At 40.9% G+C, this 72,089-nt stretch overlaps 1 protein-coding gene across 1 annotated transcript; it reads left to right on the forward strand.

Annotated features, from left to right (window-relative positions):
- Positions 1–1,558: 1,558 nt before the first annotated feature.
- SLAIN1 (SLAIN motif family member 1) lies at positions 1,559–56,113 on the forward strand. Its single transcript, XM_082602084.1, has 7 exons — positions 1,559–2,391; positions 16,627–16,766; positions 40,798–40,947; positions 43,829–44,170; positions 48,576–48,731; positions 53,426–53,708; positions 55,025–56,113. The coding sequence occupies exons 1-7, from the start codon at positions 1,778–1,780 to the stop codon at positions 55,098–55,100; spliced, it is 1,761 nt and encodes a 586-aa protein (XP_082458210.1). The 5' UTR covers positions 1,559–1,777; the 3' UTR covers positions 55,101–56,113.
- The last annotated feature ends 15,976 nt before the right edge of the window (positions 56,114–72,089 follow it).

Genomic DNA, 72,089 nt, shown 5'->3' on the forward strand with positions numbered 1-72,089 from the left:
TTTCAGTAGTATTACTCCACTTCTCCAGGTTTTAGTAATAACCAGAATATCTAGAAGATAGACTGAAACTTGGAAAGGTGATGGGTGATACAGGTGGTTAAGTGGTGGTCTAGCAAGCTGGGACACCAGATAAGAAGGCTCAGGGTATTATCACACATATTTATCTGATTTACTGAAGATCTCACCAAGCAAGTTAAATGCAGATCACCCACCCTACACACAGAAGTTGGAGATATAGATTGACAACTGACAAGACACAAGTGTTTCTGAGCAGGAAGGCACAGAGCTGTATCTAAAAGCAACGGATACAATAACCAGTTCCAGAGGGATGTGGTACACTGACACAAAGATTGGTATGTAAAGTCCCAGAGCAGGGACCTTCACTAGATAGTATATCATCTGAGGATGAGAACCAGTTGTGTGGAAGTTTCTCATAATAAAATCTCAGACTTTTCTCTGTGTTAAACACCCCAAAATGCTACATCAATATCAATTGAATGAAAAGACTTAATTCTTCTGCTTAAGCCACCCCTCACCCCGCTTTTACAAGCAGATCTACCAATAATTTCCAGAAGGTGTAAGAAAAGGCAAGTTTGCAGGTGAGATTGGGGGTATTGGGGTCGAGCTCTGAGGTTTTCTCTTTTTCTTCCCCAACCTCACGCCAGCACATCTGACCTAATAGCTTGTAAATTATTTAACAGATGGAACACCATTCAACTTTACTCATGTTTCTCCCATAATGATTTTTGCCTGTTTTGTTCACTTGAATGCATGGCCAGCTCTTCGAATGGTATCTGGCACAGAGTTAGGTGCTCAAAGATCTTTTGTTTAATGAATGTATATAGTATAAAAATGCTTTTCTTTTATTGCGGCAAACATTGGTGGTAATATAAGAGTTCAAACCGGACAGTTTTAGAATAAACTGAACACTTGGCTCTTTAGTGGGGGGAGGCCACTCTCCCCCCTCTTAGTGAGAGGGAGATTTTCTTTCTCCTCGGCCTCTTCTCTCCCACCATTTTGTTTTTGTATTACCAATCAAGGGATTAATAGCATCACCTCAAAGCCTTTCCGTTCCACGTTTTTACTTTGGTTTGGTTCTTAAGATACCGTTTCCCGGCCTTTTGGTTTTCTATAGGTTTAACTAGCTAGTGGCTGGTAGACGATACGGTTAAGCCCAAGCGCTCTTGGAAGGTAGCAAACCGGCGGGCAAATGCTGCCCTCCTGCAGGGCAGGCACCTGCTGCGGCTGCTTTTTCTAGAACCCCGCCCCGGGCTCCGAAGTCAGCTCAGTTCGCTCCCTCCCCCGCGGCGGGAGGAAGTGCCGGTGGCGGGAAAGTTCAGGCCAGGTCCAATCAGGCACCTGGGATTGGGTAGCGCGGCCGGGGGCGGTGGCCCCAGGACCCCAGCCCGCGCTCTCGGCCCCGCCCCTCGGAAACGCCTCTCCCCCCGGCTGGTCCGATACCCCAGCCCCGCCCACCCGGCGCCCGCGCCCCGCCCCGCCCGGGGGCCGCGGCTAAAACCCGGAGCCGCCTCAGCGCCCAAGGGACTGGAGGGAGGCTCTGAGCATGTGCAGAGCAACGCGGCGGCGGCTGCCTCGGCGAGAGGCAGCGGCCCGGTGCTGATGCGAACAGCCGCCTCGGCCTCTGCCCCAGCGTAGTCGGCCCCCGGGCCGGGGCGGCAAGGAAGGAACCGTAGCCTCCCCGCGGCCCGAGGAGCCGGCGCGTCGGCGCGTGCCCCGCCCCCGCCCCCCGGCGGCCGCGGGGCCCTCGGGGACCACGATGATGGCGGAGCAGGTGAAATGCGCCTCGGCGGGGGGTGGCTCCGGAGCGGGCTCCGGGCCGGTGGTGAACGCGGAGCTGGAGGTGAAGAAGCTGCAGGAGCTGGTGCGCAAGCTGGAGAAGCAGAACGAGCAGCTGCGGAGCCGGGCGGCCAGCGCGGCCGCCGCACCGCACCTGCTGCTGCTGCCGCCGCCGCCCCCCGCCGCGCCGCCCCCCGCCGGGGCCTGCAGTCCGTTGGCTCCGCGGAGCCCCCCGGCCGCCGCTGCCGCCGCCTCGGGGGGACTGGGGCTGGGGCTGGCGTTGGGCGCTGGGGGCGGAGGCGGGGGCGGCAGCGGCGCTTCTGGCCCCGCGTTCCCGGGGACCTACTGCCTACCCGGCCCGGCGCCCTCCCTGCTCTGCAGCCTGGCGCAGCCCGCCGAGGCGCCCTTCGTCTACTTCAAGCCGGCGGCGGGCTTCTTCGGCGCGGGCGGCTGCGGCCCGGAGCCGGGGGGCGCGGGGACACCTCCCGGGGCCGCCGCCGCGCCGCCCTCGCCGCCCCCCACGCTGCTGGACGAGGTGGAGCCGCTGGACCTGGAGAGCGTGGCCGCCTGGCGGGACGAGGACGACTGCACCTGGTATTGCCGAGCTCCCCTCCCTCCCTCGGGGCCCTCGCCTGCGACGCCCGGGGAGGGCGAGGGCTGGAAGGAAGAGGGGGACCTCAGCCACTGCCCCCAGACGGGGTGACCTGGCAGGTGCCGAGCCGGGCGATGAGCGGAGGCTGTTCACCAGGGTGGAAACCTATTTTGTTACAGCTCAGGCCGACCTATCTGGGGATGAACTGGTCCTTTTCCTCTCCTTGTGTTGTCGTCTTTGCTGATGATTGGGTGCCAAGCTCCTCGTCAGCATTAACTGCAAAATCCATGCTATCTTGTCTTTTTGTCACTCAGTCGTGCTCTTTTTCGTCAGTCTTTTTTGGGAGTGACGGGGGATGGGTAGGGGTTGACCTCCATTTGCGACTGTTACTGTTTTGTCCTCCCAAACCAAGGCCGGACAGGGTACCTCCTCGGCACCCCAAGCCGCCTAGTGATGCATCTCTCCTTAAGAGATTCGTTCTTACTGTTTGAGTTGTGCAGTGGTTTGTCCTCATTCGCTGCATCTTCTTTGATAGCTTCTCACTTCAGAAACAGGCTCGCTTTTTCCAGTGTGCTGACCTCACTGGCTTTCCCATCAGTAACGGCGTAAAAAAAAAAATGAAGGCTTTTCGGGAAATGGAGTGAGCAGCTTGAAGGCACTCTGTTACCTAGGACCCAAGGAACTTGCTTTAATTTAAAAAATTAAACTGGTGATTGAAGAAAAGTGAGATTAGAGAAACATTTTTTTTTTATTTTTTAGAAACTTGAAGTTGGTTATCAGAAAACTTGAGGCTGGCAGCATTTATTCAGTTGAAATCTGGTTAGCTCTGTCTGCTTTCCATCAATGAGTACCTTGCGGGGGGGGAGGGGAGAGGGGTGTTCTGATTCCTTTATTTGTTTTTAATGGTGCTTGCTCCTGGGGTAGCAGTCACTTCATGACTTCTTTTGGTTGGCTCACATGTTTTCCTCAGTCGTTAGAGGTAGTGTGATGTGGTCAGATGAACAGAAGCTTCAGATCAGGTGAGACTTAGGTTCACGCAGGGAGAATGAACAGCATTCACCTCTACCTAGCATTAGCATGAAGAGTAATTGTAGTTCTTTTAATCTTAGGTCCTCTTCCTGTTTTCCAAGCTGGTTCTTCCTCACTTTTTTTGTGTTTATGTTGAGTGCTTGCTCAGGAGGGAACGGGAGATGGAGAACCTTGCTGGTTTCCCATTGGGAACTGTGGTGGTCCTTTTCTCTTGCACTTTTTTATGTTGAGAACTCTAACTGTAAAGTACACTTATTGGTTTGAGTCTGAGAATCAAAAGAAAGGGAGCTATAATAAGGCATAGTCATCCTTCTCCTTAGTACTTTTCGGCAACTGGGCAGGTAACTCAGCTTGTAAAAATCAAAACAACTCGCCACTTTCTGGAACTTTAAGCCATTCTTTAGAAGCTGCACCTTTATTTTTGTAAAGTCCAGGCTGTGTTGTAATCTCAGATTCAGCCTGAATATGGTACCAGAAAATGCTCTCATGATGGTGCTTAGGTTGTTACTAATAACTGTAAGCCCTTAGGCCACTTTCAAATTATTTTAGATTGATTTAGTCCCCACTTGGCCTTTTCTGGAGATACGTACTTAAATAATAGAAGGAAGCTTGTTGTATTTTGGCTGAGGATCAATCCTGTGCTTTAAAACTATTAGCACTTTAAAATTTATCATGATACACTTACTATTTTATAGGTGTATTAGTTTTGTGCTAGTGCATACACAGTGAATAGAATTGTAATATTTTCTTTTATTAAATGGACTTCTACCATATTTAGTTATCCCCCCAATATTGCTAGTATTTTGATATCTTAGGCTTTCCTTTTGTAGTTATTTTTTGTTAAAACACCATTAAAATAACTAAAAAAATCACCTACTTGGTGAGATTAGCCTAGTAGCACTTCAGATGGTTTGAAGCAAATCTAACCAGGTTTGATTTGCAGCAGGTTCTACTAATTTCACTCATCAAGTATATCTGTAAATGACTAAATCAGTGCCATGACACCTTACAGGTGTTTCTATAGACAAATGGCACACTGTTTATACAGTATCTTCCTGAAAACCAACCCAGGGTTAGAATCCCAGGTGGAAAAACAGGGAGGGATCATTAATCTTAGTGGGATGGACTTAAAATTTTTGTAAGGTCACCTGATTTATAGAAAATTTTCTATCAGAGCATTTTGGGATTTTTTTTTTTTGCGGTATGTGGGCCTCTCACTGTTGTGGTCTCTCCCGTTGCGGAGCACAGGCTCCAGACGCGCAGGCTCAGTGGCCATGGCTCACGGGCCCAGCCACTCCGCGGCATGTGGGATCTTCCCGGACCGGGGCACGAACCCGTGTCCCCTGCATCGGCAGGCGAACTCTCAAGCACTGCGCCACCAGGGAAGCCCTATCAGAGCATTTTTTTATATTGAAATATATTTGTATTGCAGTACTTGGCCTGTTTGTTCATCAGCAGTCAACAGGGTTTAATTTTCAAAGCTAAACCCACTTGTTGTTAATGCTTGCAGAGCCTTCTGATGTTCCTTCATCACTGCAAACCGCGTGTCCCTGCCTGATGCCGTCATCAATAGAGTGCTTTTCATTTGGCTTCCCTGATATGTTTGCAGGAAGGCTACTTATTTTTATCTTCCATGTTTATTAAGAAACAACTGAAGTGGATAATATGTACCTGATTATTTTAAATTATTTTAAAATATTTTACAATAAGTTACACATTTTCATTGTAAAAGACAAAACATAAGTGAATATAAAGTCAAGTCTTCCCTCTTGTCCTCAATTTACTACTATGACTCGGAGTGAACCCTGTTAACCTTCTGTAGATCCTTCAAGGTAAAAACATAGTTATACAAATCAATATGCAAATGTATCCACATCAGTTTTTTTTACACTTACCTTTCATTGGACACATCTTGGACATCTTTGTTTCCCTGTAACAGTTGCATCATCGTTAACAGTAACTTGGTCCTTAATATTGTTACTTTAACTGTATCACGTACAATTTTTCATACATTTTTATCATGATTTCATCCTAGTGGGTTAAACAAAATTAATAATTTATTTAGAATAGCACTTCCTGCTAAAATGTCAGATCCTTAGGAAAGGAAGTTTACAAATGTAGGTTAATATTGAATATTTTAGAAGTTCATTCATGTAAGTCTGTTTTTTCTAATACAATCTTAGAATGTACAGCCTGGACGGCACTTGGCTCAAGAGTTATGTGTGAAAGAAAAAAGTGAATAATAGAAGAGTATTTGCTTGATGATAGTTCATTAGTTAATGAATGATCAGTCAGGTCTCATAGGCCTTTTTTCCAAACAGTTATTTAACCTGTAAGTTTCTTCTGTTTATTGAAAAAAAACTTTGATGCAAGAAGAATGATGTATTCTTTTTGTTTTGATGAAAAGCTTTGAAACAAAACAATTGTCTTATTTCTTCAAATATTTATCTTAGTTGAATTTAAAGTATGTAATTTTGCCTTGACACAATCTGGTTATATTAGCACAGTGCTGCTAAAATTCAGTGTCTCAGAAAATTCAAGTTGACTGGTTTCAGAACCTTCATTCTTAAGTCCAATTATTATAATCCCATAGTAAACTTCACATCCTGCTGGATCAGTTCTTCCATTATCTTGCTACTAATTGGACAGCCTTAGCTCTCCAGGAGACCACAGGCCAGAAAGTACAGGGGAGAAACCGAGTACCAGGAGCAAATTTAAAAAGTTCAGAAGCGCTAAAGTCCTGATGCATACGTGGCACATGGTGTGACTGGATGATTTGCCAGTCTGTACAGAAGGATGTTTTAAAGGTCTCGGTCCCAGTGTTACCAGGCTGAGAAGCACTAGGCTAAGAAGAGCCAGGGTACAAGGAGAGGGAACCAGATTGGTATGACGTGGCAATGGGAGCAGTAAACCATTAACTGCATACTGGACCTTCCTGTGACCTACTTCAGCTCCCTAATTTCAGTGTAAAGCGCCAAGGAGAAATAACTTATGTAAACTTCTTCAGTTACTTACTGAAAGAATTGACTAAAATGTAGACTTATTTATATGGATTCAGAAGTGTTTGCACCATTGATGTTTTTTCCTCCAAGCATGGTTGTGACCCATTAATAGGTTATGAAGTCAATTTAGTGGACTGACTCAGTATTATTTTTTATGAAGTTCAGTGGAATATAAAATCAGGATCAGAGTACATTGTATCTTATAATACAAACGTGTCTTGATTAAACTTATTTCAGTTTTATGTGTATATGTCCTGGGTTGAAATAGTTAATGCATTTGTGCATTATGGCTAAAGTTAGAATAACTCCAATTTGTACTGTTCAAAGCAAAACGGACTTGGAGAAGACAGGTAGAAGAGCACGGCTCCCTGAAGATAGTGTAGGGCTGGGGTAAATCAGGACCTGCTCACCTCAACCAGAAGACGAGTCTGTATTCAGACAATGCCAAGATTAAAACATGCCAACTGGTATAAAATACAGCTATAAAAGGAGGCATTTATTTTTAAAAGAGATGTGGCAGGGACTTTAACTTGCCCAGCTGGAAAGGACAGGAGAGGAGTTCTTTTTATTTTTTTAAACATCTTTATTGGAGTATAATTGCTTTACAATGGTGTGTTAGTTTCTGCTCTATAACAAAGTGAATCAGCTAGATGTATACATATATCCCCATATTGCCTCCCTCCCACCCTCCCTATCCCACCCCTCTAGGTGGTCACAAAGCACCGAGCTGATCTCCCTGTGCTATGCAGCTGCTTCCCACTAGCTATCTATTTTCCATTTGGTAGTATATATTAGTCCATGCCACTCTAGGAGAAAAGTTCTTAACGATACAAGGGGAAAATGGTGATATCTACAAATTAAGGAAAATTTAATGAATGAAATATTCATCTTCCATGTGTAACACCAAGACCCTGGACAGCTGGCTAAAGTCATTGCCAATTTTTCATCAAAGCTGTTGAACACCTTGTACTATACATATGGCACAGCTAAATTAGACCACCTAAGCTGTTTTTTTGCATAATTGATTTTCAGTGGAAAGACCAGAGGGTGCTTCACTTTCTGACAATGCTGATCGAAAATGTGCAGTGTTTTCTAGGAGCAAGTGGAGTTGACTGAAGTCTGTGCTGATGTGTCTTTCAAATGAGTAAATCTGAAACACTGCAGTGGGACACTGAAATAGAGTTTAGATATAAATGTGGAGGGAGGGGGAAGAGTCTGCTATGGGACCTTCAGTAACTAAAATTTAGACTTAATGTATCCTTTTAAATAACTTGTTGGGGGTAAGTTTCTTTTGCAGTGGCTAACCAGCTTGACCCTAGCAGATGCTAGTGAATCTAAGCTGACTAAGATAGATTGATTGTGCTAATCAGTGCTGGTGTTTTACCTTCCCTTAAAATAAAACTTATGGTGATTTAAGACTCTTAAAATGGCTTGTTTGAAAATTGACACATATTACTTTTCAGTGACAGGTCTATGATACACATGTACAGTAAGTACCCTACAAACGAACCTTCGAGTTGTGAACTTTCAAAGATGCGAACGTGTGTTCGCATGTCCAGTCGCGTAAGTTAGTTCACGTGTCTGGTGTACATTGTCACGTGCGTGCATCCCCTACAAGTGGTTGTGCTTTTGTGTACTTTACAGTACTGTATAGAGTCCAGTAGTATAGCATCTTTATTTCAATCAATCCCAGGATGTCCAGAAGCAGGCGTAAAAGCAGCAGTGATGTAGCTGGTACTGTACGGTACTTTTCAAATGTTTTCTTTATTTTTTGTTTTTTATGTATTATTTGTGTGAAAAGTATTATAAAGCTAGTACAGTACTATATAGCCGATTGTGTTAGTTGGGAACCGAGGCTAACTTTGTTGGACTTAACGAACAAATTGGACCTATGAACGCGCTCTTGGAATGGAACTCGTTCGTATGTAGGGGACTTATTGTAATTATTTTTGTTGTACCATTTAGTTTTGTATTATCTGCAGAAGGATGACTTTAGAACCGAACATTGATCATAACCAAGATATTTTTCTAGACATTTTGTAATACTTCATTTGAAGCATTCAGGGTTATTATGATGGACTTTGTGTTATTTCCATCCTCCCAGTGTTAGTGCATGTATGCAGTCAGGGGGTCCAGAAAATGAAGTGTATGAAAAAGAAAAGATTCTGTGAGAAGGACGATAGTTTCTAGTCATGTGCTTTTGGAAGTTTTGAAGAGAAGTGAAGGAAAATTAGAGTGTGACATTTTAAATGATAGCTTTTCTACTATTTGAAGGATTCTCAAGGTTTAGACTAAGGCTTTTCAAATATTCTTGCCATATTCTAATATACTGTCAATGAAAGGTAGAAGTTGAGAGAGCAGTTAGTAGGAGGTACATGTATTAACAATGGCAAACTAGGATATTGTAAATGTTACTGGCATTGTAATGACAATGAAAGACGTGATTTTTATGACTTTTTAGAAGATAAGAGCCATTTAGGAGAAATACAGGTCTTACCTTGCTTATCTAATTTTAGAGACATGTTATACTCAGGGAGTTTGTAGCTACGTGATCTTCATAACTAACTGCCCTTTTTCTCTCTTTAAATCCAGTTCTAGGCCTAGCCAGAGGAACAGTAGGCTCAAAACTATCCTGGGAACATTGTTTGGAGACTGACTTTAAAAATGATCCCTTCTATCTTAATTCCACATATTTCCGTAGTACTTCTAACATTCTATCAAGGTAATACAATAAGTAGGATGTAAATGGTTCAGAAGCTCTTCTGTACCAAGGCTTACTACAGAAAGCAACAGTTCTCCCAACTCTTTGCTACCTCTGAGTCCTCCACATAGATATTACTTTATACTCCTTTGGCAGTTTCTTTTGTTCTTTATTTCTAAACAGTCTTTATACTACATGACCTTAAACAGATATAGACTTGTTTTGGAAAATGAGGACTAAGGCCTCTTCCCTTCATCCTCCAGCTATCATAGCTTCTTTCCCTGCTCATAATGGCTTTCATAACTTTTCTCTTAAATCATCGTAATGACCTGTGTTATGGTTATCACTGTTATTAGCTGAGTCCTGTTAATTGTATGTTACATTTGTTTAATCTCTTTGTTCCTCCCAGAGTTAATAATGGCCCCTCTCTCTTCCCCCTTCACTTTCTTTAATTCCTTATTACTAATTATCTCTGTAAATACTGGAGCTATAACATCTCTCAAGAAGGTCAAACGTATCTGATAATGTCTTAAATCTGTTTTTAAAAATTTGTTTTGTACTGCCATCCGTTCTAGAATGCTTAATCCCATTGCTCCAGTCTTCACTGTTGCTCCTTAGGCTGGATGCACAATGCTGTTACCATGGGAATTCCTTCGGGTTTCTTGCCAATATTGGATCTCCTATTTCATAAATCCTTTGTCTTGGAATTTCATTTATTCTTGTGGGTGGGATGCAGTCTCAGTAAGGTTTCTGAGAAAGGGGACGTGCGTGAGAAGTACACTTTGAAATCCTGTGTATTTGAAAATGTCCTTATTCTATCCTCATACAAGATTCATGGTTGGTCTGGGTATAAAAGTCTAAGTCAGTTATTTTTCCTCATGTTTGAGGGTGTTGTTCCATTTTTTTCCAGTTTTTATTGTTTTACACCTGTTGAAGTGCACTGTGATTTGGGTATTGAATCCTTTGTGACTTTTTCTTTAGGTTTCTTTCTTTATCCCTAGGGTTCTTAAATGTCACGTTGTACCTTGTATGGGCCTGTCTGTTCATTTGTTGCACTGAGCATTTGTGGGTGCCTCACTCTAGAACCTGGTGGCCTGCCTTCAACTTTGGAAAATTTTTTGCCTTTAAAACAAATAACTTTCTCTTCACTTTCACATGTGTTTTAGAACTTATAATAATGAGATGGAGGCCTGCCTGGTACAGTCATTTAATTTTCTTATCCCTCTCCTCTGGTTGTTAATCTTTATCTATGTTTTGCTCCTGGGAGACTTCTTCAGCTTGATCTTCCAAACTCACTTATTGAATTTTTTGTTTCTTCTATAACAGTTTAATTGTTTCATTTGCCAAGAAAGAAGAAGCTGTTCCATTTTAAATATCCTGTTTTTGTCTTGTGAATACAACATTTTCTCTCAGATGATATCAGTTATAATTGTCTTGGATTTTTCATCTGTTCCCTGCATTGTTTTTCCTCCTCAGTTCTTTTTTTCCCTTCTGTCAATACTTTTAGTCTCAGGGTTTTATTTAAAAGGAATATTCCAGATATCTGGTGTCGTGGGTTGTCTGTTCATACCCAAAGGCGATATTGAAGTTGACCTAAGGCTCTGCATGGCTGGAACTCTTTGGCTGGTAGACTCTACCAGAGATTGGGTGGGTGGCCAGCTCAGGTTTCAGTATCTTTAGGTCTTCTCTTGGGTTCATCTTTGTCTCCAGACATAAACCTTCTGGGAGATAGGAGTTAAGGCAGTCGATTCTAGGAATGTAAAGGGGAAAATGGGGCTAGGGTGCTAACCATTCAGCAAGTAGACTTTTCTGTCAGCCTCTCTGGTTCAGTGGGGGTACTTCATCTGTCTCTCAGCTGAGTTCTATGTGTCTGAAGTCAGAGCTTCTCTGGGTCAGCCTCATGCATGTGTCAATAGTAAGCCTCCGGTCTTAGATGGTGGTGGAGGAGGGGTGGTGAGATGGGCAGTGTGGAGTAGACGAGGGGATCTGGGGTCCCACCTATCCCTCACGCAGGCTTTCAGCCGAGTTCCGTGCTTTCAGTCGCATGATAACCCCCATATTCTGTGAACTGCAGGGTCGGGGGAGCCACAGTAGCAGATAGCATGGGTGGACAGCGGAGGAGAAAAGAGAGAAGTCCCTGTACGTGAATATGGCAGAGTGGGTCCCAGAGCCATTACATGTACCTCTGGGAAGTTGCTTTTGAATGTGCTGTGAGGCTGCGTGGTCAAACGAGAGAACCATATTACGTAGGCCCGAAGAGATTAAGGACATCTTCCTGAGGGGTTCCCTGCAAGCAGAAAGCAAAACACTCTACCAGAAAAAAACCCGAACTGGTGGGAGTGTGTGAAATCCCCAGGCAAGCTGCTTGCTGGAGATTCCTAGCGGCAGGAGAAAGCAGCGGTCGTCCCGTGGGATGCTGGAGGTGATGGGCAGAGCAGTGCTTCACGTGGGAGCTGAGAGAGGTTTGCAAACAAGCAGACGCTCAGAGAGTGCATGAACCTGTGTGTGTATTAAACAGTGAGGAAAATGTATTCATTTAAAAGAAGCTGAAAGATAAGGAGGTTGCACAGTTGCCTAGTGTTGTGGCTCCTTTCTGTCAGGGCTGTGGCACCTGCTTCTGTGATCCAGCTGCCTGGTGGATGGCAGCTCCTGGCTCACTGAAGGGCGGGAAGCAGTCAGTTGCTTACTGTCTTGTGACTTCTTCGTAAAGCTTCATTACGGTATAAGTGCGATATAAATTGCATATATTTAAAATGTACTGTTTGATAGATCTGGGCCCACGTATAACCCATAAAACCATCATCACAGTCAGGATAGTGGAGATGGCCCAATGCTTTAAGCTTCCCTGTGGCCCCTTGTATCTCCTCCTGTCCTGATCCTGCCTCCGTCCAACTCAGGCACCCACTGATCTGTTTTCTGTCAATCTAGATTAGTTTGTGTTTTCCATACTTTTGTATCAGTGAGATCATATGGTAGGTACTCTTTTTCATTTGTTTCGTTTGGTCTGGCTTCTTTCAATCAAGATAATTATTTTGAAATCCACCTCTGTTGTTACATGAATCAGTAGTTCATTTCTTTTTATCGTGAAGGTTTCAGATTGTAGGGACACAACGCTCGTTTGTTTTATCCATTCATCTTTTCATGAACATTTGGGTTGTTTTCAGTTTCGGGCTATTACAGATAAGTCTTTGCATAGACACATGGCATGTGTGTCTTTCAGGTAAATACTTCATGACTTTTGAGTGGCTGTAACAGAAAGTAGGTGTACATTAATTTTTAAAGAAGCTGCCAAAATCGTTTCCAAAGTGGTTGTGCATTTTACATTTCTGCTGGCAGTTTAGGAGTTTCAGTTCCATGATGTCGTCACGAAGGCTTGCTATGGCTAATCTTATCTTCAGGCATTCTAACAGCTGTGTGATAGTATCTCATTGGTGCATTTCCCTAATGACTAATGATTAGCCTCTTTTCATACACCTATTTACCATCCATAGCTCATCTTTGGTGAACTATCTGTTTAAATCTTTTACCAGTTTTTAAAAACTGGGTTGCTTATTAAGTTTGCAGAATTTCTTATATATTCCACTTATAAGTTTCTTTATCAGATAAATGATTTGCAAATATTTTCTCCCCATCCATGGTCTGTCATTTATTCTCTTAACAATCTCTTTCAAAGAGCAAGGTTTTTAGTTTCGATGAAGTCCAATTGATACATTTTTTTTCTTTTATGGATCATGCTTTCAGTCTAAAAATATATATCTAAGAAATACTGCCAACCCAAGGACACAAAGTTTTTCATCTGTAGTTTCTTCTAAAAGTTTTACAGTTTAGGTTTCATATTTTTGTGATCTGTTTTGAGTTAACTTTGGATAGTGTGTAAAGTATGGATCAAGGTTCACTTTTTGGATATGTGTATCCATTTGTTCCAGCACCATTTGTTCAAAAGACTATCTTTTCTTCATTGAATTGTCTCTGTACTTTGTCAAAAAAATCAGTATTCCACCTGTTAGTATTTCTGTATCTGGACCATCTATTTTTTTCATTGATCTATTTATTTTCATGCCATCCTAAATTGTCTATATTACTGTAGCTTTGGAATAAGTCTTAATCAGTTAGCAGTAGCTCTCCAACTTCATTGTTTTGGCTATTCTAGGATCTTTGCATTTCCATATGAATTTTAGCTTTTACATTCTACAAAAAGCATGCTGAGATTTTGGTTGGAATTTTGTTAAATAGATCAATTTAGGGATAATTGACATCTTAACAATATTTAGTTTTCTGACCCATGTACATGGTCCGTTTCTTTGTTTCTTTTTAAATTTCTCTCAGAATGTTTTGTAGTTTTCAGTGTACGGGTCTTTGACATCTTTTGTCAGATTTATCCTTAGGCTTCTTATGGTTTTTCTTATACTGTTGTAAATGGGAAGTGAAATTTCAAAAATACTGGTTGTTGCTAATATAGAAATACTCTTGTACTTTGATCTGGTATCCTACAGTCTTGCTGCTAAACTCATTCTAGTATCTTTTGTATATTCCTTTATACATAGACGATTTTTTTACATAGACGATCATGTCATCTGTGAATAAAGACAGATATACTTGTTTCTCTCCAATCCAAATGTTTTTATTGCCTGATTGTGCTAGCTAGAACCTGCAGGCCTTGTGTTGCTCTTGATAGCAGGGGAAAAGTGTTCAGTCTTTCACTGTTAAGGATCCTTTTTTGTAGATGCCTTTAATAAGATCGAGGATGTTTCCTCCCTTTTTTAATTTGCTGAGAGTTTGTATCAGGAATGGATGTCATATTTTTTTTTCTTTTTATATTGAGATTATCATATGGTGTTTCTATTTTAGTATATGTGATAAGTTACACTGGTATTTGAATGTTAAGGCAACCTTTCATTCCTGGGATAAACCTCACTTGGTAATGACGAAGTATCCCTTTTATATATGGTTGTACCAAAATTTGCTAAAACATTTAGACCTTTTGCTTCTGTGTTCATGAGAGGTGTTGGTTTTTAGTTTCTTACCTTGTAATGTCTATGTCTGGTTTGGGTATCAGGTTTCATAGCTATGTTGGTCTCATAGACCATGTTGGGATGTGCTCCCTCCTCTTCTATTTTTTTGGAAAAATTCATGAAGAATTGGTATTCTTCTTAAAATATCTGGTAGAATTTGGTCGTGAAACCTTCTAGGCCTGGGCTTTTCTTTGTGGGTAGGTTTTGTTCATTTGTCTTTGCAGTGGTCTGTGCTTTTACTTTTAACCTGTGTGTTTATATTTAAAGTACCCATGTTGTAGGCAACATATAACTGGGTCTTTCGTGACCCCTTTAAACATGAGGAGAAACTTGCTCACATGCCCATCAGAATATTTCCCCTCAGTTTTTATTGCCTGGGACTGTGTCCAAGGCTTGTGCCTAAACCAGTCATTGGGCAAATGGGATTAATGGAGCTGGCACGATTGGCTCAGCACAGTGCATCCCTCTCAAGGTGTGGCCTCCACACAGCAGTATCAGCATCAGCTGGGAACTTGTTAGACATTCACATTGTTTGGTCTCACCCCAAACCTACTGAATCAGGTAGGTTAGAGCTGCCTGCAATCAGGTGTTAGCAATCTGTGTTTTAACAAATCCTCTGAGAGTTTAATACGTCAAAGATTGAGAACAATCTTTGGCTTAGACTAACCTTTACTTGGGGGTCTAGAGTGAGCTACCCAGTCCTGGACAGGGGTCTAGAGAGAGCTACACAGTAACAGTGCAGAGGTCCGACAGCAAGGAAGGGCAAAAGGGAAGGATCTACATAGATTGGTGATAACCTTGACACAGTAGGCCAAGGTGGGACCTAGGAATAAGAATTTTTAACTAGCCAACATACTCTCTTAGAGTATGGTCCACACTGTAAGGGAAGAATGACATATTAGGATTACTGTCAAGTTGATTAAAAGAGAGATTTTAGAATCTTCATCTCCTGACAGGAGTCAGCAAACTGTGTCCTGTGGGCATACTGGGCCCACTGCCTGGTTTATGTAGCTGATCAGCTTAGATTTTTACATTTTTAAATGATTGAAAAAATCAAAAGAATACTCTTTGGCACGTGAAAATTATGGGAAATTCGACTTTCAGTATCTATAAATAAAGTTTATAGGAACACAGCCGTACTTATTATTATTTATCGTCGGTGATACTTTGGGGCTGCAGAGGCAGAGTTGAGTACTTATGACAGAGACTATGTGGCCACGAAGCCTATGTATTTACTAGCTGGCCCTCATAGAAAAAGCTTGCCAACCCCCAACTATAAGAATAATTTGTTAAATACTACATTCCCCAACCCTCTGGGATAGATTACTCGAATAGTTGGTGGACTGGACGATAACAGTAAAAGTGAATAATGAAGTATGTTAGTTCAAGAATACTTGCCCATTAGAATTACGGTAACTTTGCTTGAAGTAGTATTACTTTAATGAGATTTGTAATTAGAATAAAGCTTTATATAGCAAGGTCAGTTACTAGAGCCTGTGATTATAATTTTCTTTCTTTTTTCTGTCAACTGTCGGTTAATTCTCAAGGTAAACCTTTTTGTATAACCCTATCACTGAAAATATTCTAAAACCTACCTTAAAACAGTACATCAATGAGAGAAGACCTTTGTGATGACTTGTAGTGCCCCAGGGTGGTTATTTTGAATCCTGCCAACTATTGTGCAATGGTGTAGATGCTGAAAGTGAACTCTTCCTAAAACATATCTTTGAAAGCTGTTTGGCTTTAATGAGAAAGAAGCACATATCAAATTTAGTATCGATTTAAGACGGGGAAATATCTGATTATTTAAGGGTTGAGAGAATCAAACAGCTGACTTTTGTTTTTAGACTTACTTTTGTTAAATACAAATAAAACTTGCCTTGGGGCTTCCCTGGTGGCACAGTGGTTGAGAGTCCGCCTGCCGATGCAGGGGACGCAGGTTCGTGCCCCGGTCCGGGAAGATCCCACATGCCACGGAGCGGCTGGGCCCGTGAGCCATGGCCACTGAGCCTGCGCGTCCGGAGCCTGTGCTCCGCAACGGGAGAGGCCACAGCAGTGAGGGGCCCGTGTACCGCAAAAAAAAAAAAAAAAAGACTTGCCTTGTTTGCCACACCATGTTTATGTATATTAGCCCAAGTTCACATAAGATTCTGTTGTCAAAGAGAGATGAAAATGTTCACTTCTAGAAATATAAGTGAGCTGATCAGATCATCACGGCGCCCCAGGTCAGGTCAGTAGCAAAAGCCGCAGATCTCCGACTCCCTGAGACATTGTTCCATAGTTTTCTGAAGTCTTCCTTGCCACCAAGCTACAGAATGTGTCATATTCCAGCAGGGGATATTTATCTGTTAAAAATGATTTTGGTGTTTGAAGTAATCAAATGTGAGTTCTGTTTGGATAGAAACTGTTAAACACATGTTGTTTTCTCAAGTACAAGAGAGGTAATCTCTATGTAGCTATATAATCCCTATAATGTAGATTTCTTTTTTTAAGGTTATACGTTGGCTCTTCAAAGACATTCCCGTCATCAGAGAAATCCCTGAGCCCTTTGCAGTGGTGTAGACATGTCCTAGATAATCCGACTCCGGAGATGGAAGCAGCAAGGCGTTCCCTGTGCTTTAGACTGGAGCAAGGTAACCGCGAACCCGTACACCTGCATCCTCAAACTCCCGCCACTGTCCACTCTGTTTTGTTACTGGTTTTGGAATAGACACTTAATTGAAAAACCTTACCCTAAGGTGCAGCTGTTGCATGTGATTCACTTCATATGTTTACACATCAGGGTTTCTCGGTATAGAACATATTTAGTTTTGTGCTTGTTTTTACACAGATTTTCAGCTTCTTTTAGTGTTGTAGGAATACATATTATTTTTCTATTTTTTTTCTTTCTGTTTATGAATGTACCAGTACATAAAATGGGCCAGTCTTACATTCTCTGGGGATGGTTACAAGGTTGTGTCACTGCATTCCAAGATAGTAAACTGGGATTCCACTGGGACCTGGACACTGACCTTTTGAGTTCCCTAAATGTTTATTTGGATGTATAACTGGAAGTCCTAACCTTTACAAACTAGGAGATGATCTTCATATTGTATGTAACATTTAATTATGGAGCCCAACATAAGTTTAAGTAAAAATAATAATTAGGATAAGTTGTAGCAGGGGAAAAAAAAAGCAAAAGGAATGAGTATTACTCAGCTCCTTGCTATTTTGACAAAGTAGACTAGTACTTAAGGCTGTAATTATTTAGGCTTTTGCTTGTCTCTTAACCTCTCGGTATCTGTTTCATTATCTAGGTACACTTTATTCCATGGATCACTCACATCCAAATCACACTTGAGCTCGAAAATGGGGTTAAGGGTTAATCTTAACCCTCCAGATTAAAGAATCAGGGTAGCTGAGAGTAGGGCTGAGGGAATCTGCATTGGCAAGGTCACCAGTGTGATTCTTATGCACACTGAGGTTTGAGAACACTGCCTATGAAACCCTTCAAGGATAATGAATGCTTATCAAGTATTTGGACATGATAAGACAAAGTATAATCGGTACCATTTCTCGAGCTCTTAATTCTGACAGTCAGAACATTAAGTTCTTGACATTTTTCATTGTGTTCTAACTTCTCATCTGAGGTAGGTACTACACTCACTTTTAGAGGTGAGAAAAGTGAAGTTTAGAGAAGTTGAGAGGATTATGAGGGCAGAGTGGTCCTTGGAAGCAGAGCCAGGGCCTGGGTCTCCCTGACAGCAAAGACTGTCCTTAACCAGTATTCCATCCTGCTTTATTGGCACAGTCAACAGTAAATATGAACAGAAGTCTGTTTTAAATATGTGGGGAAGCCCAAACTAAAAATCAGCATGTTTTATTAGCATTTTAACTAAAATGAAATAAGTGATGTAGTAATAGAAAGTTGAAGAGTGGAGTAGGAACAGAGGCATGCTAGGATTAAAACTTTGGTGACAGATGCATATCTAAGAGGACAGCCATCTCAGGGCCAAGACTCTGGTCTTGATTCTGGTCCCATTTCCCTGAGTGGCCCTAAGCAGACCATTATTTTCTCTTTCAAAGGTTGTATAAGCTTCCTTATTCAAATGCCTCTGATTCAAGGACTTTTTATATGTATACTTTTATATATGAATTTTGCTCAATTTCATTTGAAATAAAATAAAAATAAAATTCAAATGAAATTAAGAATTAGAATCCTTTAGTTCAAGGGTCAACAATATGAAAGGGATCAGATAGTAAATATTTTAGGCTTTGTGGGCCATCCAATCTCTGCCATCACTAGAAAGCAGGCATAGATGTAATGAACAAGGCCGTGTTCCAGTAAATCTTTATCTGTGGACAGAGATTTGAATTTCATGTGACTTTTTTTCATGTGTCAAAAAATATATTCCGATTTTTAATTTTGGTTTTTACTTTTTTTTGAAAATGGTTAAAATATTCATAGTTGGTGGGTATTATAAAAACAGGGGCAGGTTGGATTTGGGCCACTCAGGTCGTAGGTTTGCTGACCCCTGCTTTATAGTTCATTTGCACACAAGGTAGATCTACATACAAGGTTGGTTTAAAAAATAGAGGAGAGGCTATGTTAATTTAACGCAATGTAACATAATGTAATTCAAAAATAATCATAGTTGGTGGCTACTTTTGAGATTTTACACTAAGTGCCTTATCTAATTTTCCTTTCATTGGCAAGGGGCTAAAGCAAAATTGTGAGGTCATGAGGACATGAATTGCAGTTTTATTCATAGTGTAATTTATTTAAATTTCATATAAAAGTTTGAGCAGAGAACTAGCTTTTCAAATTCAAAATTAGTCTTTTACTAAATTTGTATATAAATCTAAATCCTCTTTTGCTGTGAGACTAAATGCTTTTGTTCCAAAGATCCATAATCCATAATACCATTATGATATAAGAAATAATGAATTAGAATAGGTTGTTCAATGGATGAAAAAAATTTTTTGAAACTTAACATGTTTTATAAAGCAGTACCTCTATAGTTTAGCAAGCATTAGTCTTACAGACATTATAAGGAAAAGGGCAAATTCCTACCCCATTCTCCCATGCCCATTTTATTACCCAGATGCAGTTACTTAACAAAAACTATTTGTTCTGGTTTTGTTTGTCTACCCTCTCTTTTTAAATTCCAGGCTTGTATGGCTATTGCCTGAGTTGTCAATTTTAATCATTACCGGTTGGCTTTCTACTTTGGGTGGTGAAGGTTTCATTTTTAACTCCCTCCCCCCGCTATACTTTTTCTCCGCATATTCCGTCATGTAGCTTTTTACCAATTTTAGGATACATCAGTATGGATTATGATAGCAAGACTCACATCGAAGCCATGCAGTATTTTATCATTATGTTTCTTTATTCATTTAACTCTGCTTTTCCTTGAGTTAATTGTAAAAAGACACTTTTCTTGATCCTTGTCATTAATTTACCCTTAGACTCTCCAAATGAAACATCCTCAGTATGGTTAGACATAGACACCCACCAAGGGTTTTTATTTAGTTAGTTTAACCATTCCTCCTGGTGGTGCCTTCTGTTCTTACTGCAGTCTTACCTTGTTCTCTGTAGGCCTGTGCGCAGCTGTCATGGTGGGACTTCCTTTTGCTCTCATCCTGGGAATTCCGCATCCTGTCTTCTGCATTGTATCGCTTGTGTCCTAAATGCAGAGACTTCCTTTTCCTTATTCCTTAGTTTAGCAGAATACATTCTCCTGTTGCTTTTTGTGGGGAGTAGAAGTGGAAGGAGGATGTGTGGGAGGTCAGTGGTGAGAACGTCATATGTCTGAAAATGTCTTTATCGTACCTTTGCTCTTAACACTTGATTGTTCTTCGGGCTACATGTAGAATTCTAGTTTAGAAACCATTTCCAGCAGAGTTCAGAATGCAGTGTTGCATTATATTTTAGCTTGAGGATTGCTGTTGAAATCCTGTACCATTCTCATTTTTGATCTTTCTGCTTAAAATACACTGGATATTTTAGAATCTTTTCTTCCTGGTATTTTGAAATTGCATTGTGTGTGTGTGTGTGTGTGTGTGTGTGTGTGTGTGTTAGTGTGTGTTAGTGTGTGTTAGACAGTGGGCACTTCCAGCCTGGAAACTTTAGCTCTGCAAAGTTTCATGCATTATTTCTTTGTAATCACCCCTCCCCTCCAGCTTTCTCTATTCTTTCTTTCTAGGCTCTCCTTTTAGTCAGATGCTGAATTTCCTGGATTGATGTTCACATTTTATATTTTTCTCTTCTTTTGTTTATTCTTGATTTTTTTTGAACATTCTGCTTTCTTGGAGATTAAAAAACTCGTCTGCTAAACTCTTTTGCTGCATATTTATTAAGTACCTGCTATGTGTCAGGAACCATTGTAGGTAACGGGGATCCAGCAGTAACCAAAACAGATGTTAAGTCCCTGCCCTCATTGAGTTTACCATGTAGTTTGCAAACTTTCACTTAATCCTTCTGTTTTTTGTAAGCTACCCTTGTATGTGTGAGATATCTTAAATCTAGCAGCTTTCTGCTTCAGTTTAAGTGATGAAATCTGTCTTTGATAAAGCAGGAGAGGAGCAGCTGCTTGGGCTGGGGAGGGAGCCCAAGGGTTTTGGTACTCTTCCCATAGACTTTGCAGCAGTCCTCTTGTGTTTGTTTCACCATAGGACTCCCTACCCTCTGTGGTACCTGTACCGTCAGTTTCAGAGCTTTTCCAGGTCTTTGTTCACTTATCCCCACTGTGGACCCTCAGAGCAGAGAATATCAAAACCCAACTGGGTCCATCACCTAATGTTTATCTGTTTTTTCATTTCTAAATAAAATGACTCTTCTTAGTCTGATAGTATCTCTTCTCCTATTTGATATTCCATGTAGGTTTAGAAGATCTGAGTTAGCTGTCATTCTAGTGTGATTTTGTAGAAATGAGAGAAGAAATCATAGTTAGTCCTCCATATCAAAGAATTCTTACTGGATTCCAGTTAAGGGATTCTTTGTCAGTGACAGCTAATTAACTGGTATCAGTTAATTACAGTTTTAACTTAAACTTTACTCATTATATAGCATAAATGTTTAATTGGAATAATGTGTGTCACGTATTTTAGAAGTTTCAAGTAACTCCCTAATAAAGCATTTTCTTTTTGTTTAGACTTCATTTCTCTTCATCTTCAAGTAACAGACATCACTTAGCATTTTCTTTGAGACCAGGGTTGTATCTTTATTTGAATATAAATTGCCCAAGGACAGGGACTTTGTTGTGTTGATCACACCAGCTACAGAAGGGAACCTGACATGTATTAGACACTGTTGCTAAAATAAATGAGTTTTTGTTTAATTCTTTATGAACCCAATGTCACAATTACTACCGTTATAATTTCAGTTTTGCTTTTGAATATTTCAAGATGGGGTGAAGTCTTTGCACCACTTTCCTTACCAGCCATCTTTCTTTCAGAAGAAAGACTGGCGTCACTTGAAGTATCAACTTGCAGCATTGCTTTTCCATTCACAAGCATGTTTACTTTAAAATAATAGGTTTTTACTTACCTTACTGCATTTTGTTGCAAAATGATTAGTGGTTGTACATGCTTCTCCCAGCCATTCCCCTACCCCAGAACTGTTCGGTAAGACCATCCACTGCCATGAAAAGGAGCAGTTAGAGATGAGCTTTGAAGAAAGGTAAAGTTATCCTCTCTGTCTCTTTCTCTCTCTCTCACTCTTTTACCAAGGGATAGGTAAATGTTCTTTAACATTAGCCTGCAACTTCAGATAAGATGCTGCTTATTAGAGGACAAGTATTTTAGATATTTGGTTTTTATTTCCTGACCCTGATGTTTTTGGGAAGAAAATTACTCAACAATTAAAGATGAATTCCCTGGGAACACGTGAAGAGGGGCATAGTTATGAGGAGCCAGAGTCTATCTGGTGGGTGGACCTTATGTCCCCTTGGGTCCCTTGGTCTTACATCTCTTCTTTCTCATTCCCCCTTGTACCCTAGGAACTTAGCCTGTGCTATTTTCTCGGTTGCAAATTAGCTGTCTTCTCTGCTTAAGGCCCACACATCCCCGAGCACATCTGAGTAAGGGTCTGTCAACCTCTGTTTCTGCAGGTACAAGGGGTAGCCTTTCTCTTAGAATTGTCTCTCATTGTGTAGTTGCTAACGAGCTCGTTTGGATTATAACTTCTTGAAGGGCCTAACTCTCTTCTCGTCGCCTACCTTCTCGATTTGGGAGGGTCCTCCAATAACCTTCATTCATATCTGACAACTTTGTGACCCTGGTTCTAGATTCCAAAACTTGGTAAATTATGGGAGAATATATGGGAAGTGTTCAAGTGTTGCCTTGAGGTTGTGAGAACAGGCTTATTAAAATCCTGCCCTTTGAAGAAGGTTTGTTTTTCTGAAGAAAATGATGGAAAAGAAATGTTTTATATGATTTCATTTTATAGGGAGTGAGCACCCACATTATGACTGCTTGTAAGATATTGGTAAAAGAAAACCTTTGTTGTCGCAGCTATAATTTTGCTAATTGGTTAAGTGCACTCAAAATACAATAGGATAATTATTTTGGGTGTAGGGTATATATTTTTACAGATGATCAATATGTATCCAATACTCTTAAATTCTCATAGGGAATATAAATTGACTTTAATTAAAATATTAACTAATATTTTAACTGAATATTAATTAAATTAATTTCAACTTTATTGTGGCTCCTGAAACTTATTTTTCCCTTTTCCAAACTGGTCTTAATATTCAAATTGTATAATTTGTAAAGTCTTACATATCAAGCAGTCAGCACAGGCAAGTCACTTAAGCTTTCTAAGCCTCTTCTACATTTATGTTTATTTTATAGAGTTGCTATAAGTGGTTAAATAAAGATGTTTGTGAAGGAGACATAATAAAGGCTTAAATATTCAGTCTCTTTCCTAATATATTGGAATAACATAAATGGCTTTTTTGGATAATGTACAGAAAGTAATGTTAAAAGTAAAATAACTAATGGCTGAAAGTTAAATCTTTCAGTACTTCTAAATCTACAATCTATTGGTATAAAATGAAGAAAGCCTAAACTAATATTTCCTCTTTTTCTTGGTTGGTTTTTCCTAGTAATATTTGTTATGTTCCATTTGGAAGCACCCTGTTTTGTGAATGTCTTTTAATTGAATTTTTAACATGTGTATCCCTTTTTTTTCACGTAGATTAAGCATCTGAGGCTAGGGGGACCTGTACCTCAGTTTCCTTTTGAATTGCCAGTGCTTACTAAGTTTTCAAACATGTTTTAAGCTCTGAATGGTTGGTTTCTGTGATGTATTAATTTGAATACATTTAAATTCCTTAGAGCAAAGAATCTAATTGAACATTTGGTGTTGTAAATGGCATCCGGTTAGCCAAAGCCACACACACAAAAATTACGTAGTCGTGTTCATTACAGTGTTAGCTCTGAGGGTAGAGATCTGAGTCTGTTTCGTTCCCTGCTGTCACCCTCCCAGTGCCTGGAATGTCACCTGGTAGGCGTTAAATGCTGATAGTTGAATGAATGAATTTGGGGGGAAGGTTTTTTTTTTTTCCAGTTAATTAATTATTTTTTTTGGCTGTGTTGGGTCTTCGTTTCTGTGTGAGGGCTTTCTCTAGTTGGGGCGAGCAGGGGCCACTCTTCATCGCCGTGCGCGGGCCTCTCACTGTCGCGGCCTCTCTTGTTGCGGAGCACAGGCTCCGGACGCACAGGCTCAGTAGTTGTGGCTCACGGGCCCAGTTGCTCCGCGGCATGTGGGATCTTCCCAAACCAGGGCTCGAACCCATGTCCCCTGCATTGGCAGGCAGATTCTCAACCACTGCGCCACCAGGGAAGCCCCATGGGGGAAGGGTTTTTGATCTAGTAGTTAGATCTAGTGCCTCAGCCCAACTTGACTCTGGTTAAGAGCACGTCACTTGTTTCCAATGTCTTGCTTATAAGTGGGGACGTTTAACAGATTTCACAGGGCTGTTACAAAGATTTCAGGAAATGTTGAATGTGAAATTAGTTTGAAAAATGTGAAGTGCCATGTAAATATATGGACACATTCCTAATATGCAGTTCTTTATTCAGAGACTGAACCAAAAAAAAAAAAATACAGGGAATCCTCTTAGTTTGGCTATTTATAGAAAACGAAGAGTATTTTTTTCTTTGGGGGAGTGGGTCTGTTTTCTCTCCCTATAAATAAAGATACTTGGTAGAGTCAGGGATCTCAAATTGAAGTTTTATGACTGTAGTTTATTCAAGAATAGTAGAAAATTCAAGAGGACCTCTGTGGTCTATTCCTTTTCTCCTGCTTCTTCTCGGATCTATATGTATTAATATTTCACTTCTGACATGCTTTTCTTTCTCCTTCCCCACTTCCTCCACCCCTTTAGAATGTAAATAACAAATACCCATAGAACTTTCATGGGTAGCATTAACTCACATGATATTCTAAATTGGAATAAGGCTAATCTAGACTCTTTTGTTAAGTCCATGTCATGAGGCTGGGATGTTAGATAACCAAATAATGATCCAAAAGCTTATCTACGTAATTTGAAACACCCAATATGTGGCTCAGTTAATTTGGGGCCAGTTAATAAAAGCTTATCTTGCCTTAAGATTCTTGAATGTCCATAACTATTGAATCAGGACAGGTCACATTTGAGGAGTGTGGGTATAGTTTGCACCAATAGTGTAGCTCTGCACACTTAGCTGTCTTGGGTCATGTTTCCCTGGGACCATCTCTCATTTCCTCTGGGATTATATACTAAGCAAATGTGAATAGCTTTTACCTCTTAGCTGACTTTTTCTCTTATCTTCATATGACACCGGTTCCCATTCTTGTCTCAGTTGTTATGATGAAGTGTTTCTCTCTAAATTTAGCCAATGAAGAAGAGAGTTGTCGACTAACCCGGGGCTCTGAAGGTGGCCTTTTTCATTTGCAAAAGCCACACAGATTGAACTGAGACATTAAGAAGCTTATCGAGTGTCTTGTCTCCCGGAGCCTGCCCAGTCTCTCCTTGCGGGGCCCGAGATGCTATCTCCGCCAGCTCGTGTTTCCAGTCTTGAGGTGCTCTGGCACACTTGGAACACAAAATTAAAACTTAGTCTGTGCGGTTCAGTTTAGGTAAGCTCTGTAAAGGAGTCCCTTTCTCATTGGAAAAGTAATCTGGAATCACACGGAAATTTTTGCACAGAAACAGGGTTTCTTGACATTTGCTATTATCTCTGTGCGCTGGAAGTTGAAGATGCATCACATCTGTGTGCTTCCATCACATCCTTGCTTTGCTCTTAGGCTCCGAATAGCATCAGTGTATTTGCTTCATTATTAGGAACGATGTTGAGTACAGTAAAGTAACAAATAATTAGGGAGTGTGTTCCCATGAAATTCACAGTTTCTATACCATTATATCCAACAACATAGATATGTATTTGCCAGATAATCCTAGGCAATTGTCCTTTCCTTTCTTTTGCCAATTATGCATGTGTTTCTATTTGTTTTTCTGTTCTGCATTTCCACCATGATTAGAAAGGTGTTTATCAAAATAAGCAGTAACTTATGACAGTGCATAATGTTTGTTATAATGAACACATAATTGACATGCTATTTTGTTACCCACCCCAGTGAGAAGAAATGATGGAGATTCTCCCAAAGCAGTGGTTTCCTTCTTTCACACTACTCTGATGATTGATTACACTTGCCTTTATGGCAGTAAAATTTTATTTTGGTAGGTGCTCATACCTGTTTCTTGGGACCTCTACAAAACAGTCAATTTCTGCAAGAATTTGTAGACAACCTTTCCTGAGATACTGGGCCTTGACCAGAGAGATGATTCAGTTGCTAAACCATAAAGTAAATGTATTGAGCCCTTGCTAGGTGCAGGCACAGTGCTAAGGACTAAGGGTACAGTGGCAAGATGAACTCAGCATCTGGCCTTTGGAGCAAGCAGTCCAGTACAGGGAACAGATGACACAGATGGCAGCTCTTGTTCTTTTTTCTTCCTTTCCCTTAAAACAAGCATGATGATGTTCATGGACCCGAGTCTGAGGGGTATGGCCAGGAAATGCTTTCCTGAGGATGTGACATATTGAAGAGTCAGCAAAAGTTCAGCAGGTAACTCTGTAGCAGAGGAGGGCAGGGGAGCAGCTCAGACCAGAGGAGCAGCATGTGGAAAGGCCCTGAGATGGGATGAGACTCGTGCAGTGAGAGGAACTGGCAGACCACTGGCAGGGAGAAAACCTGAGCTGAGTGATTCTAAAGGAAACTAGAGTTAAGGACTCTGGACTTTCTATTAAGATGGTTGGGAAACCTTTGAATAGTTTTAAGCAAAGGAGTGACATGACTTTGGACAGGAAAGCTGCAGGGGATTATCTGGATTATCTTACAAGACTGACCCTTTTTTGAACTCTGGCAAAATTTGGAGAGTTGAAATAGTGATTTTAGAAATTCTTTGGGATGTTGCAGTTGGGCTTTAGCATTTTTTAGGATGATTCTTTAACTTAGTTAGACTTGGAAATGTTTTCTCCTGCTTCTCTCATTAATATCCTGAATTTCTTGTGTGACCTCCTATGAGAAGCAGTAGTTTAAAATGTGGCCAAACTTCATGGTGCTTAATTTACTTGGAAAATATAAGGCTTTGATAGTCTCATTTATTTATAATACATGGAGCTTTATACTTTTATATAATGACAAGTTTCATGTGTTTGAATTTTGGAGCTCTTGTCATTTTGTACTTGTGAGTTTAATATTTTTCCACTTGTAAGATTATATTTCAGTGAACGGGGTGTGTGTGTAAAAGTATCAATCTTTTGAAATTCAGGTTTTAGTCCTCTTGTGTGTGCCTGTGTATTCATATACATGCGTATATATGCACATGCAATGTAATCGTGTATGACTTTCCATTTTCATAGCATTTTTAGATAATGAAAGTGGGATCAGGAAAAGGATACTCTAGCTGTAGGAGTTGCTGGCATGTGCTAAAGATGATGACTGCAAGTGGTGGGGATGTCTAATCTTCAGGGTCAAACCAGATACCTATTTTTAAAGAAGGCAGAGAGATCTGATTGAGAAGCAGACCTCGAGGTGACTTCAGGTGTCCATATGAGACTGAGCAGAGGGTGGGAGGAGTATTAGCTGAACTTCGGAAGCCTTCTACCTTCCACCCCTAAGATAGAGACCTCCTTCCTTTGTGCTGATGGGATCTCAGCCACTCTACTGCTGCGTGTCCAGGCACCTATGGAGAACTTGGTTATGAAATAATCCACTTGTTTACGTACTGTCTGTTGTTAGTTTCCTTAGCGACCTGTTGGGGTAATACCTATACTGGTGCAAAAGAAACTCACGCCAGTTACCTGTATTCAGATGAACTTAGCCTTCATTCATAAATACGAACCAGCAACCAAGTCTCACTTGCTTTTTGAGAAAACTAATAGCATGAACAAAATAAACAGGTCAGCTGACTTTGTAGAAAAGAAGTAACTAGGGGACTAGAGAGCTCAGTGTGCTCAGATTCAAGAGAGTAGTAATACAGTTTTAAACCAAGAAGAGATTGCTAGGAAGAGCAGTAGTCAAATTATGACTACTCTTAGTCATTTTTAATTTCTTGGAAGTACTGAAATAAAAATGGACAGGGCTAAGAACCAAGCTGCTTATCTGAATTAGACAAAGGAATTGCCCCAAAAGAGAAAATTGAGAGAAGTTAGGGCACTTGAAGGACAGATCTGCAACCTCTAATCTTTAAGTTTTAGAAGCTGGAACAGATAGTTTAGAGGAAGAAAGAGTCAGTAAATTACAGAAGAAGATCTCTTTGAGCTGAAAAAGGACACGCCCTCAGCATGAACTGGGATAGATGAAAAGAGACCTACACCTAGACATCCTGGTTTAATTCAGATTTTCCAGGGTTTAGGAGAATATCCTAAAAATGTTCAAAGGAAGAAATAGGTTGTCTACAACAGTAACAGACCTCAGATATTTCATAAGTAATATTGGATGCTAGATGGGCAATACTGTCTTTAAAGTTTTGAGGGGAAGTTACTTTCAAACTCTGATTTTGTACCCAGGCAAATAGTAAATTGTGGAGACAAGTGGCAGGGGGTTTTGGACCTGCAAAGATACAGAAAATTTTACTTTATGCACCCTAGTTTAATGGCGGGAAAAGTACCAGGAGAGAGATCCATGAGATCTAGAAACCCTGGGTCACCAAGATGACCTAGGAGAAACCAAGAAAGATAAAATAAGAAAATGATTTGACTCTGAAGGCTTATGATGTCCTTCCCCTAGTTGTTGGGGTCTAGTGCCAGTTACTTTTCTCGGCTGTGGTCCTTTCACAACGCTCAGTTCTCCAGTTAATTGTACTTACTACATCAAAACACTGAAATGCCATGTTTATGTGGTTTGACATCCAGTGATCACCTTGAAGCTTGTCCGAAGCACAGCTATTGCACAGCACGAAAATACAATAAACCTTGACAGTGTCCATATAGAACCGTCAAACCGAGGTGGAAGGTAAGGGAGGGTGAGCATGCACGAAATGTCTAACATTTTTCACCACGGGGAGTCAGGTACCACCCAGCTGGTGCTGGTTTGTCTACTTAAAGTTGCACTTATATACGAATTATATAATTGTCCCCAAATTCCAAAGCAAAACTCCTGCCAAATGGATCTGGTTGTTATAACCTTTATGTATATTTGAATGTTCTTCTACATGCAGGTATTTTAATAAAATCATGGAAGTGGTTAGTTTTAGGGCCAAACAAAGTTTTTGCTTTGTCACAGCTCCGTTATTTATATTGATAGGTTTCCTTTCTACTACCACTCAAGACTAGTAGGTCAGAGGCCTTTTCTGCCCCTAGAATGCAGGCCACGCACATCGTGTCCCTTACTGGCAGAAGAGTACGCTAGCCCAGGAGATGCTAAATAGGAAGGATGGTTCAAATTCCATTGCCAGCACTCTTCTATTCAGGAGCTTCTAGTGCTTTCTATTAGCCTACTGGGCTTGGATTCTTACCACACTGTACATGTTCAAGGGCAGGAAGACTCTTATTGGTGATCTAGTCTGTCCTTAGTGTTCGCTGGGGGGAACCCACCATGTTCAAACGTAAGATCATCTAGCCTATTTGATCTTCATAGAATTAGATTCTGTAGCATCTTCCTTATCTCATTATTGCCGTGTAGAACGTGGAAGTTGTTCCAGCCGGCTGTCACGGCTTGCGTTGTGGCTGTAGTCTGACCTGAGAGCCGCTGTCTGCAATCCGCATGACAACATCGCATGGTTGACAGATTCTTAGGTCACTCTTTTCCCGTGTTCTCTGCAGGTTACATTATTACTTTCACATAGGCCCTCTTCTCACATTCTGTGGCCATTTTCACTGTCCTTAAATTTGATGTAAGCCATAGCAGTCAGGCCTAAGGGAGAAATGACTTCTGTACAAGGGAATTTTTAAACATGCCTTTGAAGTCTAATTACTACTGAAGTTAGATTTATTTATTTATTTATTTATTTATTTATTTATTTATTTATTTTTTCGGTATGTGGGCCTCGCGCTGTTGTGGCCTCTCCCGTTGCGGAGCACAGGCTCCGGACGCGCAGGCTCAACGGCCATGGCTCACGGGCCCAGCCGCTCCACGGCATGTGGGATCTTCCCGGACCGGGGCACGAACCCGTGTCCCCTGCATCGGCAGGCGGGCTCTCAACCACTGCGCCACCAGGGAAGCCCTTAGATTTATTTTTAATCTCCCCTGTTAATTGCAGATGGGAAGTCTGATGACGATGGTGACTTGTGAAGTCATAGAGGTCACTCCAGTCCCGGATAACACTGGATTTGGTCCATGTGTGCTTAAAGCTGGCAGCTTATCTTCAGTTTTGACCAGTGATTAAGTGGAAACAAGTGGACAATCCACAGAATTTCCCTTCCCAACCCTCGTTTTCCAGCTTTACTTTTAGACCATTGTCCTGGTCAGAGAAGACCTGAGACGGATCCAGTAGTAGCTGGGAGAGAAGAGCATTCGGCGTGTGGTCCCGGGACTGGGTAGGGTCTGAGAAGTAGAAAAGGTCTAATGCCTTACTCACGATGATGAGATACTTTAACCAGCTAGGTTACTTTAACTATGAAATTCAGATCAAAAATAATTATAAAAAACTCTGATCCCTGTGGAATAAATGCTATCAAGTAACACTCCTTCATGGTGAAATTTTGTAACTCTCATTCAACAAATATTAAACATTTATCTGCCAATCATTAAGGGTATACACCATCTTTTAGTCACTTACAAACCTAATATATTAAACTTAATCCTAATGTTGAAAGTGACTTTCTTGATGAGCTCTAGGTATTATTTGTATGCATAAAGGAACTGTTTTATTAGATGTTTTTTGAAGGTGGTATGTAAGTCATGTTTTTATAAATTATTACATTTTGAATATAACTGGAAGTTTAAATACTGAGTATCTACAATGTTCCGGGATCATAGGTGTCTATGTATCATATATATATATAAAACATATCATTTTAAATCATTACATTTGTCATTGTAGGTTGAATGGACTGAATCTGTGGGAAAACATTCAAATTAACTTAGTAGGTTTTTCTAGCTGTAATTTGAAGATTGAGAGACTTGGGGGTGATGGCTAACTTACTCTGATGAAATAGCCCCTAAGAATACCAATTACACCAATTAAGGCCCTCATCTGCTAGTTCTTTAGCCTTCCTCCTTATATCAGTCCACTGGCATGTGCACAATAGTTGAATCCTCTTTACTTTTTGTATGTCCAGGAAAGAGCACTGTGATCACCTGTTTCAGAGTAGTAGAAGGACCTCCTAGATCCCATATGCTTATTTATCAGGCCGGGGAGAGCTGTGGAGAAATTAATGCTGCTCAAGTTCACCCAGTAAAAACAGTGGATCAGATAAGCTGCAAACCATATGTTACTACTTCAGGGGGCTGGCACGGGTTGGAGCCAAGTCAGCAGTGCTAACTTCCTGTGAACTTACTCCAGAAAACCTTTACCTCAGTCTGTACAGTCAGAGTTTGTAAGAGTGAACCAATAAAATACTGTCTTTTCTAGGGTTCTTAATTCCCTTGTTTAAGCTTAGTCCAAGCATTTCTGTAGGCTGTAGGTATGTAAAGCTGTAATATAGTCACCTAGGAAGTTTATTCTGGAGAGGATAGTTTGTGAAAGTGGAGGTCTTCCTGCCCCGGTGGTTTAAGATTAAGCCTGTGAAATGGTCTAGATGAGCTATAACGTAAAAAGCATGCCCACCATTTTGAGAAGGCAGGTTAAACGGCCTGAGTATTAGGAAGAGTGGAAGAGTGGATCATTTCTGCATTCTCCTTTCTCCCACCTAGCTTCCAGAACATTTTCCCTCAGAATTTAGAAGATGTTTTTGCCCCAACTTGCTGTAACTTTTCAGTAGTTTTGCTTAAAAAATGCTTTGTATTTTGTGAATACATGGTGTAAACTTTCGTCTTATACCCGCCACAGCCCTGCTTATTACCCTCTGACAAACATACCTTCTTTTCCGATGAGAATGCTGCAAGACGAGGATGTTACATTGATCTGCTCCAGATCTGAGAACTAGCATGTGGCAGGATGGAGACCAGAACTCTGGTGTCCAATGTCTTTTTAGTCTTTTGTTGGTCTTTATTACAGTATGTTATGAAAAATGACAGTAAGGAGAATGCTATTGGCTATCGTTGTTATGTCTGAACCCTTGACATACCCTTGCAATAGAATTCTAATCCTGTGCATTTATCAGAGGGAATATTACAAAACCTGTGTGTATAATAGTCCAAGGGTTGGCAAGTTGTGGCCATACCTGGCCTTCTGCCTGTTCTTATATGGCCTCTTTCACATTTTTAAACGGTTGAAAAAAATTAAAAGAACAGTAATAATTCATGACCCCTAATTTCTATGATATTCAGCTCTTGGTATATATAAATAAAGTTTTGTTGGGGCATAGCCATATTCATTCATGTATGTATTGTCTGCGGTTGCTTTAATGCTGTGATGGCAGAGTTGGCGGAGTTGAGTGGTGGCAGCAGAGACCATATGACAGCAAAGCCTAAAATGTTTACTGCCTGGACCTTTACAGAAAATGTTTGCCAACTCTTGTGTTGGCCTGTTGCTGTGACTTTCATCTCTGACTTTCACAGGCATTGAATACAGCCACCTAGCCTTCCAGACCCACATCTAACTCTTCTTACCAAGATCTTAGCCTCGATCTCTAAAATTCCCCAGTGGCAAATAACCTTCAATCACTAGGGCTTTTTTTCCCCTTATTTATGACAAAGGTGGTGTCACTTTGACATTTCCATGAGTAATATGGCCACCACACTTCAGCTATCTAAACCTAAACCAATAGGACATAAATGCCCTTTAGAGAATCATAAAAAGGACACTTGCTAACATCTTCAAGTGTTTTGTTTAGGCTTGCCTGTTGAGATTAGTATTATCACGGAGATATGCTCTCCGGACTCCCCTAGGTAATAACCTGTGCTTGTCTCCGTGGTGGGCTGGTCATTACTGTTAATACTTGCCAGGTTCTCTATTCCAGCCTCTGCCTTCTCAGCATGTTTATTGCCTTCTAATCTACAGGTAAGAGGCCACAAAACCCACCTTCATCTCCCGCCACCTCTACTGATCCTCCCCATACCCACTCTTAAATGCTCCTTCCTTAGGCCTCTTCTCTCTTCCTTCTTTACATTCTGCTTGGGTGATTTCACTAGTGCCTACAGTTTCATCTAACACTTACTTGTTGATGGACCCTGATCTCTTTGTCTCTTGCCCTCTTTCCTGCATTCTGACTCCTTACTGGACACAAGCACATAGGCATGTCCTACAAGTATCTCGAATTTAATTCATTTTTTTCTTAAGCATGCTTTTTTTTTTTTTTTTTTTTTTTTTTTTTTTTGCTGTACGCGGGCCTCTCACTGCTGTGGCCTCCCCCGTTGCGGAGCACAGGCTCCGGACACACAGGCTCCGCGGCCATGGCTCGCGGGCCCAGCCGCTCCGCGGCATGTGGGATCTTCCGGGATCGGGGCATGAACCCGTGTCCCCTGCATCGGCAGGCGGACTCTCAACCACTGCGCCACCAGGGAAGCCCTAGCATGCTTATCTCATGTTTCACATCTTAGCGGATGGCATCTGTGTCTTAGAATCCATGGTGTTAGCTTTGCCTTACTCCTTTTCTGCACTCCCTGTATTCACTGGCTCCCCAGATATTTCCACTTCAGCTCAGATGTGGCTTCACATGTTCTCACCAAATGTTCTGCCAGTACTTTAGTTTGGTACCTTGTGGTGTCTCACCAGCTGCACTGTGAAGCCTCCTAACTGGTCCCCCAATCATCAATCTCTACCCAATTAGTCCATCATCTATATGTTGTCATAAAATACATATCTGATCATGCCTTTCTCCTTCTCAAAGTCAAGACAGTACTTGAACATTAAAGCCTCTACTATACATGACGGTGCGGAAACGGATCCTCCCAAGCTCTCCAGCCCTAACTCTTCTCCACGTACACCCTGTGCTTCAGTCCTAACGTCGGCCGTTCCCTGAATAGGCACGGCTTGTTCATGCCTCCATGACTTCACATGTGTTATCCAGGATGAATATATAGAACGGCATTGTACCCTGGGAGATAAGCTCCTCAACCTTCAAGGGCCATGTTCAACATCATGTCTTCTGGTGAAGTCTTTGGATTCCCTCAAAGTTGACCATTGTCCTCACTTTGCGTGCACTTCATGGTGCTGTCATGGCGCTTGTACTCTTATTACTTGCCTGTCTTTTGCACTACTGGTCTTTAGAAATTGAAGTGGGAAGGACGGGAGAACAGTAACCATATTTAACACAGCTCAGTATCCGTAGCATCTGGCACTGGAGAGCCACCATGGTGGGTGCCTACTCAAATGATCAGAAAAATGAATTTTAGAAAAGCAGGTGGGAGCATAGGGGGCCAGGTAGATTTCCCAGAATGACTGTGGGAATTGAGCAGGAAAAGAACTATGTGCTGTGTGTACCTATGGAAGAGATCGCTCCAGGAGACTGACCTTTATTTTTTTGGTATCTGTCGGTAAATGTTGAATAAAGGAATGACTGTGGGTGTGGTCTGTAAATGTTGGGTGTCTGAATTATTCTGGAGCCCTGAATGGGAGTAGTGCTACTTATAAAGAGGCTCCAGAGAGATCTGCCACGTGAAGATACAGGGAGAAGTCTGCAACCTGGAGAGGACCCTCTCCAGGTTTTTTTTTTTGGCTCAGGAGTACACAGATAGTTGGCCAGTTCCTCAAAGCAGCTCCTGGTTTAGGGAATGATGGAGAATATAAATTTGGGTAGCTGAGAAGAGCCACGAGCAAGGAGTTACAAAAATATGACTTATGTAGAAGGCAGTTCCGTGAATTTTAGTAAAACAGAACTCAGATTTGCTGTTAATGAGTTTTCATCAGGCTTATTAAAAACTGCAGAAAGAAAACATTTCTAGGGCTGCTTTAGACTGATTTCTTCACACTGCTGGGATCATTCCAACCTTCTGGAGTGATGCTCCAGATCACCTGCTTTGTGAGAGAGACAAGTAACAGGATGTGGGAAATTAGTGAGCAAAACTGCAGTTTTGACTTTCAGAGTCTTATTCTTGGATGAGAAAGAAACAAAAAAGATGGGAGAAGTAGAGAGGGCTTGTTTTTAGGATAACTTCCCATGCCTTAGTCTTTTCAGGCTGCTCTATAACAGAATACCACAGACTGGGTGGCTTATACATGGCAGAAATTTATTGCTCACAGTTCTGGTGGCCGGACGTCCAAGATCAGGTGCCAGCACGGTCTGGTGAGGGTCCTCTCCAGGTTGCAGACTTCTCCCTGTATCTTCACGTGGCAGATCTCTGTGGAGCCTCTTTATAAGTAGCACTACTCCCATTCAGGGCTCCACCCTCAGGACTTAAGCACCTCCCAAAGGCCCCACCTACTAATACCGTCATCTTTGGGGTTTAGCATTTCAACGTATGAATGTTAGGGGGACACAAAAAATCAGACCATAGCACCTGGTTAGTAGTGTGTCTGTGCTGTTTGAAGCCACTAGACAGAGTAAGAGTCCAGCCCTCCAGGACTCAAACCAACTCAGATGCTACACTGAGAGTGGGGTGTACAGAAAGTCCACTAAACACACTTTCAGCTGTTTTGTATATGGTTTCTTTGATTTTAAGAAATGTTGGCATCTCAAGAATTTGAGGAAGCTTTGTAGCCTTCTTGCATGGTTTACTGCCAACTAGTGTTCCTGGCACAATCCTTCACTTTAACTGTGCATTGTAGGAACTAGCTCATCTAGGCTGAAGCCTATTTAATCCGGATGCATCAGTTACTCCACACAGGACCTGGCCGTTAGTGACATAAAATCATTTAGCTCGAAACCAGAAGATTCACACACGTAGAGTTCAACAATTTAGCGGTTACTGGGAAGTATTAACGAAGTGCCCCTACAGGTATATTTCTTTACTGGGCCTCAAGCTGGGCTGAAATGTCTAGACTCACCTTTGTCTTCAAAGATATACTAAATTATAGTTATATTAAGTTTAAGAAATTTGGCAAAATCATTTAGATGTCAAGGTAGGAATGGTAGAATGGTTTGAAATAGGGGAGTATTAGTGAACCTGCCAAGATTTTGACCACATTCAACATTTATCAATTATATACTGTGTGCCAGATGTTGTATTGGGTACTCAACTGGCTCTGTCTATAACAAGGGGAAAGTGTGAAAATGATTATTTCCAGAATAGAGTGTTGCTTTATTTTGAACTCTTTTAGGTAGATGCAGTACTGTCCTTTTGAGGATTATCACTAAGATTTACATACTAGATCAGTTACTCTTTTTCCTTTTATGTGAATTAAGCCATGCTGCATTCTTAAATTAGATTTTGATTATATGCATGGATATATATATTCAACAAAAATTTGAATATTTACTATATATACTATGAGTGTAGGCAAAGATGATCAAGGCATGGAAGGAGTGTCATGGTTTCTGGGAACTTTTTTTTGTTAGGAATAATTTTTAGTATGGAAAATTTTAAAAATTTAGATTCCTTCTTAAACCTATCCCATTACCTGTCCTTTATGATTTTTCTTGATATTATCATCACTGGAGCATTTATCAAATTGATTTTTGCAGGGGGGGGTATACTTTGCCTAATGATGTACAAAAAATAGCTTCACAGATATCGTGTAATTTATTTTTTAAGTTAGACAACTTTGAAGGTGTACAAAAAAATAACCTAGTAGACCATTGGACACTCAAACTAGTTTCTTGCCGAAAGATGAGGTATCTGTCCACAACTTAGTACTTTGTCACATTTATTTCAATAGAAAATGCTTATTAGACAGAAGGTGGCAAAGTCAAAAGTTTAACCAATACCAATTGTATTCTTAACAAGGAAGCTTTAGAAACACTCTAGATGTGGGAAGTGAGGTATAGGGCATTGGATAAGGGTCCTAGTGAGGTGATCTGGAGTACCTGAGATCTAGTATTGGATGAAAAGCCACGTTAGAAAGGAAGAGAGCAACACAGTTAAAATAATCAATGACCAACACAAGCTTGGTAGCGATGCTCAGAGCAAGCTTTCTGAGGGCAGTGTTGGTGGCTGGAACTTGGCTGGGGAATAGATTGCAATAATCTAGTGAGAGATGGCGAGGTCTTGATGAAGGAAGCAGCAGTAGGACCACAGAGAGTGTGCAGACTGAAGTGTTCTGGGAGAGAGTTTAACTTAGCTATTTGGGAATGAAAGCCTTGCCAAGTATGATACATTTGATCCAAGTTGGAGAAGCCCTTTACTTACCGATAAAACTTTTAGAGTAGGAGGATAGGAAAACTTAGCTGTTCCGAAGTTCATCACCCATTTTCTCCTTTATCAAAAGTTGTCTTGCTCCTTTCTTAGGGTCACTTTGATCATCATCAAGCCTCTCAAAACTGACATCCTCGTGTTATACAGAAAATCCATTAAATTAATTAAATGGAAAAAACAAAATGGCCCTATGAAAGTTCTTTTTGTTTTTATCCTCTATGAAAATGCTTCCTGTTACAGTTCTTACGGTTCTTCAGCTCCACACTGAAGAATAACCAGGAGGCGACGGCTTCCGCTCCCCTCCCCTCTCCTTCTCCACCACAACCTCCGGCACTGACATAACATCGTTATTTTGTTAGCTTGCCTCTGCGATAATTCTCCTCCCTCTTCTTAAAAGCCTCCGTGCCAAAGGACAATGCAGAGCATTCTTTCTTGCAATAGATGCTAATTGTGTTCTTCCTTGGGATCTTGCTGTCATAGCCACAGTCGCTGTGCCATTGTGCTGGGAGGCCCGGGTCACAGCAGTCATTGTGCAGAGTAATGAATGCTGGTTAGTTGTGATGCGTTGTCGCCTGCATCTGTGGGTGAGAACACGCAGTCACTGTAATTTGCCTGGCGAGTGATCATATTGGTGTAACATAACATCAACTGTTAAGCAAGTCAGCTGTCACAAAGAACCATTGGGTTTTTTTTTTAATATAGAATTTTTAATGAGAAACTGAGTTATAGAGATTGAAGATGTGAGAAGAGCTACCTAGTGTGTGTTGCATATTAACCCCTACTTCTCACTGTGTTTCGGGATCAGGTTTACATAGCTGGTGGTTTAGGGAAGGGAGTGCCAGCTCTGCACGTCTCTGCTCTGGCACAGATTGGGAATTGCCTGTTGGATAAGCGACGTGACTGGTGTCAACTAGGAACGAGGCTTCCTGGCAGTGACCCCTTCGTGAAACTTGTGGATTCTGAAAGCAGAATCACTGTGAATGTAGTTTCCTCAGCTAGTTCTTCCATCTGCATAAGGAAAAGGTTATTTCTTCTGTAGTTGTTTGAATGGGATGGTGCTGTTTCTCAAGAATTCTTGCTGAAGTAACAGGAAGCATTTGCTCTTATAAATAACCGTGGTGCTAGTATGCAAGGACCTTACCAGTCTCAGGATTGGAGCTTGTTACTTTTTTGCCTGCCCACAGCCCACAGTTTCTTCTTCTCCAACCCCACTGCCCATTTTTGAACACTTTTTAGCTATTTGCTCATTAGCGTCTCTCATTAAAAGTGTCCTGGGAGTGCATTTCAAAGCAGTTCTTTTTATACTTGTTTCTTCAAGTTTTGTCGAATTTCCAGCAAATGTAACGAAGTTATTGCTCAAAGTGAAACTTAACCTAACTTATACTTTTCATCTATTCCCTCCTGTCCTGCTTTAGCACATGTCTAAGTGATTGCTTTTTAGAAAAGTGGATTTTGACTAGCACAGTAATTTGTATGTCATGAAGAGAGAGGACGTGATTTTAGGTGTGACTTAGGTTTTTTTTTTACACTTTAGGGTCTTTTTATGGTCCCAAGATCCAAGGGGCTGGTAATTTTGGAGGAGGGAAAGATGTTAATTAGGACAGGAGAGATAATGTGTAGTTAGATCATCTGCCGACGCAGGTAAAGTTCCTGTTTGTTCCTTATTTTACAGTATTAATTAATACTGTAAAATTAATAATGAATAATTATTAATAATAGGTATAATCCTACCATTAAAAGTGACCTAAGTGACACATGTTCAGTGCAGAAAATTCGGAAAACATTTTTTATAAAGAAAAAATCCAGCAGGTTATCAGTTACCTCTATGCCTGCCACCTGAAATAACCAACACTAAGGTTTGGTGTATATATACCCTTCAGTGATTTTTGTAGATCATTTTTCAATAAAGCTTGTTTTGGACTCAAGCAGAGATGCAGTAGATACAGTAGTCATTTTAAGTTTCTTCCATAATCCAAGAACAAGTTTGCATAATAATTCTTGGATCAACATTTATTAATATTAAATGGGTTGAAAATAAACCTTAGGAAAAAAAATAGGACTATGAACAGTTAATATTAAGAACTATTTCCCATAATTCTAAAGATAAGTTTCCTTGAGTTTTTCTTTTGACATTAACATTTTATATTATTAAAACAGTTAAATTTTTGTGCAGAAATAGAAAACACTCGTAATGAGGAAATTAAAAACAACTTTTCGCTGTTATGTAGACATACTGACTGTAATCAAGGTGGCACTGATTGAATGGTTCTTCATGAAGGTAGAAATCGGGCCCTGCTTCACAAATAGCCCGCTTTTACGTATGTTTTCCCTTAGATAAGGGAGAGCCAGTTAAGAATGAAAAGTTGCGTTGTCTCTTCATTTTTTTAACCTCTTCCCTTTCTCCCTCTGACAAGTCAACGTCTGCTTCTGTATAGCTAACCGCTGCTGTTTATTTTCTGCTTCTGTGACAGCTAGCCGATGGCGGAGTCTCTTCCCTTCAAATGTCTCCCTGGCTTTTCCTTATAGCCCTGTGGCAAGACTCAGCCCTTATAGCAATGGCATTAATACTCCCAGCTTCTCTAAAACCTCAAATAAAGCAATACTAACACCTGAAAGAACAGGTAATATTTCAACTTCTCGTCTAGCGGCTTGCTTTGTAAATCAGTCACTAAACACAGCTTAAATATCCACCTTTCATTGAAAAGCTTGAGGGTAATCTTACTTATCACAATGGGGAGTCTGCTGCACACTTACTTTGGGTATGACAAAGGCTAGGGTTAATTTGTACTTTAACGTCATTAATCTGCTCTCAATTGTGTATAGTAGGCAGCCTTCACTCTTTATCAAATGCATATATATATAATTATGTGTTTCCAAATGCATAATGTGCTTTTAAAATTAAATATTGAACAAAATAAAGGTCTTTATGATTTTCATTATGATTGAAGATTATCAGACTTTTATTATATCTTGCTGTTTAAAAAACTGTTGGTGCTTTTTATTAAGTCAGGGCTGTGTAGAAAGAATAGTCATAGTAGCTTTTTATGAGATGACGGTCTCGTAGTTGTCTCAGCATTGGTGATTCCATCCCTGTAATTTTCTCCCTTCAGCCCGTTCTTCCTTGGTTCTCCTATCTCAAGCCATTACTTTCTCACTTTCATGAGTGACTACAAGTCTCCTGTGACGATTCTAAATTATGAAGGTTTTGTATGTGCTTCCCTGTATGGATGTGTGCCTTTTATGTGTGATATTCTTATCCATTTATAGCACTGCTGTTTGTACCTGTTTAAAAAATGGACCAGATTAAAATTTAGTTTAAAATATATAATCCATTACTACCAGACACAAGCATGTCTGATTATTCATTGAAAGTGTACAGGATATGTATTCTTATACCATGCCTTTAGATATATACTTAAGCTAATGGGATGCAGATTTAGCATTATTGATTTTTCTTGTCTTACGGTGGTAAAAAAAAATATATAACATGAAATCTACTGAAATCTATCTTTTTAACAATTTTTTTAGTGTACAGCACAGAGTGGATTTTTTAATTATGAAAACTGAATTTGAGAAAACAAAACAAGTGGTTTTGTATATATGAATTATGAACACGTGAAGATGTGCATACTGTCTTGCCATTCTCCTGTCATAGTGGTGTGTTGGATGTTTTTGGTGACTTAATGAAAACAGGAAAAATGTAGATGGGTCTTGTTTTGTTTTTAATTCATTCAGCCACTCTGTGCCTTCTGATTGGAGAATGCCTTGAAGTGCTGACTGTTGATATGTGAACTGTAAAGCACATGCAGATAGCAGTTCTTTAGACTAAGTAACAAATACGTTTCCCTTGTTTTTAGGTTACACATCCAGGGGCTCCCCTCTCAGTCCCCAGTCATCCATAGACAGTGAGCTGAGTACTTCAGAGCTGGAGGATGATTCTATCTCCATGGGATATAAGTTACAGGACCTCACTGATGTTCAGATCATGGCTCGTCTGCAAGAAGAAAGTAGGTTCCTCTTTTTTTTTTTTAAATTTAAATTAATTAATTATTTTTGGCTGTGTTGGGTCTTCGTTTCTGTGCGAGGGCTTTCTCTAGTTGCGGCAAGTGGGGGCCACTCTTCATCGCGGTACGCGGGCCTCTCACTGTCGCGGCCTCTCTTGTTGTGGAGCGCAGGCTCCAGACACGCAGGCTCAGTAGTTGTGGCTCACGGGCCCAGTTGCTCCACGGCACGTGGGATCTTCCCAGACCAGGGCTCGAACCCATGTCCCCTGCATCGGCAGGCAGATCCTCAACCACTGAGCCACCAGGGAAGCCCCGGTTCCTCTTTTTAAACTAGAAAACATTTTAAACTAGAGGCTTCTACTTGAAATCTAAGGGGGTGGGGAGGTTTCAGGCATTTCTCCCCAGGTAATGGGCAAACAATTCTATTCTTTCTCTCATCCCATCCTACTTTGTAGGTGGAGCAATTAAATGCTTCTCACAGTCTCATGACCATTGTAAAATATTAGGACATACTCTGGGCAAAATATATTGATGTAAAACATCACCAGTGTAGCCACTGTGGAAACAGTTTGCCAGTTTCTTAGAGAACTAAACATGCGGTTTCCATAAGGCCCAGCACATTGTATTCTTGGGCATTTATCCTAGGGCAATGGAAACTTGTGTTCAGAAACACAGAAACCTGTATATGAATGTTCATAGCACCTTTATTTATTTATAATAATAGCCAAAAACCAGAATGAGCTCAGATGTCCTTCAGTAGGTGAGTGGTTAGTCAAGCTTGGGGGTTACCTCCATACCATGGAGTAGTACTCAGCAAGAAAAAAGAATAAATTTTGATAGACATTACCATCTTGGATGAATCTCCAGGGAATTATGCTGAGTGAAAAAGATGATCCCAGGAGATTTCATACTATATAATTCCATTTATATAACATTTTGGAATGACAACATTTTAGAAATGGATGACAGATTAGTGGTTGCCGGGGCTTAGGGATAGGGCGTGGGCTCTCAGGAGGGAGGTAGATGTGGTTATAAAAGCGCAGCATGAGGGATTTAGGGAGCTGCTCTGTTTTTGACGGTGGTGGTAGGTATATGAGCCTACAGGTGATAAAATTGTATAGAATTTAATACTAACACATGTACACATATAAAAGTAATACTGGAGAATCTAAATCAGATGGGTTTATATAAGTGGCGATACTATAGTTGTCCTATTATTCTATGATTTTGCAAAATGATACCATCAGGGGAAACTGGACAGAGTACACAAAAGATCTCTATTATTCCCAGAACTGCATGTGAGTGTGTAGTTATCTTAATAAAAGTTCAATTAAACATGCATTAATGCATTCTCAGATGCGAATTATTACACATAGAATGGTTAAACAACAAGGTCCTACTGTATAGCATAGGGAACTATATTTAGTGTCCTGAGACAAACCATAATGGAAAAGAATATAAAAAATTATGTGTATATACATATGTATAACTGAATAACTGCTGTACAGCAGAAATTAACAAAACATTGTAAGTCAACTATTCTTCATAAAAATTGTACTTCTCAAGATACATAATTATTGAAGGAGAGATCATTGGAAATGTTATTTCCAATAACATTGAGTTATTACTGGTTCTGCAATAAGGTTACAACAATCTGAGAGTGAACTACTTCAAGGGTATTAATGGTATCCAAAGGCACAAGAAGATGCAGATCACAGAACTGGGCTGAGCTTATCCTGGAATTATCTTCTGAGGCCAACCTAAGTAGAAACAGCCAAGTATCATTTAAGCATAACAATTTCCTGCTTTCAGAGTTGGGCAAGGCTACTATGAGAAACATTGTAATGCTTATGCAAGATTTAACAAGATACATTTTGAGAGGAAAACACTATTATTTTATATTGTTACTTAGTAACAGTACACTAACAGTAACTCTTTCTAAAAAAATATATGGCTGGGGGCTTCCCTCGTGGCGCAGTGGTTGAGTCCGCCTGCTGATGCAGGGGACACAGGTTCGTGCCCCGGTCTGGGAAGATCCCACATGCCGCGGAGCGGCTGGGCCCGTAAGCCATGGCCGCTGAGCCTGCACGTCCGGAGTCTGTGCTCCGCAACGGGAGAGGCCACAGCAGTGAGAGGCCCGCACACCGCAAAAAAAAAAAAAAAAAAAAAAAATTATGGCTGAAAGATTGGATGTCAGTCTCAGAAGTTAAGTAGTCAGTCAGGCATAGACTACTTTAAAAGAAAGTTGTGGGTTGGCAACAAGATAACTAGAAACTTCCAGTTTGACTATTTTTAGTTGGCTGTCATTTAGGATGACCCAAAACTATTGAAGTTTTGAAGTGTCAGCATGCTTTGAAAAAGATAATATTAGTAACAAAAAGAACAAGAGAAGTGACCTCGTTAGAAAATACTTGTGCCCCAGGTTTTGAACTTTCCTTTGACTTTGAAAGTTGGGATGGGGAGTGGGAGTTCCTACTTGGGCAGAGATTTGATGTCTGATTGTCTAACTCACAGTTAACTACCCATCATGATGATGAATAGTGTCTCCTAAGTAGCCTCCCTAAGTATCTCTCCAGATTCCAGAAGGAATGGCTTGGGGAAATCGACAGATACTGATTGATGAACTGTAGCGGTATATTTAATCTTCACTGGAAATTGGGGCAATCTTTTCCCAGAACAGAATAGTCTAGTATTAGCTGTCTGTTTGGTAGGTAAACCTGTCTGTTTTCTTGGGATTTAATAAACTAAGAACAAGATAGTGGGTCTCCACTTGAATCACTTGCTTGACACAAATTTTCCTCAAATATTTGATGAATTGGAACTTAACAATTAAGCCAGATTGAAATGCCTCATAAGGTAAATACTATTCCCTGTTGTTCCATAGGTCTCAGGCAAGATTATGCTTCTACTTCAGCATCTGTGTCGAGACCTAGTTCCAGTGTGTCACTGAATTCAGGAAAAAAAGGGACATGCAGTGATCAAGAATACGATCGATTCAGCCTGGAGGACGAGGAGGAATTTGATCACCTGCCACCACCTCAGCCTCGTCTTCCAAGATGCTCACCTTTCCAAAGAGGAATTCCCCATTCACAGACTTTCTCCAGCATTCGGGAGTGTAGGAGGAGCCCCGGGTCCCAGTATTTTCCTTCGAATAATTACCAGCAGCAACAGTATTATTCACCTCAAGCCCAAACTCCAGATCAGCAACCAAATAGGACCAACGGAGGTAAGTTGTATGTCCCTTTGGTATTCGATGTGCTTTGATCTTTCATACATGGTCAAGAAATGGTTTTAAGGTCGATATAAATAACTGGTAAATGTTTCCAAGACTGATTAAGTACATCCTCAAGACCTTATCAGTTTGGTTGGTGTACATTTAAATCTATAATTGACCAGCTTCTGATTACGTGTCCCAGATGTATAGCTTCAGGAAAACTATTGTGAGGTACCCGACTGAGTCAGAAATGGGGAGCATCTTTGTGCTGTGGCTGGTAAAGCTGTAGGACAGCACGGCTGTGGAAGTTGGGGACTTCCTAGTTCCATGGAGTCAGATGCATGGAGCCGCATCTTCTCTCATCTTTCTCAAAACCCCCCATCTCTGACGGCCTGCTCCTAGCCCAGAGTGATGGATGGGAAGTGTGGACCCTGGTGCTTGGAGAGGATGCTGCTGTGCACATCGAGATTTAGGGGAAGTCTGGGATGTGTCTTTCCCTCTGGTGTCCTGACATCTAGAATTAAGATCAGTGCAGCAGTGGGGCTATGGAAGCTGATATTTGGCGTGGTAACGGCAAGTTGATTTGTCCTGATGGCAGCACGGTGGGTGGGAATATGTGTTGTTCTTTTTTGTAATTTTTTCTATTTCTCTCTTCATCATTTATCTTCTTTCCCCACTCCCAGGAGTTATAGATCTTGACTTACAAGAACTATAGGGAGAATAATCATGTGATATTCTAAGACTGGTATGTTTTTGCACTGATGATCAGCCTGACCCTCACACACAAATCTTGTAGCGTATGGAGAAACCAACCATATTTATAGAGTTATAGCTTTTAATTATTATACAGCAGCATTTCTCAAATCTGGGCCCAGAAATGATCCAACAAGTTATTTAAAAATATTGCAAGGCCAAATACAAATCATACTAGTCATCACCTGCTATCATGTACTTAGTGTTTACTTTTTCTTCCTCTGTACTTGTATTATTCATGCTTATTGAGAGACCATTTGAAAATATTTAAGGTTTTTTAGTCAGAACTTCTCTCTTTTTTAATACCTTCAGATTTCAAATTTAAAAGAAAACAGTGGCAGGTAAAGTGACTGCCACTAGTGAGTAATTTATTAAAGCTCATAATATCAAAGACAATATTTTAGGTGCTTAACGAAAATTATAGCATCATTAAAACTGCGGGAGAGGGCACAGAGTTGTTTCTGCAAAGGCTTTTTTTGTCAGCTGTCTTAGAGCATCACGTCCTGCCTGTCAAGCAGATGCTCCCTCTGCATCTTGATTAGTTTTCAGTGGGATCATTGTCCTACCTTAGAAAAGTGGTATTAACTTAACATTCAGTACCATCATGAAAAGGGTTAGGTGTCCCTAAATCTGTGTTATGATGGTTCCTGTTAGGAAAGTGGAAATATTTCTCAGCCTGGTGTCTGACTGTGGTAGTTTTATTTCTCTAAAAGGTCTGGTCTGCACACGCAAAGGAAAATGGAATACCACAGCAGTTCTCTGGATTGGACTTCTGACTAATTAACTTAATGGCTGAGTACACAGGCTCTGAAGGCCAGTGTGTGCTGAGTTCCCCCTCCTGGCCTACCACTTATACCTTTCCCAGGCTTCTCATGCCTCTGAGCTCTCACTTATTTGGCTACAAAATATAGACAAATCATATCCCTGTCTTAGAAAACGTAGGTATAATTGGACATCAAATCATCTGGTACACGTTCTCCTTTATGTAACATGTAATCCTTTAACCTAAGTTTGTCATAAGGAATAAATGAAATAATGACCATTCCATTGCCTGGAGTAAAAACGCTGGAGAAGTTCAAAGTGCTGAAAAAGTAAAGGTGGTCTCCCCAACCCCACTGTTTTTTTAAACTTTTATTAACGTGGCTCAGATATCTGAGCCTTCATTTGTTACCAGAGGATTATTTGAACAAAATTGTGAGAGTCGTAACTTTGAAACCAATCTCTCAAATATCTTTCTAAATTATTAAAATAATATGGATAGAAGAAAATAATTAAAAATAAAATAGAAGTGCGTGTTAATATTTCCTACTTCCATAGCTCCTACATTGCCTGGTTTCCAAAGGGATGGCTCTTGAAAGTTCTTGGTATATTTCTGGGGATCATAGGATTAAAAGGAGCATACGGCAGTCCACCCTTACCTGTGACTTCAGTTACCCATGGTCAGCTCCAGTCTGAAAATGTTAAATGGAAAATTACAGAAATAAACAATTCGTAAGTTTTAAACTGTGCATTGTCGTGAGTGGTATGAGGAAATCTGGTGCCTTCCTGCTGTGTCCCACCTGGGACGTGAATCATCCCTTTGTCCTGTGTATCCACGCTGTGGGTGCTTCCTGCCTGTCAGCGCCTGTATGGGAAGAACATCGTATATCTAAGGTTCTGTACTGTGGGCGGCTACAAGCACCCGCTGAGGGTCCTGGAACGTATCCCCTGCCCATAAGGTGGGGCAGGGCAGGGCTACTGTACTTGAATAGTTTGCCAGGTATGATAAGTGAGTAAAGCTTGCAGAACATTTGCTAACTGTGATTTTTAGGGTATGGCAGGGGTTATCAGTGGCATGGTGTAATCAGTGTTAGCCTGAGGACCTCCCCTGAGCCCTGTATTTACTGCAAGTCTAGATTTAGATGTTTGGTGGGTAGCTGGCTGCTGCCTTTATTCCTTAAAGGATTCCTAAAGATTGATAGCAGAAGAAAAGATTGAGAAACAATGGTCTAGACTCTGACCCCACTGAGAGTCGGGAACTCCCTTGTCTAACACACTGTATAGTATATATACACAGGAGATACTCATTCGTTCATTCATTCCACAAAGTGGGGAAGGGTGTCCAAGTGAAAGGACCGGCACGCTCATGGGTACAAGAGAGTGTGAAGGATTTGGAAATTCCGTTCTCCACTGTGGTTGGCAAGTAGGCTGTGTGGCGAGGGCAGCAGGAGGTGAGGCCAGAGATGGCTGCAGAGCCTGTATCTTAGAAGGACCTTGTCTCAGCCCAGGAGCTTGGGCTTTCAGAGGAAGGGGAGGGAGAGTGGTTGGAGGGTTTTAGCAAGTGGCTGGCTAGAAGTCACTGGCTGTTTGGAAGATGGGGAGGAACAAGACAGGGTGTACAGAGACCAATTAAGAGGAAAATTTTGTGAAAATGTGATTGGCAAATAATGAGGTCTAAAGTAGGTGGTAGTGGGAGATTTGTTAAATATTTATGAGGCAGAATTGACAGGACTTGGGAGTCGAGGGTGAAGAAGGGAGGTGAGGGCTTCTCTGGTGGCGCAGTGGTTGAGAGTCCGCCTGCCGATGCAGGGGACACGGGTTCGTGCCCCAGTCCGGGAAGATCCCACATGCCGCGGAGCGGCTGGGCCCGTGAGCCATGGCCGCTGAGCCTGCGCGTCCGGAGCCTGTGCTTCGCAACGGGAGAGGCCACAGCACTGAGAGGCCCGCGTACCGCCAAAAAAAAAAAAAAAAGAAGAAGGGAGGTGAAACTTGGAAGATTCCGCCGCTTTCTGGATTAGGTGACTTGATGAGTAGGGCTATAATCAAGGGATCTAAGTGATGCAGAAGGAACTGTGTGTGAAGGGGAGAAAAATGAATCTGGTTTTGTACTTGAATGGGTTTTTACTGAGTATTCAGATCTATCCTTTGTTTTCTGAGCTTGAGTGACCTGATATATGTACTTTAGATCGGTGGGGTGTGTATTAAAGAGAGAACTGTCTACATTGTAGAGTTGCCCTCTTGTGGCTGAATTCAAATCTCAGCAGCACTGAGGTCTGTGCGTGACTGACTCTCTGCTGCCCCTTAGTGGCGGAAGATGTACTCAGCAAGGAAAAAGAAAGGGAAGCATTTTTTCGAGTCTCCAAAGGTTTGGTGGTGTACTCATGCCCCTTAAAACTTTCCAGAAGTTAATGTGGTCATGTTGATGTGATGAGTGGATATGTCAAAACATCTCAACTTAGAATTTTAAGATTTTCCTCCTTTTTTGATATGCTAGCAAAAGATTCAGTAATTGCTGGTTTGACACTTCTAGGTTTGTTTTTTTTATTAACATGTAACAATTCCTAGCTTTTTTTTTTAAACTGTAAGATTATTTTCTATCCTCACTTCGATTCAGTTTTATACACTTATTGTATAGGAACAAACAGCTAATTGATTACCTAATTCCTCCCTCTTTTTATAGAACAAGTGCTTTCCTTTAGCAGTCTGATGGAACCTTTCTGGAGACATGGAGTGTGTTTGTCGCTACCGGGGGTAATTAATTAGCTTGCTAGAGTTCATAACACACATGATAATTTCTGTTTGTCATTGAACAAAATATGATTTCTATTTGTATTTACTTTTGAAAGCTAGTGTTTTAGTTGGCATAAAAGTTGTGATTTTTAACTTAGTTAAAATTCTTTTCTAGATAAGCTCCGAAGAAGTATGCCTAATCTAGCTCGGATGCCAAGTACAACCGCTGTTAGTAGCAACGGTAGCTCTCCAGTCACCGTGCGAAATAGTCAGAGTTTTGACTCAAGCTTGCATGGAGCTGCAAATGGAATTTCAAGAATACAGTCCTGTAGTAAGTATGACAATTTTTTTGTGTGTAATTTTAATTAGTTATAACACCATTAGGAAAATCTTACTATTTCATTTCTTTCTTTCTCTTAAGAACACTACAGGAAACTTTGCTCCTTGTGACACTTTTTTGTCTTTCACCATTACAACTGAGTGGTATTTTCACTGGTGCCTATGTCACCAATTAATAATTAGTAAATTATATGCAATCCTTTATACCCAGGGATAGCAACAGAAGCACTAAATGGTGATTGATTTGTTTACTCATCATACAAAAATGTTTTCTTTGCAGATCTGCCTCTTTTAAGCTGTGTACTTGATACGTTTACTCTGAGGAAAGCACACTTATTCTGTCTAGCTGTTACTTTGGTCTTGTTTTTCACCAGTCCAGAGCTTTCCCCTGGCAAATGAAGTTCTATTTTAGTGTGTCTAAAGTAGGATTCACCTACTTCATTTCAGTTTGCCCCACAGTGTGCCATTCATCCTCCATACGGTTTACCCAGTGATGAACAGCACGGTGAAAGTAAAATCGTGTGTGTGTGTGTGTGTGTGTGTGTGTGTGTGTGTTCGCTTTGTGTGGGGATGTGCTGGCTCCAGGGCACCCCCCCACCTCCTACTCATGCTGTCTGTAGGGGTAGTTGGGGTTAAATCTGAGGCTGACCCCTGGGTGGCGATCCAAGGTCCCAGTCCCAGTATTGATATGCCCAATCCTGGGAGGCCTGAAGTGTGTTCAGAGCGTGTGGCCAAGCGCCATCAACCAGATGTCTTAAGTCTGCACCCAGAAGACTCCCTGGTGGCCCTAACAGACTAACCTGTGTACCTCCAACACATGTCTAGAATGGGTTAGATTTTTGGTGCCTACCTCTGTCATTCAGAGTGTTACACTTTTCTGTCATTATGTCATCTTCCATACTAGCCTACTGGCTCCCTCTGGGCTTGGACCATAGTTCATCTGATTTTCTGTCCCCAGCACCTGGCATGCTGCCGGGAACATTGAGCTCTCAGTAAATGTTTGAACGAATGTATAAATGAATGCCATAGGGCTGTATCTTAGGGCTTGATCTGTTAATATTTGAATTAATGGCTTGTTTATAGACACAGAAGACAACCTGTGAACTAATGGTGGGAAACTGAGAGGACTACTAATTTTATGTCAGGAGGTTAGGACAATTGGCCAAATATATCATGATGAAATTTAACTGAGATAAAAATTCTACACTTGAGTACAAAAGTCAATAGTATAAGCATAGAAGGGAAAATACAGTTGTGATGGTAGCAGATAGGGTAATGATTAGTTTTTGTGAACTCTAATTCAGTGTGGGTTAATAGCACGATTTGAGTGCCAGAAAAATGTACGTAACCCAAAATAGAATAGAACGCACACTACAAACCATGGCAGGTTTTGATGGAAGTGCTCAAAAAATGATGGGAACATGTCAAAAGGATATGGGAAACAACTTGAAGAAACTCCCAGAGACCAAATCTGGGACAGTTTGAGCCACAGAATAAATATTTATATTAAAGGATTATAACCCATAGGTTATTTAACTGGGTCCATACTTAATTGAATAAAATAAATGGAGAAGAGGGGAAATTCTTCTTTATAGAAGAATTGCAATTGATACATGAAAGAAATGAAGAAAATAGAAAAACCATTGTAAGTCAAGCATAATAATGAGAGAAAACAAAAAAACCTGAGAACAATGTTCATGTGTAAGAGGAGGTCAGTCATGAATTTGTTTCAGATCTCAGGACTCTGCTCTCATTGACTTTTATTCCTAAGCATTGTAAGAGAACGTGCTTTATACATTCTAAGTGTGTATCATGAAGATTCTAGTTCTGGGCCGTTCTGCTTTCTGGAGTGAACAAAGGTGGGATAGAGAAAGTTGGAGAGGCAGCCTGATATAGAAGGAAGACACTGGGTTAGCAGTCAGAAACTTGAGTTGGGGTGTTTTCTTTTTTTTTTTTTTTAATTAATTTTATTTTATTTATTTTTGGCTGCTTTGGGTCTTCGTTGCTGCGCGTGGGCTTTCTCTAGCTGCGATGAGCGGAAGCTACTCTTCCTTCCGGTGCGCGGGCTCCTCATTGCGGTGGCTTCTCTTGTTGCAGAGCACGGGCTCTAGGCGTGCAGGCTCAGTAGTTGTGGCGCATGGGCTTAGCTGCTCTGCGGCATGTGGGATCTTTCTGGACTAGGGCTCGAACCCGTGTCCCCTGCATTGGCAGGCTGATTCTTAACCACTGCACCACCAGGGAAGTCCCTGGGTCTTTTCTTAATCATAAGTTCATGGAAAAGCTCCATATCCTTTCTGATTCTTGTTTTCTCATTTGTAAAATTAGGATTGTGTCTATTGATCTTAACTAGTTTCTCTTTGTTATTTTTTTAAATTCAAGGGTGGTTATCTATCCTGTGTGTAGGAGAATTAATAGGAGTAATAGGAGTATCTTCCTGAATATCTGTTCCGTAATTTCATTTCAAATGATTTTGAAATTTTATTGAATCTGTAGATAAATTTTAGAATTGGTATCTTAACAATATTAGTCTTCTAATGCATTAACATGGAACATTCTTTCATTTATTTAGATCATCTTGTCTCTCAAAGTTTTGTAGCTTTCTATATAGAGGTTAATACATCTATAATTTATTCCTAAGTATTTTATTTTTAAAATGTTTTTTAAAAATAGTATCTTTTTCAAATTTTAGTTTCTACTAGTTTGCTGGTATTTAGAAATACAATCGATTTTTGTATTTTGATGTTGTATTCAGCAGCTTTGCTAATAACTTTATTTATCCTAATAGTTATAAATTTGGAATATACCCATAACACAATGCATCTGAACACCAACGCATATTCAAGAATGTTCATAAAACCCCAAACTTAGAAATAACCAAGCTTTTTATCATCAGGAGAATGGATTTTGACATTCATTCAATGGAATACCCATAGCAATGCAAATATGGATGAATCTCAAAAACATAATATTGAGTCAAAGAAGCCAAAGAAGAGAACATACTATATAATTCCATTCACATGAAGTTCAACATAGGAATAACTAGTCTGGGTGATAAAAGTGCAAATAACAGTCACTTTGGGGGAGTACTGACTGGGAGAGGGTATGTGAGAGCCTGCTGAGGTGCTGGCAGTGTTTCACGTCTTGCTGTGGATATGGTTACACGTGTGCGTTCACTTCAAAATTTCATTCCACTCTAGGCTTAACATTTAGGTACTTTACGTATATTGTGTTTCAGAAAAAATTGGGCCAAATTCACCTGTTGAGTTTTTTAAAAAAATTAAGACTGTTTTTGAGCAGTTTGAGGTTTACAAAAACATTGAGCGAGAAGTACAGAGTTCCCATTATCCCCGCATGTCCCCCTCCCCTCCTCCAGTTTCCTGTTATTAACATCTTGCATTAGTGGGGTTATGTTTGTTACAGTTGATAAGCCAATATGTTGGAACATTCAGTTAGAAGCTCCTAAATTAAGGAGTTGTAGAATTGGTTGGAAAGGATCTTAGAGATGATTTGCCAGCCAACACAAGTTTACTGTGTCCCTAAAGCTTGTCCCTAAACTTGATGGAAACAGAACTATAGCAGAATCTTACAGAGACCTCATTTTTCATCGAATTTTTTGGCTACTTACTGTACACATACATCAGCATTCCTACATATAGATTTCACCTACTGTATACTTGAACAAAGCTAATTTAAGGAAATATTTTCAAGAGATATTAAAACCAGACATTTTTTGTCTTTCTCCTCACTTTCTATCAAAGAGATATCTATTGTATATTCTGTGCTTAAGTTCAAAATCAGTTAAACTGTTTTAGAAAACAGGGTCTGTTTGTGTTAACCGCATCATGAATGTACTAAGCAGCAGAGGCTAGAGTGGTTAGTAAATGACAGGTACTGTTGTGTGTATTAAGTTCATGTTAAATTGGTGATTCAGTTTTTTCCTTGGAGAAAAAGATTTATAAAATTTAAAAATTTCTGCCAAACAGTTGTTTTTTAATGTGAAATAGTGCACAATGATGGGCCAGTATATTGATGAAGTTCTTAAGGGTTCTTGCCCAGAGAGCTCCCTTCGTTTCACAGATTCTGCTGCTTTTATCAAGGTAGTACTTGCTGAGTGGTTACTCAGCCATTGTAAGGCTTTATGTGGATTAACTCATTTAGTCTTCCCACCAACCCTATGAAATAAATGTCATGATGAAAATTATGTAAGAAATATGTCTGTAATAAGCTGTTGGTGCCTTCTGATGCCACCTGTCTTCCCTTCTATAATTAATTACTGCTATTAAATTGTCCCCTTGTTTTATCCTCATGAAACCACCCCCAGTGCAACCATCAAGCAATCCTAATGTCTTCAAAGCAAGCAAGCAAGCAAGGAGGAAATCCTGTGAGAACTCAGAGATGCTCAAATTTGTTAAAGGAAAGAAGGTGGTTGTTCCAGCTGGCTTCTAAATATAGTCAGGCACTCAGAAATGTTGCTGCTGATTGACAGAGAAGGAGATGCTTGTCAAGAAGTAGAATTTTCCAATACTAAATGCAGTTTGGAACTCGTATCTCATTTATCTACGTGCATATATGTAGATAAATTTCTATATATCTAAAACCCTTTCAGCAGTATCAGCTTCTTTGAACATAACACACGTGTAGATAGTGGTAAGCGTTCTCTCACGTGAGTGTCCTTTGTTCTTCTAGTTCCGTCACCAGGGCAGCTTCAACACAGAATCCACAGCGTGGGACATTTCCCAGTGTCTGTGCGGCAGCCTCTTAAAGCCACAGCCTACGTGAGTCCAACCGTTCAAGGCAGCAGTAACATGCCTTTATCCAACGGCTTACAGTTATACGCCAACACGGGGATCCCTGCCCCCAACAAAGCTGCAGCTTCTGGGATCATGGGCCGCAGCGCACTCCCAAGACCTTCATTGGCACTAAATGGGAGTAACCTGCCTCGAAGCAAAATTGCACAGCCTGTCAGAAGGTAAGACCCTTTGCTCGTTCGTCTGCACGGCCTCGTTTGCAGGCTGCAGTTAGAAGCTGCTCCGGGGACCATCCTGACTTTCCCTCTGTCTGACCCTGGTAGGTCACTCTGCTGCTTCGGGCCTGACGCGTGACCTCCTGCCTCTGGGCTCAATACCTTTTTAATCAATTTTTAATCAAAATGGGCAAAAATGTCGTTAGGCACATGCACATACACACCCTCCCCCAACAGTCATGATTTTAAAAGCATCTTAGTGATATTTAACTGGGGCTGTATTAGCTTATGTTGGTATAAGTTTGGTATGTTCCAGGTAGAATTTTTGTTTTTTTTTTCTTTCAAAATTCCAGCCTGCTTGCAGGGCACCCGTTCGATGATCTTATGGTTGTGACGTGCCCTTCTTGAACTGGATCTCCTGGAGTGTCTTACGTTTAAAAACAATTCCATAAAAGCGAGTTGAGGACAGAGTAGAAGATGAGAAAATGGAGGCAGTAAATCAACTCTGACAGGAAAATTCGGAGGAGGAGAGGGAGGGAGCCATGGTAAAAGTGTGGAGAGGGTGTGAGAACAAGTAATGTTTCTTTATGCATCGGGTAGCTATAAATAGTTCTTATTTTCCGATAAATAGGTGCTCAAAAACAAATTCAGAAACTATTGTAAAACACACACAGAAAAGTAAATAATCCTACTATCCAGATAGAAGTCATTTTGGTGCATGTTTGTTCAATGCCGGGCTGTGTTGCGTTTGTGACTGAATAGAATCACATAATTTGATGTATGTAGGTCATTGTGGACAGTCCATTTATCCTCGGATATATGTCTTCAAACTAACCTCTTGGAAGGGCTGTCACTGCCAGACAATGAGAAGGTCTGTTGCCACAGACTTAGGCAAACATTGGATAGTATCATTCTTTTTAAATTCTCTGCCAATATAATAGGCAAATCTTTGATTATTTGTAAGACAGAATAACATGAAGAAATTTTCAATTTGTATTCAATGAAGTAACCACTTATGTTTTTAGGCCATTTTTTCTCCTGAGTTGTTTATCTGTTTCTGATTTTAAAATATTCTTTATACACTAAGGGTATTGATCATTTTCCACTTAGGTTGCAAATCTGCTTGTTCACATACAACATGCGTGGCAACGTGCCGAGAACTGGGCTTTCCATTAGGTGAGCATGTTGAAGGCCCAGAAATACAAGGCACACTTGGGAAGGTGCCAGCACGTTGTCACGGCTGGAGTGGCGGAGAGATCAAAGTAAGTGATGGGACTCGTGGGATTACTTACAAGCCGTGTCCTTTTTTCATTCCTTTATAGTTTCCTTCAGCCTCCAAAGCCTCTGTCTTCACTCAGCACTCTGAGGGATGGAAACTGGAGAGATGGTTGCTACTGATGCAGTTCTATGTACGTTAGAACAGCTGGAAAGAAGTGGAAATGAGGGTCGTGTTACCTAGCTGGCTGGGTAACAGCGGATGTCGGGATATTCTTTCCCTTCTGCGTTTTAACATATTTACTGCATTGTTTTTCAATGGACCAATCACCAGAGACTAATTATTGCACTTAAATATTTGCCTGAGATACTGCAGCGTTCACAAATCCATGGTTGCAGTATTGTGACACTTAGAGCTAGGAAGTTTTTGTAGAACTGATATGTACCTGAATCCTTTTTGAGAGAATTGAGATGTATCCATAATGCTTTCTTTGCCATCTGAGTTTCTTAAAGTAACTTGTTCAGTTTACTTACATGTTCTAAACATCTTCCCATTACATGTTCTGTATTTTAATACACTGCATCTTTACAACCAGGTTCTATAACGTATGCTTTGAAATTCTCTTTTTTATAGTTTACAGGAATTTTATTTTTTGTGCCTATTTCTTTTTACACCTACGTGAACCACTATGGAACAACTTAAATTTTGTGCCATAAAAATATTTTTGTGGTAAGGTACTATTTTTTTAGCTCTAGGGATATATCAGCAAAAATCCATCATAACAATTTGAGAGACATAATTTTATGTTGAATGAGCACAATGTAATCTGAAGCATTGAACACTGAGGCAGCCAAACAACAGAGTGAAATGGTCTTGTCGTTTCATTGTTAATTTATTGTCATACGTGGGTTTCATATTTATAACGGCATCACAAGCTCATTGCACTTAATAGCTGCAATGTTTGCTACTGTACTACAGTTGATTTTCAATACTTTTACAGAAGATGAAACTGTAACATTTTATTAATAATGCTTCTGGAAATGAACGCATTTTAAAGCAAATAAATCTTTTTGATAGACCTTTTACAAAATCCATTTGCACTAATGAATGCTTTCTTATGGTATATGACTTAATATTTGTTACTGTGTACACTGCTGTTTTGGAATGTTCAGAAATAAAGACTATTTCAGCAATACCGGTCACGCACGAATGCGCAGCATAAACAGTACGGATACCACGCCTACGTCTCACCACGGCTGTGAGAGCATTGTCACTGTTAGGCTCTTGTACAGGGCGTTTATACCTGAGGCGCGCAGGCAGGATATTCGCACTTGTAAACAATTCTCTCTAAAATGCTTGGGATAAGAGATGTGAGGCTTTAGTTCTGCAGTGGGGTTTCGGTACCACTGAGGATGGTCACTAGAACCCAAGGAGCCTCTTGCCCAGAAACCCATTTGTGGATGAATACTGTCAGTGGAGATTCCAATATTTTATAGGGGTTGAACTTGAAGTATTTCTTTTCTCAGTGTCAGTAAAATAGCAAAGTATTATCATTAGTCTACACTGTATTTGATGTACATTGGAAAACTTTTCACCTGAAGTTGCTATGGAAAGGTTAGGTAAAAGGTTTCAATGTTAAGTTTTAAAACAGAGTTCTCCCGAAGGTCATTAGAGATTTTTATTTTTAAGAAGTGTGCCTTTCTACATAGTTCCATGGGGAACTAAAAGACTGGCTTTTAATTAGCCTGTCCTTCACATGAAATGTGGGCTAGAGGAGGTGAGGTATCAAAGGAGAAGTGATATTTATTGAGCACTTTGTTAGTGACAAGGACTGTGCTAGAAATTTTTTATATATTTGTCTAATTTTTAACAATCAGCTCCTATTACCACCACTTAAAAAATAAAGACCCTGAGCCCAAGGGATGTGACATTAACCTAGTGTAAACATCTAGCTAGTAAACAGCGAAGCTGACTTTTGAATCCAGGTGTATCTGATCTCAAAAGTCTGTTTTTGCCACTACTGTGCTCTTCCTATGAACATATGTAGTTCAGTTAGTACATTTTTTAAAAATGAGTTTATATTCTGCTGAGAAGATGAAAGGATTCAACTCATTTGCAAATCAAGTATTTCATTTATATTCAAAAAAGTCTGTTCAGCCCTTGGAATAAAAACCAAAGATCCCTGTATCTTGGAATTTACATTCTAGTTAGGAGAGAGACAGTTAAACCACATACAAGTAAGTAAATCACAGTACGTTAGGTCTTAAGTGATATGGCAAAAAAAGGAGATGAAAGTAAGGGGGGAGGTGAGAAAATGGAGATGGGGAGAGATCAAGCATTAAGTAGGGTCATCTGGGTAGATCTCACTAAGAAGGTGACACCTGAACAAAGACAAAATGGTGTTGGCGATTATTTTCACAGTTCTCCCCAGGATGGTATGTAACATTTATTCTAGATGCATAGGAGAGAATTTAATATATTGCATCAATAGATGCCCTAGGGTATGGTCCGCACATCAGCATCTCTTGGAAACTTATTAGAAAACGCAGATCCTCAGGCTCACCCCACACCTGTTGAATCAGCCCTCTAGGTGATTTACAGAACCCCCTTTGAGAAAAGCTGCTGGAAAGGAGGGAGCAGCCTGGGCAAAGGCTTAGGGCAGAGCGTGCCTGGGGTGTTTGAGGAAGAGCAAGGAGGCCATTGTGGCTGCAAGCAGAGGGAACAAGGAGGGCGGCAGTAGAGATGAGGTCCGAAGGGAGACAGGGAAAGATCACGTAGGGCATGTGGGCCACTATAAGGCTTTGATTTTACTCTGGAAATGGGAGCTATTCATGGTTTTGAGCAGCAGAGTTTATGATTTGACTTTTTAAAAGCATCACTCACATTTGGTGAGAATAGACTCTTAAGAAATGAAGATGCTGTGAAGGTGAGTTAAACTATTTAGTCCAGATAAGAGATGATGTGGAACTGGACCAGCAGGATAGCAATGGAGGAGATGATAGAAATGGTCAGATTCAGTCTGTCTTCTAAAACTACAGCTATCAGGATTTCTTTATGGATTGGATATACTGTGTTAGAGACCAAAAGAAAAACTCCAGGTGTTTTGGGCTGGCAACTAAAAGGATGGAGTTCCTCCAACAGAGACGGGGAAGCTGTGGGTGGAGTAGGCTGGAAAACCATGATTCTGGCTGAGCTCAGTTATGCTCTCTAGGGAGTTCCCTGGCAGTCCAGTGGCTAGGACTCGGCGCTTTCACTGCCGGGGCCTGGGTTCGATCCCTGGTCAGGGAACTAGGAGCCCATAAGCCATGTGACACATTCCAAAAAAAAAAACACAAACAAAAACCAGTTACACCTTCTATCTCATGTGCATTCTTCACTGTAACAAACCAGGACTCATACAGGAAAAGGGATCCTGAGATGCTTAGTTCTGCAACATTCAAGGGAACTATGGTGCTGAGTTAACACAGACAGTCTAGCTTGGCTGACATTTGTATTAGTTAGTTATTGCTGCATAACAAGTTACTACAAAACTAAGTGGCTTAAAACATTATTATCTCAGTTTCTATGGGTCTGGAACCTGGCCACAGCCTAGCTGGGTCCTCTGACTCAGGGTTTCTCACAAGGCTGCAGTCATCCTGAGACTCACTAGGGAAGAATCTGCTTCCAAGATCACTCAGGTGATTGTTGGGCCGATTCATTTCCTTGTGTGCTATTGACCAGAAGGTACCATTGCTTTCTTGCTACATGGACCTCTCCTTGGGCAGCTTACAACATAGTGGCTTGCTTCATCAGAATGAGCACGTGAGAGAGAGAGAGAGAGAGAGGGAGGGAGAGAGGGGGGGAGAGAGAGAGAGAGGGAGAGAGGGGGAGAGGGAGAGAGAGGGTGGGGGGGGGAGAGAGAGAGAGGGAGAGGGAGAGGGGGAGAGAGAGAGAGAGACAGAGAGAGAGAGAGAGAGAGAGAGAGAGAGATTGGAAAAGGGAGAGCATGAGCCAGAAAGCTGGCAAGTTTTCTGTTGTGACTTAATTTTTAGAAGTGACGGCCCATCGTTTTTGCCATGTTTTATTCATTGGAAGCAAGTCACTATGTCCAGCCCTCATTTAAGGGGAGGGGATTACACAAAAATGTTAATACCAGGAGACAAGGGTCATTGGGGCCATCTTAGAAGCTGCCTGCAAAACACTGCCAACCACTTTACTAGATAATGCCAACCTAATTTCCCATTAGTTGTATTACTACTGTACATGTTTGCCAGGAGGCTATGAGAATTCCTGTTAACTACACATATTTGGTATTGTTAACTTTTGGTATTAACATCTTTAACTTTTAAGTCTGTGGGTATCTAGTTGTGTTTCATGGTTTTAATTTTCATTTCCTTGGTTGTAGTGAGATAGAATACCTTTGCATTTGTTTATTGAACATTTGCGTATCATCTTTTATGGATTCCTGTTCAGGTCTTTTGTCCATTTTTCTATTGGGGTTTCCTTACTGATTTGTAGTAGTTATTTATATAGTCTGCTACAAGCCTTTTGTCAGTTATATGTGTTAAAATTATATCTTCACACTGTGTAGCTTACCTTTTAATTCTTTTAATGAGGTATTTTGATAGAATTATTAATTTTAACATAGTACATATTTACCATTTTTTTTAAAAAGATTAGTCATTTTGTGTCATGTTTAAAGAGTATTTCCTGACCCTGGAATCGTGAATATAATCTCCTGTATTTTCAACGTTTTATTATTTTGCTTTTCACCTATATTTTGTATTGTTCATGTGGATTTATAGTTGTCCTAATAACACTTACTGAAAACTTTGTCCTTACCTCACTGTTCTTTGTCATAATCAGATGTCTTTGTGTGTGTATGTGTCTATTTCAAAACTGTCTATTCCTGTACCAGAACCATACTGTTTTAATCTCTATAGGCTTATAATTACATTTTGCTAAATAGAGTAGTTTTGCTATCTTTTCCTTCAAGAGTGTCATGGATATTCTTGTCCCTTTGCATTTCCATATGTATTTTTAAACAAAGTAGCCAGAAAAACATCCTGTTGGAATTTTGATTGGATTGCATTGAATTTATAATTCAATATGTTGGAAATTGACTGTTTACATAGAGTCTTAAAAATCCATGAAATGGTCTACCTCTTCTTTTATTGATTGAGGTATTCTTTAATCTCTCTCAATAAAATTGTGCAAGTTCTTCCCAGAGAACTGAAATGCCTTTTGCAAGATTAATTTCTAGGTATGTGATACTTTTTTATGCTATGTGATACTTATGATATTTTTAAAATTTCATTGCAAATGTTTTATTCAACCAACTTAAATTTATGTTAGTTACATTAATTTATATTTAGAATCTTTATATACACAGTCAAAATGTATGAATGTTAGATTTCTTTCTTTCCTATCCTATGTCTTTTCTTTCTTTTTCTTGCCTATGGTCTTCAATGAAGTAGTAAACATAAATGATAATAGATATCTGTCTCTTTGCTAATTCAAAAGGAAAGCTTTCTCTTTTCTTACCATTAGGTTTCAAATTTGCTAACAGTATTTTATCATAAAAGAATGTGAAGTTTAAACAAACTTTCTGCATCTATTAAAATCAGACTATCTCATTTAATCTGTTAATATGCTAACTTTATAATGGATTTTTCTAATATTGACTCAACCTTGAATTATTGATAAATCCAACTTGGTCATGATGCATTACTCCTTTTTAAAATAGATTGATTTCATTTACTAATATTTTATTTAGGAGTTCTGTCCAATTTTTGAATAACATTGGTTTATAATTTTTCTCAAACTGTCCCTATTAGGTTTTTGAATGAAGATAGTATTAGTCTCATAAAATGAATTGGGGAGTACTATGTGTTTTTCTAGCTGGGAGGATTTATATAATATTGGAGTTATTTCTCCCTTAAATATGTGATAAATCTCACTGGTAAAGCCACTGGGGCCTGGAGTCCAGTCAAGTCATGTTTTTAAAATCTGATGTTGTGTTTATTGTGCTTCCAAAAGCATGGTTAAACCTCCTACATTATTGGTGGCTTATCTCTACCCTCCTCTACTCGTCATAGTTCTATCAAATTTTGCTTTGTCTTTTTAGGCCACATGATTTGGTGTATACATATTTAAATATCTTTTATCTTCCTGGCAAAGTGAACCTGTTATCATGGAACTAGTCTTCTTTATCTTTTTAATGCCTTAAAAAATCTATTTTTCAGATATTAAATAGCTACATATTTCTTTTAGTGTTTATATGATACATATTTTTAAACCTTTGCTTTCAAATTTTATCGTTCTTGTATTAAACAACATACAGTTCAGGGTTTTTTAAACCTAGTATGAAAATCTTTGCCCTTGAACTTGATCATTGAAGCCACTGTATATAAAATAATTACTGACATATTTAGATATAAATCTACCACCGGGCTTCCCTGGTGGCACAGTGGTTGAGAGTCCGCCTGCTGATGCAGGGGACATGGGTTCGTGCCACAGTCCGGGAGGATCCCACATGCCGCAGAGCGGCTGGGCCCGTGAGCCATGGCCGCTGAGCCTGTGCGTCCGGAGCCTGTGCTCTGCAACGGGAGAGGCCACAACAGTGAGAGGCCTGCATACCGTAAAAAAAAAAAATCTACCACCTTCTTATGAGCTTCGTTTGTTACATCTGTTCCTTTTCCCCCCATTTTTGTCTTCCTTTAGATTGTTTTTTTTTAAATTCTGCTTTTCTCTCCTATTAGTTTGAAAATTATACCCTAATCCTCCTTTGCTATTCTTTTAGTGGTTACCCAGGAAATGACAATTTGCATCCTTAAACTGTCAAAGAATAATCTACCTTTATCATCCTCGTAGGTAACAGAAGGACCCCCAAATCTCCCTACATCTAATCCTTAAATTCATGATTCAGCCAGGGATTAGGGAGAAGAGACCATATATATTTTTGGGGGCTGTCTAAAATTCAGAGAAATCAGAATTAGCCATGTAAACAATGCAACACTATGCTAAAAGCTATTTAGAGAAAGAGTGGTGATGGGACCAAGGGAATGATCAGCTTTGGTGGGGTCAGCAGTTTGGTCTTAAAGCAGGTCCTGGGTTCACTCATCCAACAGATATTTTTTGAGAGTCTACTATTTGTCAGGCTTTGTGCTAAACGCGGAGGATATCACAGCCAACAAGTCAAATGTGGTTCTACCTTCATGGAAGTGACATTCTTGACTCTAGTAAGAGGGACAGGTTCACATCTAACAAATACCATGTCCCTCCTATAGAGGAAGAAGCAAGGAGCTAAGATACAGAATAACGGGATGGGAGCAGGGGGGCAAGGATGCTCCAGAAAGGCCTGTCTGAGAAGAGGACATTTAAGCTGAGGATGTATGGGAATTCATCAAATGAAGAGAAAGGGAAAGATTATCCACGTAGAGAGAGGGAAGAATTTGGCGCGTAAAAGGGCCAAAAGAAGGCTGGCGGGGCTGGACCTTCGTGTGCTCGTGGTTCAGCTGGCTCCATGCTTCGTGGGGTCCAGTACGAAATGAACTGTGAGAACGTCCTAAGAATTTCAGGATGGCAACAGTCCAGCGTTCAACCAATCACAGGGCCCTTCTGAGCACAGGCCTACGTGCCACTGCACAGGTCCCAGGACCACGGGAGAGGGAGGGGCATGAGCCTGTGGAACGTCAAGTAAGGAAGGGCTTTGAATGTTATTCCAAGTTCAATGGGAAGCTATTTATTAATAGTAACACTAACACTCAATACTTCTCTTCCTATGTGCCCGATGCTCAGCTAAGTCCTTTAGAAGTTTTTACTAATTTGATCCTCACACAATCTTATTGTTCTAAAATTACACCTGTGGGATTTTAATTTGTGGAAGTGACTGAGTGATGACATCAAGAGGTCGATGCCACTGAAAGAAGACTTTTATTACTCATGTTTCCGGAAAGGAAGCGGCAGGTCACAGCACACAGAGGCAGGTTTTGGTCAGGAGGTGGAAGTCTAGGCCAGAGCCTTTGCTGGGGTTTCTGCAGGAAAGGCAAGGCAGGGCAGAGTAAACAGTCTAGGATGGGCTGATCTGAATAATTCCAGGGGGCTTCGAGCTATAGGGGTGGTCTCCAGTTGCCTAGTACTTGGTCCTAGGGTGATTCAGTGCAGGGGGAATATTGCTTTGGTGTGTGAGAACGGGACAAGAAGTGGGTGGGGGACTTGGCCTTGGATCAGCCGGTCTGCACATGCAGGCCAACTCACAGGGAAGAGGTCAACACTTCGGTAGATAGTTTTGCCCTGTGATGAACAGCTGCCCAACAGACATAACAAACCTAAGAAAGCAGCTAACACACCCACTGAAGTAAATACTATTATCATTCCCATTTATTTTATTTTTCCTACATCCTCAGGATTTATTTTATACCTGGTAACTTGTACCTTTTGACCCCATTTCACCCACTCCCCACCCCCTGCCCCCCTGGTAACCACCAGTTTGTTCTCTGTATCTGTGAGCTCATTTTTGTGGTTGGTTTTTAGATTCCACATATATGTGAGCTCATATGGTATCTGTCTTTCTATTATCCCCATTTTGAAAATGAGGAAACTCAGGTACAGAGAGGTTAAGCAACTTGCCCATGGTCACAGAGCTATCAGGGGCCAGAGCTGGGATTTGGACCCTGGCTTTGAACCAAAAGATAACTTGAATAAATGTGAAGTTAAAACTCATGGTCTATGGAGAAAGAACTAAAGAGAGCCAAGGGTGGAAGCAAGCACAAAGCTGGGGTGGGCATTCCTGGTAGAGGGAGCAAGACGTGCAAGGAAACGGAGTGTGCAAAGAACAGGTGTTAACTTGCGTGGCCAATCTGGTGAACTTTCATTCAGCTGCCTGCAGGGTGCAAGGGAGTGCCAGAGGGAACTAAGCTGAAGGCATGGGCAGGAGCTAATTTGGGGAGGGCCTTGTAGCCCATGCAAAGTAAGAACAGGGCGGGGATGCCGGCTCTCTCCAAGGGAAGACAGGAAGGCAAGAATGCCATCTCAGACTGTGTTAGCCCGGGTTCAGTGCGGGGCACGAACTACCCTAGCTATGTTGAAGCAGAAGGGATCTCATGGAAGAAATTAGTGCCTATAAGATAATTGGCAAGACAGGTGGGCCAGCCCAGGATAGGCCTCTGAGAACAGCTCGTCACACAGCATCGCAGACCAGGAGATGGGCCAACGGTGCCAGAGATGGGGCAGACGGGAATGAGAAGCTGCCCCGGAACCCTTAGCTCCACTAACACGCTGCCCTTGCAGAGACCAGGACGCTGCATCCAGGCTGTGTCACCATGCCCTCCAGGTCTGTACCAACAAAAGGCAGATGGACACAGGGGGCCCCATGTGTCCCACACATGAAAGTAGGGACCAGATAAGGGACTTCTGCTAACGCTGCCACAGGATAAAGCCAATGCCTCCACAGCTTGCCCACAAAACGTCAGACGTTCCCGAATTGTCACCCTTCCCTGCAAGAGCATCTGATCAGTGGACCCTTGACTGCATCTGCAATTCTCGCAGCAAGAAAGCCTGAGGTTTGAGGGTTTTAGCTTTCTGTCCTCTGCAGTGTAGGGAGCTTCCCGCAACGGAGCACCATATCCACATCCACTGGGGAGATGACTGTATTTGCCCCGTGGACATTGGACAGACCGGAAGGGAAAGACGTGGGAGATGTGGAGAAGCTAAGATAGGCAGAGCTTGGTCACTTACTAAAAAGACTTTAAACAGAGCTAAGCCAATTTAGCACATGCACTTGGCAGATCCATTTTAGGGAACATCGCATCCAATGATTAGAGGCGAGTGAGGGCTGCGGTCCGCTCTCCACAGCCTCCCAGCCAAGAAGCTATCACAGATGTGTTGCCATAACATGGGCGAGACACGGGTCACCACTTTTCTCACTCCGACGCCATTTCCTCATCTTTCACTGCTCGACTGTTAAGCCAGTGGCACAGAAGCACTACATTCCTGCAGTAATAGCTGTGCTCCTAAGGAGAGATAATATTCATTTGACTTTCCCCAGAGGCAGATTCTAGACAAAGGTCAGCCGCTTAACTGGGAGGTACAGGACATGCTGTAGGTGAGTGGAATCAGGGAAGAACTGGGAAAGCAGGCACTAAAGGGGGTTTATTTGACCAGTTGCTGGAACTTAAGCCTATAAGGATATTCTAGGAAATAGTGTGAACGCACTCCTTCGGGTCTCCCACACCGAGCTGAGATATTTATTCACCAGCTCCCTTCAGTCAGTGGGTGTTAAGTCCCCAGACTTCCTGGCCTTCTGTGTTGGGCGACATAGCTGTCTTCCCCAGCTTCAAAGACCCAGCCGATCTGCGGTCGGTACCCACTACAGTCGTCTAGATCAGGGTCTGAAAACTACCAAACCTGGCCCACAGCCCATCTTCGTACAATCTTCATACAGCTTATGAGCTAATAATGATTTTTACTTTTTTAGAGTTGTTTAAAAAAACAAGAGCATATGTAACAGATTATGTGTGGCAACGCCTAAACTATTAACTTTGTGACCCCTTACGGAAAAAGTTTCCTAGCCCCTGACGTAGATTATCTTGCAGTAGCAAAGGATCCCCACATCTCAGGCTACAAACAGCCATTTCTCCCGTGCACGCTAGGGTCCAGTGGAGTCAGAGGAGGGTTTTGCTACAAAGGTAGTCACTTTGCCCCTTCCTATAACACGGCCATGTCAACAGGGGGCGCCAGAGCTCATCACAGCAGGGAGAGAGAACTGAGATTCAGAGACCAAGACTTCAGTGCTCCACACTGAGAGAGGCACGTGCCATCTCCTCAGAATATGACCAGAGCTGCCCGCACGGCCTCTCTAGCTGCACAGGAAGCATGAAACATGATATTCTGAGTCCAAGAAGTGGAAGAGATTTGGGAACACTGGTGAGCACTGCTCACAGCTACCAGCGCTCTTTCCTCCATTTTCCCAATATAATTAAACAAGTTTTTAATCTAAACAATATTTATTGACTTCATATATTATATTTTCCTGGAGTTAAGAACTGCCTCATTTAAAACAAAAATTTCTTAGAGTTCTTCGAACCTGTGGCTAAGTGTTTTATAGTCCACAGAGCTCTGTAAAATACGTTTCTCCCACATAGTCAAATCTATCAGCCATCTATTAATCCCATTTTTTCTTCATTTTCTCTGAAGACATTTTACTTCTGGAGCCTCCTCCACACAAGAAGATGCTCAACATCACTAATCATTAGGGAATGCAAATCAAAGCTATGAGATAGCACTTCACACCCATTAGGATGGCTTTTATAAACTAAATAAAAACAACACAAAATGAAACAAGTGTTGGCAAGGATGTGGGGAAATTGGAACTCTTACGCACTGCTGATGGGAATGTAAAATGGTGCAGCTGCTATGGAAAACATGAGGTTCCTCCAAAGATTAAAAATAAAATTAGCATACATCCAGCAATGCCACCTCTAGGTATATTCCCCAAAGAAGTGAAAGGAGGGACTCGATCAGATTCTTTGTATACCCATGTTCATAGCACCTTTATTCACAATAGCCAAAAAGTGAAAGCAACCCAAGTGGTCATCTGGAGATAAATAAAATTCCATACGATGGAATTCAGCCTTAAAAAGGAAGGTAATTCTGACACATTCTACAACATGGATAAACCTTGAGGTCATTATGCTAAGTGAAATAAGCCAGACACAAAAGGACAAATACTGTATGATTCTACTTATATGAGGTACCTAGATTAGTCACATACATGGAGACAGAAAGGAGGATGGTGGTCACCAGTGGCTGGGGAGCTTCTCTCTGAGGAAAAAAAGGTTTGAACTCTACATTGGGCACCCATACTCTTAAGACCTGGACTTCAGAGAAAACCCCCCGAAAAACCAGTTTTGAAAACCAATGGGGCTCATGTCCACGAGACCCAAAAGGCTACAGTGCACTGAGAAATGGCTCTTAAAGGGCTCACGTGCTCAGACTGACTTGCCCCAGCAACCAGTGTGAGAGCAGCTGGCTGAGAGGTGCACAGACCTTATGTGAAAGAGGCTTATTTGCTTATCTTAAATCATCAACTTGAGGGGCAGGCATCTAATTTAACACACATGTGGGGGCCTGCTGGGGTGTTCTCTGGGGAAGGAGGCTGTTGGGTACCATCTTCACACTCTTCCCTCTACTGTGCTCCAGAGTGCCAGTATCTTCCAGAGGGAAGACTTTACATGTGCCTCGTGCCCTGGTTTTTATGTCTGGTGCCACAGCTTTTATGGCTGCCACCTAGGGGATGCCCCTTGATCACCTAGCTCTGCTGGCTGGAGAGCTTGCATTCCTGGGTCCCATGGGACTGTAACAATCAGAGACATCGTTCTTGGCCAGCTACCACCTTCAGGGCACTACACAGGCAAGTGAAATACACCCCCAGTCTTTCTGTGAAAGAGGCTTATTTGCTTGTCCTGGAGCTTTGGCATGAGGTGCAGGCACATATCTAGCAGCCTACTGAGGTTCTCTCAGGAAATAAAGCCTGGTGGAAATCATCTTTGCGCTCCTCCTCTGCCTCACTTCAGCTTGCCAGTATCTCCAGAAAGGAGCTTGTACATTCCTCTGGCACCCTGGTTCTTGTGGCTGCCCCCAGGGGACACTTCTAGGTCACCTGGCTCTGGTGGCCAGCAGGACTTATGCTTTTGATCCCAGATAACTGTATATATTTCCATACTTTAAAAGCTGCTGCCTGAGGGTCTGGCTTTCAATCAGCCTGAATTGAGGTCCTAACTTAGATCCTCTTCTTTGGGACACTGATGACCCATAACTACTGGGAGCTGCTAAAAATAAAATAGGCAGCTTGGACAATCACAAAGGTTTGAGTGACAGCCTAGAGCTAGGGAAGTGTTGAACAAAAAGGTTCCTCTCCTATACAAGGCCATTCTTTCAAGAGTGGAAGAGATGGCTGTTTTATCTAATGCACAGAAACAAACACAGTCAAGCAAAACGAAGAAACAGAGGAATAGTTTTTAAACACAGAACAAAGGTAAAGCCTCAGAAAAAGTCCTTAAGGAGATGGAGGTAAGTGATTTACCTGATCAAGAGTTTAAAAAAATCATAAAGATTCTCACTGAACTTTGAAGAATGGAGGGACCCAGTGAAAACTTCAGAGACAGAAAACACAAGTACGAAACAGAAGTCATAGAACTGAAGAATACAATAACTGAACTGAAAAATACACTAGAGGGGTTCAAAAGCAGACTAGATGATGATGCAAAGGATCAGTGAACCTGAAGACAGGGCAGTGGAACTCACCAATTAGAGAAGCTAAAAAAGAAAAAAAATAAAGAAACGTGAAGATAGCTTAAGGGACAACATCAAGCAGACCACCATTCACATTAGGGGTCTCACAGGGAGAAGGAAGAGACAAAGGGGCAGAAAACATACTTGAAAAAATAATGACTGAAGGAAATAGACATTCAGATCCAGGATAGCCTTAGAATTCCAAATCAGATGACCCCAAAGGCCCACATCAAGACATATTATGATTAAAATGTCTAAAGTTAAAGACAAGGAAAGAATCTTAAAACCAGCCAGAGAAAAATAACTTGTTATATACAAGGGAACCTCCATAAGACTATCAGCAGCATTTTAGAAGAAACTGAATATATCATGACACTCCCTTAACCTTCCAACCAAGAATACTCTACCCAGCAAAGCTGACATTCAAAATTGAAGGACACAGGAGGGGGATAAAGATGGAGTAGGAGGACCAGAGCTAACCTCTTCCCATGAACACATCAAAAATATTTCTACATATAGAGCAATTCTCACTGAAAACAAACTGGAGACTGGCAGAAAGACTCTTATACAAGCAAGGCTGTAAGAAAAATCCACATGGAATTGGGTAGGAAGGGAAAAGACGTGATCAGGTTGGGATCTGCACCCCTGGGACGGGACACAGAGTAGAGGGGAATTCCATGGGTGTGGAGATACTTCTTGGGGAGTAGTGTGAACCACCTATTAGGCACCCCAGCCCTGGGATCTGACACTGGGAAAACAAGTCCCCTTAGGTGGTTTAAAAAACAGTGGGACTGACGGCGAGGCCATAGAAACCTAGACTCTACTTGTGAAGGGCACAAACACACTTGCTTACTCCCAAAACAAGGTGGAGGAAGCAGATTGAAACTGCCCAGGCCTCTGACCAGCTTCCTGCAACCCCGGCAGGTGCCCCAGCCTGAGCCGAGTTCACCCCCGACCCCTCTCATTCCATGGTGCAGCTCTGCACTAAGATAAGGGCTACTGTGGCTGAGAGGAGTGAATGGTTATGAGGAACAGAACCAGCTTTGACCCAGAACAACATCTGAATGCGGCAAGGGTGGCCATTGCTGGCCCTAAGGAGACAACAGATCAAGAGGGGTCAGGGACACTGACTGGTGCTGGGATTAACACAGCCTGTGCCCCGACCCACTCCAAACACCTGCTCTCACCCCTCTTGCTCCATGGCACAGCTCCACACTAGGGTGAGGGCTGATGCAACTGAGGGGAATGCGAGGTTGTGAGGGACAGAGTGGGCTTGGATCATAACAGCATTTGAACAGAGCAATGGCAGCCATTGCTAGCACCCAAGAAGGCAAGGGTGCAAGAGAAGTCTGGGGCTCTGGTGCCAGGACCACCACAGCCCGTGCCCCAACCCATACCAAGCACCTCCTCCTGCCCCTCTGCTCTAGCACTGCTCTCCTCTGAGGGAAAAGTGCCAGTGCTAGGAGGGGACAGACCACACACATAGAGGGCACAGAGCCAGATTGGCCCCAACACTCAGGGCTTCTGTTCCAGCAAGTTCAAACCAGACACTGCCCCCGAGTAGGGCATTGTTGGTCACTGAGCAGAGAAGGTCCAGCTCACACCAAAGCCACTGGGCACATGCAGACTAAATAGGAATGGTCCCACACAAGGACACCCCTTCATAAGTCAGAGAAAGGAGACCAAAAAAGTTAAGCAAAATGAGAAGACAGAGGGATTTATTTCAAATGAAAGAATAAGGGAAAACACCTGAAAAAAACAACGAATAAACAGAAATAGACAATTTACCAGAAAAAGAGTTCAAAGCATTACTACCAAGAATGTTAATTGAATTACAGAAAAGAATACATGAACACAGTGAGAATTTTAACAAGGATCTAGAAAATATAAATAACCAGAATGAAGAATACAATAACTGAAATTAAAGAAAAAAACACTAGAAGGAATTAACAGCAGACTAGGTGATACAGAAGAAGGCCGAAATGATCTGGAAGACAGAATAATGGAAATCACCCAATCAGAACAGCAAAGAGAAAAAAGAAATTAAAAAAATGAGAACAGTTTATGGACCTCTAAGGCAACATCAAAGTGTACCAACATTCTCATTATAGGGGTCTCAGAAGGAGAAGAGAGAAAGAAAAGAATCAAAAATGTATTTGATGAAGTTATGGTTGAAAACTTCCTAAATCTGAAGAAGGAAACAGATATCCAGTTCCAGGCAGGCCAGAGAGTCCCAAACAAGATGAAGCAAAACAGACCCACACCAAAACATCATAATTAAAATGGCAAAAGTTTAAGATTAAGAAATAGACATCAAGAAAAAAACAAAGAATCATATACAAGGGAATCTCCATAAAGCTATCAGCTGATTTATCTGAAGAAACTTTGTAGGCCAGAAGAGAGTGGCACAATATATTTAAACTGCTGAAAGGGAAAAGCCTGCAACCTAGGATACTCTACCCAGAAAGAATATCATTTAGAATTCAAGGAGAGAGAAAGAACTTCTCAGGCAACCCCAAACTAAAAGAGTTCATCAATACTAAACCTACCCTAAAATAAATGTTAAAGGAGCTTCTTTAAGTAGAAAAGAAAAGGCCACAACAGAAGTAAGTATAGGGAAGGAAAAAGACCACTAGTAAAGGCAGATGTATAGTAAAGGCTGTAGATAAACCACTTAAATAAACTAGTGTGAAGACTGAAAGAAAAAACTTGTAAAATCAATTATAACTATAATAAACAGTGAAGGGATAAACATGAAGATGTAAAATATGACATCGAAAACACAAAACATGAGGGAGGGGCATAAAAAATGGAGAAAGTGTTTGAACTTAAGTGACTGTCAGTTTAAAACAAATAGACATAGGTCAACATATATGAACCCATGGTAACCAAAAATCAAAAACCTATAATAGATACACAAAAACTAGAGAGAAAGGAACACAAGCATACCACTAAAGAAAATCATCAAACCATAAGGGAAGAAGCTAAATAAAGAAGAAAAAAACCAGAAGAACTACAAAAACTACCAGAAAAGTAACACAATGGCAATAAGTACATACCTACCAAAAACTAGTTGAAAAGTCAATGGACTAAATGCTCTAATCAAAAGATGTAGGGTCAACTGATTCACTTTGCTGGGTACCTGAAACTAACACAACATTGTAAATCAACTAGATCAACTATATTCAAAAAAAAAGCAAAAAAAAAGATATATGGCGGCTGACTGGATTTAAAAAAAAAAGATCCATCTATGTGTTGGTTACAAGAAACTCACTTTAGAGCTAAAGATACACAGACTGACAGTGAGAAAATGGAAAAAGATATTTCATGCAAATGGAAATGACAAGAAAGCTGAGGTAGGAATACTTACACCAGACAAAATAGACAAGGTCTACAACAAAATACAAAGGAGGGTATTATACAATGATAAATGTTTCAATACAAGAAGAGGATATAACACTCATTGACATATATGCACCTAATACAAGAGCACCTAAATATCCAAAGCAAATACTATCTGACATAAAGAGAAATTGACAATAATACAATATTACAAAGGGACTTTAACACCCCATTTAATCAATGGACAGATCATCCAGACAGAAAATCAATAAGGAAACAGTAGTCTTAAGTAACACATTAGACCATTTGGACTTAATATCTACAGGACATTCCATCCAAAGACAGAAGAATACACATTATTTTCAAGTCCACATGGAATATACTCCAGGGTAGATCAAATGCTAGACACAAAACAAGTCTCAACAAATTTAAGAGGACAGAAATTATATCATGCATTTTTCCCAACCACAATGATATGAAACTAGAATTACAGGAAGAAAAATTGCAAAGACACAAACAAGTGGAGAATAAACAACATGCTACTAAAAAACCAATGG

This window comes from Mesoplodon mirus (assembly GCF_964341445.2).
Source record: "Mesoplodon mirus genome assembly, chromosome: 17".
NCBI classification, from domain to species: Eukaryota; Metazoa; Chordata; class Mammalia; order Artiodactyla; family Ziphiidae; genus Mesoplodon; species Mesoplodon mirus.

Excerpts from the sequence above, each read along its gene's own strand:
- SLAIN1 (XM_082602084.1), top strand. The coding sequence starts at position 1,778 with ATGATGGCGGAGCAGGTGAAATGCGCCTCGGCGGGGGGTGGCTCCGGA. Across the intron at positions 44,171-48,575 it reads ACCAAATAGGACCAACGGAG|ATAAGCTCCGAAGAAGTATG; the intron begins GTAAGTTGTATG and ends ATTCTTTTCTAG. Across the intron at positions 48,732-53,425 it reads TTCAAGAATACAGTCCTGTA|TTCCGTCACCAGGGCAGCTT; the intron begins GTAAGTATGACA and ends TTGTTCTTCTAG.